Genomic DNA, 67,553 nt, shown 5'->3' with positions numbered 1-67,553 from the left:
AGGATTTTTTCTGGTGTTTTAAATATTTTTGTGGTGGATTTTGATTCAGGCATTGTTGTAGTGAAAACTTTAGTGAGCCTTGTAGGTTTTAGTTCTATCATTTCTATGTCAACACTAGGAGTAGATTTTGGATGCATTTCTGCAGATGCTTCTATTATTTTTGATTCAGGCAATGTTGTAAAGAATTCTTTAGTAGGTATTGTTGACTTTACTTCTATAAATTCTATGTCAAGGTCAGCAGTCGATTTTGGTAGCATTTCTGCAGATGCTTCTACTAATTTTGTTGTAGATTTTGTTTCAGGGTATTTGCTTATAAAAACTTTGGTCGGCTGTGCGGATTTGATTTCCACCTGTTCTATGTCAAAACTCACGGTAGATTTTGGTAGAAGTTCTTTTGATGTTTCAAGTAGTTTGGTTGTTAGATTTGTTTTTGGCAGTGTTGCTAGTAAGACTTTAGTTGATGTTGTAGATTTTGGTGGCATTTCTGCTGATGCTTCAACTGTTATTGATGTGGATTTTTGTGGAGGCTTTGCTGTAGAGAAAACTTTAGTGGGTCCTGTAGGTTTAAGTTCTAATACTTCTATGTCAATACTTGCATTCAATTTTGGTAGCAGTTCTGTTAATGGTTTATACAATTTAGTGGTGAATTTTGCTTCAGGCAATGCTGTGAAGGAAACTTTATGTGGTGTTGTAGATTCTAGCTCTACTTGGTCTATCTCAACACTAACATTTGGTTTTATTATAGGTTCTTTTTCTGCTGATGCTTCAAATATACTTGTCGTTGTTTTTATATCAGGAATTGTTGATGTGTTAGTTGTACTTTTAAAATATCCTTCAACTTGTGCTTTTTTCTCAAACAATTTTGTTATATATTTTATATCTGGCAATGTTGTGTATGAAACTATCTTTGGCATAATGGATTTTATTTTAACTTGTTCAATTTCAACTCCAGATGTTGTTTTTGGTCGCATTTCTTTAGATGCTTCCATTATTTTTGTTGTGAATTTTTGCTCAGGCAATGATGTAAAAAAAACTTTAGTTGGTGTTGTTGATTTTTGTTCTACTTGATTTAATTGAACACTAGCAGTGGTTTTTGTTGGCATTTCTGCAGATGCTTCTATTATTTTTGTTGTGAATTTTGTTTTAGGGTATTTAGTAAAAAAAGCTTTAGTTTGTGTTGTAGATTTTAAATCGACTTGTTCCAATTCAACCCTAGCCGTAGATTTTGGTAGGATTTTTTCTGGTGTTTTAAATATTTTTGTTGTGGATTTTGATTCAGGCATTTTTGTAGTGAAAACTTCAGTGGGCTTTGTAGGTTTTAGTTCTATCATTTCTATGTCAACACTAGGAGTAGATTTTGGATGCATTTCTGCAGATGCTTCTATTATTTTTATTTCAGGCAATGTTGTAAAGAATTCTTTTGTAGGTATTGTCGACTTTACTTCTATAAATTCTATGTCAAGACCAGCAGTCGATTTTGGTAGCATTTCTGCAGATGCTTCTATTATTTTTGTTGTAGATTTTGTTTCAGAGTATTTAGTAGAGAAAACTTTAGTTTGTGTTGTAGATTTTAGATTGACTTGTTCCAAATTAACCCTAGCAGTAGATTTTGGTAGGATTTTTTCTGGTGTTTTAAATATTTTTGTTGTGGATTTTGATTCAGGCATTGTTGTAGTGAAAACTTTAGTGAGCCTTGTAGGTTTTAGTTCTATCATTTCTATGTCAACACTAGGAGTAGATTTTGGATGCATTTCTGCAGATGCTTCTATTATTTTTGATTCAGGCAATGTTGTAAAGAATTCTTTAGTAGGTATTGTTGACTTTACTTCTATAAATTCTATGTCAAGGCCAGCAGTCGATTTTGGTAGCATTTCTGCAGATGCTTGTATTAATTTTGTTGTAGATTTTGTTTCAGGGTATTTGGTTATAAAAACTTTGGTTGGCTGTGCGGATTTGACTTCCACCTGTTCTATGTCAAAACTCACAGTAGATTTTGGTAGAAGTTCTTTTGATGTTTCAAGTAGTTTGGTTGTTAGATTTGTTTTTGGCAGTGTTGCTAGTAAGACTTTAGTTGATGTTGTAGATTTTGGTGGCATTTCTGCTGATGCTTCAACTGTTATTGATGTGGATTTTTGTGGAGGCTTTGCTGTAGAGAAAACTTTAGTGGGTCCTGTAGGTTTAAGTTCTAATACTTCTATGTCAATACTTGCATTCAATTTTGGTAGCAGTTCTGTTAATGGTTTATACAATTTAGTGGTGAATTTTGCTTCAGGCAATGCTGTGAAGGAAACTTTATGTGGTGTTGTAGATTCTAGCTCTACTTGGTCTATCTCAACACTAACATTTGGTTTTATTATAGGTTCTTTTTCTGCTGATGCTTCAAATATACTTGTCGTTGTTTTTATATCAGGAATTGTTGATGTGTTAGTTGTACTTTTAAAATATCCTTCAACTTGTGCTTTTTTCTCAAACAATTTTGTTATATATTTTATATCTGGCAATGTTGTGTATGAAACTATCTTTGGCATAATGGATTTTATTTTAACTTGTTCAATTTCAACTCCAGATGTTGTTTTTGGTCGCATTTCTTTAGATGCTTCCATTATTTTTGTTGTGAATTTTTGCTCAGGCAATGATGTAAAAAAAACTTTAGTTGGTGTTGTTGATTTTTGTTCTACTTGATTTAATTGAACACTAGCAGTGGTTTTTGTTGGCATTTCTGCAGATGCTTCTATTATTTTTGTTGTGAATTTTGTTTTAGGGTATTTAGTAAAAAAAGCTTTAGTTTGTGTTGTAGATTTTAAATCGACTTGTTCCAATTCAACCCTAGCCGTAGATTTTGGTAGGATTTTTTCTGGTGTTTTAAATATTTTTGTTGTGGATTTTGATTCAGGCATTTTTGTAGTGAAAACTTCAGTGGGCTTTGTAGGTTTTAGTTCTATCATTTCTATGTCAACACTAGAAGTAGATTTTGGATGCATTTCTGCAGATGCTTCTATTATTTTTATTTCAGGCAATGTTGTAAAGAATTCTTTTGTAGGTATTGTCGACTTTACTTCTATAAATTCTATGTCAAGACCAGCAGTCGATTTTGGTAGCATTTCTGCAGATGCTTCTATTATTTTTGTTGTAGATTTTGTTTCAGGGTATTTAGTAGAGAAAACTTTAGTTTGTGTTGTAGATTTTAGATTGACTTGTTCCAAATTAACCCTAGCAGTAGATTTTGGTAGGATTTTTTCTGGTGTTTTAAATATTTTTGTTGTGGATTTTGATTCAGGCATTGTTGTAGTGAAAACTTTAGTGAGCCTTGTAGGTTTTAGTTCTATCATTTCTATGTCAACACTAGGAGTAGATTTTGGATGCATTTCTGCAGATGCTTCTATTATTTTTGATTCAGGCAATGTTGTAAAGAATTCTTTAGTAGGTATTGTTGACTTTACTTCTATAAATTCTATGTCAAGGCCAGCAGTCGATTTTGGTAGCATTTCTGCAGATGCTTGTATTAATTTTGTTGTAGATTTTGTTTCAGGGTATTTGGTTATAAAAACTTTGGTTGGCTGTGCGGATTTGACTTCCACCTGTTCTATGTCAAAACTCACAGTAGATTTTGGTAGAAGTTCTTTTGATGTTTCAAGTACTTTTGTTGTTAGATTTGTTTTTGGCAGTGTTGCTAGTAAGGCTTTAGTTGATGTTGTAGATTTTGGTGGCATTTCTGCTGATGCTTCAACTGTTATTGATGTGGATTTTTGTGGAGGCTTTGCTGTAGAGAAAACTTTAGTGGATCCTGTAGGTTTAAGTTCTAATACTTCTATGTCAATACTTGCATTCAATTTTGGTAGCAGTTCTGTTAATGGTTTATACAATTTAGTGGTGAATTTTGCTTCAGGCAATGTTGTGAAGGAAACTTTAGTTGGTGTTGTTGATTTTTGTTCTACTTGTTTTAACTGAATACTATCGGTAGTTTTTGTTGACATTTCTGCAGATGCTTCTATTATTTTCGTTGTGAATTTTGTTTTAGGGTATTTAGTAGAAAAAACTTTAGTTTGTGTTGTAGATTTTAGATCAACTTGTTTCAATTCAACCCTAGCCGTAGATTTTAGTAAGATTTTTTCTGGTGTTTTAAATATTTTTGTTGTGGATTTTGGTTTAGGCATTGTTGTAGTGAAAACTTTAGTGTGCCCTGTAGGTTTTAATTCTATCACTTCTATGTCAACACTAGGAGTAGATTTGGAATGCATTTCTGCTGATGCTTCTATTATTTTTGTGGTGGATTTTGCTTCAGGCATTGTTGTGGCGAAAACTTTGGTGTGCCCTGTAGGTTTTAATTCTATCACTTCTATGTCAACACTTGCAGTAGATTTGGGATGCATTTCTGCAGATGCTTCTATATTTTTTGTGGTGGATTCTGGTTCAGGCATTGTTGTAGTAAAAACTTTGGTGTGCCCTGTAGGTTTTAATTCTATCACTTCTATGTCAACACTTGCAGTAGATTTGGAATGCATTTCTGCAGATGCTTCTATTATTTTTGTGGTGGATTTTGCTTCAGTCATTGTTGTGGCGAAAACTTTGGTGTGCCCTGTAGGTTTTAATTCTATCACTTCTATGATAACACTTGCAGTAGATTTGGGATGCATTTCTGCAGATGCTTCTATATTTTTTGTGGTGGATTCTGGTTCAGGCATTGTTGTAGTAAAAACTTTAGTGGGCATTGTAGGTTTTAGTTCTAACATTTCTATGTCAACACTAGCAATAGATTTTGAATGCATTTCTGCAGATGCTTCTATTATTTTTGTTGTGGATTTTGGTTTAGGGTATTTAGTAAAAAAGACTTTATTTTGTGTTGTAGATTTTAATTTTACTTGTTTTAGTTCAACCCTCCCAGTTGATTTTGGTGGGATTTTTTCTGTTGTTTTAAATATTTTGGTTGTGGATTTTGGTTTAGGCATTGTTGTGGTGAAAACTTTAGTGAGCCTTGTAGGTTTGATTTCTATCATTTCTATGTCAACGCTAGCAGTAGATTTTGGATGCATTTCTGCAGATGCTTCTATTATTTTTGTGGTGGATTTTGGTTTAAGCATTGTGGTAGTGAAAACTTTAGTGGGCCTTATAGGTTTTAGTTCTATCACTTCTATGTCAACGCTAGCAGTAGATTTTGGATGCATTTCTGCAGTTGCTTTTATTATTTTTGTTGTGGATTTTGGTTCAGGCAATGTTGTTAAGATTTTTTCAGCAGGTATTGTTGACTTCACTTCTCTAAGTTTTATTTCAATTTTATCAGTTGATTTTGGTAACATTTCTGCAGATGCTTCTATTAATTTTGTTGTAGGTTCTGTGGATTTTAACAGCATGTCTTTTGATTTTCCAACTAAGTTAGTGGTATATTTTGTATTTGACATTACTGTTGACACATGTTGTTTAGTTGGTGTTGTTTTACATGGCAAATCTTTAGTAGTTTTATCAGGGAAAATGACTGTAGAACTTGTTTGATTCGGCACAGTTTCAGTTGAAGTAGTTTTAACAGACAAAGCTTTAGTAGAAGTAGTTTGTACAGGCAAAGTTTTATTAGAAGTACCTATAACTTGCAAAGCTTCAATAGTAAAAGTTTTAACTGGCAAACTTTCTGTAGAAGTACTTTTAAACAGCAAAGCCTCTGTAGAAGTAGTTTTAACTGGCAAAGCTTTACTAGACGTAGTTTTAATAGGTAAAGTTTCTGTAAAACTAGTTTTTACAGGCAAAACTTTAGTTGAAATTGTTTTAGCAGTAAAAGTTTTAGTAGAAATAGTTTCAACAGGCAAAGCTTCAGTAGAAGTTGTTTTTACAGCAAAGCTGGAAGTAGTTTTAAAAGGTAAAGTTTCTGTAGAAGTTGTTTTAACAGGCAAAACTTCAGTAGAAGTAGATTTCACTAGCAAAGCTTCAGTAGAAGTTGTTTTATTAGGCAAAGTTTCGGTAGAAGTAGTTTCAACAGGCCAAGCTTCAGTAGAAGTAGTTTCAACAGGCAAAGCTTCAGTAGAAGTTGTTTCAACAGGCAAAGCTTCAGTAGAAGTAGATTTCACTGGCATAGCTTCAGTAGTAGTTGTTTCAACAGGCAAAGCTTTAGTAGAAGTAGTTTCAACAGGCAAAGATTCAGTAGAAGTAGATTTTATTGGCATAGCTTCAGTAGAAGTTGTTTCAACAGGCAAAGCTTCAGTAGAAGTAGTTTTAACTGGCAATGCTTCAGTAGAAGTAGTTTCGACAGGCAAAGTTTTAGTAGAAGTAATTTCGACAGGCAAAGCTTCAGTAGAAGTAGTTTCAACAGGCAAAATTTTAGTAGAAGTAGTTTCAACAGGCAAAGATTCAGTAGAAGTAGATTTTATTGGCATAGCTTCAGTAGAAGTAGTTTCAACAGGCAAAGCTTCAGTAGAAGTAGTTTTAACTGGCAATGCTTCAGTAGAAGTAGTTTCGACAGGCAAAGTTTTAGTAGAAGTAATTTCGACAGGCAAAGCTTCAGTAGAAGTAGTTTCAACAAGCAAAACTTTAGTAAAAGTAGATTTCATTGTCAAAGCTTCAGTAGAAATTGTTTTAACAGGCAAAGCTTTAGTAGAAGTAGTTTCGACAGGCAAAGCTTCAGTAGAAGTTGTTTCAACAGGCAAAGATTTAGTAGAAGTAGTTTTAATAGGCAAAGTTTCAGTAGAAGTAGTTTCGATAAGCAAAGTTTCAGTAGAAGTAGTTTGAACAGGCAAAGCTTCCGTAGAAGTAGTTTCGACTGACAAAGCTTCAGTAGAAGTAGTTTTAACAGGCAAAGCTTCATTAGAAATAGTTTCGACTGACAAAGCTTCAGTAGAAGTAGTTTTGACAGGCAAAGCTTTAGTAGAAGTAGTTTGAACAGGCAAAGCTTTAGTAGAAGGAGTTTTGACAGTCAAAGCTTCAGTAGAAGTAGTTTGAACAGGCAAAGCTTCAGTAGAAGTAGTTTCGACCGGCAGAGCTTCAGTAGAAAAAGTTTCAATAGGCAAAGCTTCAGTAGAAGTAGTTTCGACAGGCAAAGTTTTAGTAGAAGTAATTTCGACAGGCAAAGCTTCAATAGAAGCAGTTTTAACAGGCAAAACTTTAGTAGAAGTAGACTTCATTGTCAAATCTTTAGTAGAAATTGTTTTAACAGGCAAAGCTTTAGTAGAAGTAGTTTCGACAGGCAAAGCTTCAGTAGAAGTAGTTTTGACAGACAAAGCTTTAGTAGAAGTAGTTTGAACAGGCAAAGCTTTAGTAGAAGGAGTTTTGACAGTCAAAGTTTCAGTAGAAGTAGTTTGAACAGGCAAAGCTTCAGTAGAAGTAGTTTCGACTGAAAAATCTTTAGTAGGAGTAGTTTCAACAGGCAAAGCTTCAGTAGAAATGGTTTCGACTGACAAAGCTTCAGTAGAAGTAGTTTGAACAGGCAAAGCTTCAGTAGAAGTAGTTTTGACAGGCAAAGCTTTAGTAGAAGTAGTTTGAACAGGCAAAGCTTTAGTAGAAGGAGTTTTGACAGTCAAAGCTTCAGTAGAAGTAGTTTGAACAGAAGTAGATTTCACTGGCATAGCTTTAGTAGAAGTTGTTTCAACAGGCAAAGCTTCAGTAGAAGTAGTTTCAGCAGGCAAAGATTCAGTAGAAGTAGATTTCACTGGCATAGCTTCAGTAGAAGTAGTTTCGACTGATAAAGCTACAATAGAAGTAGTTTTAACAGGCAACGCTTCAGTAGAAGTAGTTTCGACTGATAAAGCTTCAATAGAAGTAGTTTTAACAGGCAACGCTTCAGTAGAAGTAGTTTCGACTGATAAAGCTTCAATAGAAATAGTTTTAACAGGCAACGCTTCAGTAGAAGTAGATTTCACTGGCAAAGCTTCAGTAGAAGTTGTTTTAACAGGCAAAGTTTCGGTAGTAGTAGTTTTAAAAGGAAAAGCTTTAATTGAAGTTGTTTTTACAGGCAATGCTTCAGGAGAAGTAGTTTTAACAGGCAAACCTTTGGTAGAAGTAGTTTCGACAGGCAAAGTTTCGGTAGAAGTAGTTTGAACAGGCAAAGCTTCCGTAGAAGTAGTTTCGACTGACAAAGCTTCAGTAGAAGTAGTTTTAACAGGCAAAGCTTCATTAGAAATAGTTTCGACTGACAAAGCTTCAGTAGAAGTAGTTTTGACAGGCAAAGCTTTAGTAGAAGTAGTTTGAACAGGCAAAGCTTTAGTAGAAGGAGTTTTGACAGTCAAAGCTTCAGTAGAAGTAGTTTGAACAGGCAAAGCTTCAGTAGAAGTAGTTTCGACCGGCAGAGCTTCAGTAGAAAAAGTTTCAATAGGCAAAGCTTCAGTAGAAGTAGTTTCGACAGGCAAAGTTTTAGTAGAAGTAATTTCGACAGGCAAAGCTTCAATAGAAGTAGTTTTAACAGGCAAATCTTTAGTAGAAGTAGTTTGAACAGGCAAAGCTTTAGTAGAAGGAGTTTTGACAGTCAAAGTTTCAGTAGAAGTAGTTTGAACAGGCAAAGCTTCAGTAGAAGTAGTTTCGACTGAAAAATCTTTAGTAGGAGTAGTTTCAACAGGCAAAGCTTCAGTAGAAATGGTTTCGACTGACAAAGCTTCAGTAGAAGTAGTTTGAACAGGCAAAGCTTTAGTAGAAGTAGTTTTGACAGACAAAGCTTTAGTAGAAGTAGTTTGAACAGGCAAAGCTTTAGTAGAAGGAGTTTTGACAGTCAAAGCTTCAGTAGAAGTAGTTTGAACAGAAGTAGATTTCACTGGCATAGCTTTAGTAGAAGTTGTTTCAACAGGCAAAGCTTCAGTAGAAGTAGTTTCAGCAGGCAAAGATTCAGTAGAAGTAGATTTCACTGGCATAGCTTCAGTAGAAGTAGTTTCGACTGATAAAGCTTCAATAGAAGTAGTTTTAACAGGCAACGCTTCAGTAGAAGTAGTTTCGACTGATAAAGCTTCAATAGAAGTAGTTTTAACAGGCAACGCTTCAGTAGAAGTAGTTTCGACTGATAAAGCTTCAATAGAAGTAGTTTTAACAGGCAACGCTTCAGTAGAAGTAGATTTCACTGGCAAAGCTTCAGTAGAAGTTGTTTTAACAGGCAAAGTTTCGGTAGTAGTAGTTTTAAAAGGAAAAGCTTTAATTGAAGTTGTTTTTACAGGCAATGCTTCAGTAGAAGTAGTTTTAACAGGCAAATCTTTGGTAGAAGTAGTTTCGACAGGCAAAGTTTCAGTAGACGTAGTTTCAACAGGCAAAGCTTCAGTAGAAGTAGATTTCACTGGCAAAGCTTCAGTAGAAGTTGTTTTAACAGGCAAAGTTTCTGTAGTAGTAGTTTTAAAAGGAAAAGCTTTAGTTGAAGTTTCGACAGGTAAAGTTTCAGTATAAGTTGTTCTCACAGGCGAAACTTTAGTAGAAGTTGTTTTAAGTGGCACAGCTTTAGTAAAAGTAGTTTCAGCAGGAAAAGCTTCAGTAGAAGTTGTTTCAACAGGCAAAGTTTCTGTGGAAGTTGTTTTAATAGGCAAAGCTTCTGTAGAAGTTGTTTTAGCAGGCAATACTTTTGTGGAAGTTGATTTACCTGACAATGCTTCTCTAGAAGTTGTTTTAACAGGCAAAGCTTCTGTAGAAGTTGTTTTAGCAGGCAATACTTTTGTGGAAGTTGATTCAATTGGCAAAGCTTCTGTAGAAACAGTTTTAACAAGCAAAGTTTTTAGAGGAGTTGTTTTGACTTGTATTGTTTCAGTAGAAGTTCTTTCAACATGCGAAACTTTTGTTAAAGTGGTTTTCACTGTTGTCGTAGTTTTAAAAATTTGCGCTGTGATTATAATTTCGTTTTAAAAAATTAATTTTTAGTTGTACTTACTACTGTTAGTTGTTTTTTAAAATATGTGTTAACGTAAGTTTTGTTTTCCTATTTTTTTTGATAACTACATGTTTTGTAATATTATCAACAAACCTTAACTAAACTTTTTGTATTATAACAATCTTTTTATATTCTTTTATTGTGTTGGAAAAAGGATGGTTAAAAAAATTTTTTTTTTTCAATTTTTTTACGTAAAATAATATTTTACACATGAACCCGAGTCATTTATAAACCTGTGGTTGGACTATCTTATGGTTTGCTTACGTAGTTTTGCTTACCTAAAAAAGGTAAAACTATTTAAATATATACCTTGCTTCACGATTAAATCAACAAATCCAGTTCTTCTTTTTGTATTAATCATAACTCGGCAACCATATTTTCCGGTGTCCTTCAGTGTAAGTTTTGTAATCGTTAAAGATGCGTTGCCATCTATTTTTGAAATTTTAACTCTGCCTCTAAAGTAATAATTTTATTTATTTTAATAAATCTTGATTAGTCTATTAGAAAAAATGTAAAGTTTTATTACTTGTATAATAATATCATGGGTCTATGATAATAATTTTGTTAAAATTTTACCGGTATTTTGTTAGTTGTTATATAAATATACACGTAACTATGCTTAATTATTATTTTCAAAATTATTTTTCGCCTAAGGGTCTTAACCTATAAACTCCAAATTCTTGTTCGTTGTCCCAAAAATCTTTAAACCAATCTCGCTGAAAAACTCTTCGGTTTGATCGTTTTCCTTTTTTGTACCAGTTAATACGAGCTGACACAGGTTTGTTAAATGTTTTTGGGTATGAACAAATTAAAGTTGCGTTTTGCCCCTCGATCCCTGTCTGTGGAGTTTTTGTTTCAACTCTGTGTTTCACTGCAAGTAAACTTTATCTTAATTAATGCACGAAAAGTGATATTAAATAAAAAATGTATACTCTTAATACCAACACTTAAAAATCTAACTTATAAGGGAAATGTATTATTAGCTTATTAAACGTTCATAAAAATGCGCTAAATTACTCAAACTTTAATTCGTACCAGGTATACTTGGTTTGGGTTGAGTAATTGCTGGAACTGTTACAGGTGTATCTTAACAAAATAAAGAAAGTTAAATCGTTTTTGCTAAAAGCATTTACATAGCAATAATATATCTATAGGAGTTGTTAGTGTAAATATATAGTAGCTATTTTGGGCCCGTTAAATCTATTTTGAAGGTTTTTAAAATATTATGTTAAATGTGAGGGGAATTGCTTGACAAAGTAGTTGTTTAAAAAGTTGTTTTATAAAATGTTACTATAGTGAAATGTAAGGTATATAACTTTGCTTAAAGAAGGTTTGACCTCTTACCTGAAATAACTTTAAGACGAACATATCCAGTGCTATGTTCTGTTCCAACACTAACTCTACAACCATACTTTCCTTGATCACTTTTTCTTAAATCTTTAATTGTTAAAGAAGCATTTCCTTTTTTGGAAGAAAGGTGTAATCGATCCCTGATTGGAAAATATATGTAATAAATGTTAACGGAATAAAGAAAAAGGCAAATTTTATCATTAAACTAAAAAAGGGGCGTTCTAAAGTAAAAGTCTTTATAGTTTTAATTGAATATTTAAAATTTGCGTAACGTTGTTACGTGTAACTGTTTTAAAATTGGTAATACTGGCAATTCGTTTACCTGTACTCTTCGTTGTTATAATTAATAAACCACTCTCTTATTAGGACATTTGTTATTTCCTTTTCTTTATTCTCCTTAAACCATTTGACTCGTTTTTCATATATATTTTGTAGATGTATGTTATAAGTAGGTAGCGGGTATTCACATATTAGGGTTACACTCGCGCCAATTTTACCAGTTTCAATTGGTTTTGTTTTGACGTTGAATTTTTCTAAAAATTATTTAGTTAATATAGTTTTAGTAATTTGGAAATATAATTTTATATTAGGTTGAGCACTTTGTAAATATATATTTAATTAAAACTGGTATATTAAAGGTGTGTGTTAATTAAATTATTTAAGTTTTATAACTTGGTATTCGCATTTGCTACATGGTAAGACTTAAAATAAAAGTGTGCAATTCAGAACGTAATTTGATTAAAATATGTCACGTGGTTTAGAATTAACGTTATAGTGTTATTAACGTCATTCCCGCTGTACTGTAATATAGAAGTCGGGAACTGTGCAATAGGTTATATCAAGGTATTTCATTGTTTTTAGAAAAATTTATCTTTTTTTTTTTTGTAAATTCATGTTGAAAAAATGGAAAGACGTTTAAGCTACCCGTAAACGCTGGACTTTAATGCAAATAGTTCGACATTGTGACTTGCTTTTGTTTGAGTGTTTTTAATCTGTAACCAAATGTCAAGGTCGTTGTGCTAGACTAATGGTCTTTTTTGCATTTATACCATTTTTGTTATTTTATACATTGGCTTCTGCATATTTCTTTAAAAGTAAAATTGTCGTTAAAATAATTTTGTACTTAGGCAATCTTTACAGTCTCCATAACAGCGCACTGTGAGTGCTCTTTGTCTTATGCACATATCTTTCCGAAGGTGACATTTGTTTTTGTACACCCGCTTGTTGGAGCTACATACCAGCATTGTGGGTTGACCACGACAGTCGTGGCGACATACACATTGCTGTATTAATAAATACAAATTTAATTTTAAAGTTGTTGATGCTTTAATATTTTAGAAATTTAAAAACATAATATTATAGGTCTGGAATTCGTTTTGAAGAAAAAGGTCCTTTTTTTGTAGTAAAATGGAGTTTTATTTGCCACAAAAATAGAAAACATAAAAGAAAACCTAAACTTCTTATTTTTTCTCGATGTGGGAAGGTCGAATTCACGCCCTAAACATAGAGTAACATCAGTTACCCCGACTTATTCTCGAGTTGCCTGTGGCAGTTTGGGATAATATATGTTATAAATGCCCGATTATAAAGCTGTTGATTAGAAAAATATAAACAGTTAATAGAAACTTGTGTCTAATTAAGTTAAATATGGGCATGGTGTATTGTTTAAAACGCTTGGCTAGGTTTGATTCCTTGTTTTGCCACGCTGTAGCACCTTTGATTAAAGCGCTAATAACGGTCTAAACCTCGGTTAAACTTAACCCAATCGGATGATTAAATATCAGACAATTTTAATAAACAAAATCCCTAAATGCCAAGAATAATTGAAACTGGAACATTTGGCCATAAAGTCAACTTTCACACGTTGGTGATAAATAAACAAAAAATTGTTTAACAAAGGACAAAACTATATCAAAAAAAACTTTAAATTTACCCCAAATTGATTACATTCTGCTTCGAACGAACATTCCCAATCTTTTCTACAATAACGAATACGGCCCCGAGCTTTAAACAAATTACTTTGTTATTATTAACTGTGATATATTTAAAAAATTAAAGCCTACAATTTTGTTTTATATTAGAAAAAAATTTAGGACTTAGATGAATAGTATTTATGTTGTGAAGTTTAAAACGTAAAAAATTTAGAAAAAGGAGATTCATCTTAGTGATGCTTTTTTGTGTGTTTGTAACAGTAACTAATACTTGATTTTAAAAGCAAACTTTTATAAAAGTAAATTTTAAGTTTTTCAGTTTTAATATTTATTGGACAAAAACAATGCTTTGTTTAAAGTAATAAAGATTTTGTGTAAATTTTATGATAAGTTTATTTCCAATAAGAATTAGCGCTTAAAAGATAAAAAATTGGATGAATCCTAATGTGTTATAAGTTTTATACAAACGTTGTCTTGTTTTACTAAAGATAATTTAACTGTGTTGTTTTAGGTATATGACATAGGAACGGTGAAAACATATAAAAATTGTTTTTAGTTTTAGTATAGATAAGCTGACTTGGTTTAATTTAATAACCAACTAAGAAACTTATATTAGAATGTTTTTATTTTTTGAGATTTTACGTAATTTGATGTTTTAAGCATTTTAAGTTAAGTAAAAGAAAATAAATGTTGTTTTTCTTATTAAAAGAACTTTATTTTAAAGTTATTTTATTTTATATAGTAATCAATTAATAATTTATAATTTTTTTTTTAAATATATAAATTGTTTTTTATGTTAAGTTCAAATAATTTAAAGTCAATCTATTTTAAAAAGTAATAACTCTGATAATTTCTAGTTTAAAAAACTGAAGAAAGTTGCTTACATTCTCATCAACCATTATTACTTTTGATAATTAAGTTTCATCAAAAGTGCCTTAATGGTTGAAGCGAGTAAAAGCTAATTTAATTTTATTTAAATAACAATCAAATTGTTTGCTATAATCTGGTCGTAACAAAAGTTAGTTTACCAGTAACCACTTGTTTTATTTCTATAAAAGATATTTATTTTATTTATATTATATGGAATAAGATTATCATTTCTCATTTAAGTTATGTACGCAAGTTTTTATTTCTATTTAAGTTTCTACAGCGTGCATTCTACTTTACTACGAACTTACGTAAGACCTCTGCGTACAGTTGTTCAAAAAAGCATATAACCAACAGAATTATTAATAAAAACTTCATGGTCATTATACCATGGCAAAAATCGTTTGAATTTCACCCAAAGAATAACCACAACTCGATCTAGTGAACGAGTAAGTGATATTTTAGCTCAACACTTTGCTGGGTTTTATATGCCGTTGCTCAGCCTTAAACAAATATAATAGCATCGTGTTAAAATTCGCACTGGGTTGTGATGTTTAATGAGATAATCAAAAAAAGAGATATAATTTATTTAAGGTAGATTTTAAAATCTAAAATAGAGTAAAACTTTTATTAATGCTTAGCATAAAAAATAACTGAAATTTAAACTTGTTTATTTTTTATGCTAGTGATTTGGTTACAAGTTTTTTTGATAAACATTAACGGTTTTTAACATAGTAACGTACGTTTATAAATCAGTAAATTTTATTTTATGCTCTTTTATAGTATTTTCTAACCTAATTTCTTGCTTAGCTACGTTTAAACGACATTTAAAACCAAATTATAAACACATATATTTATTTGAGCAAAGCAAACTAGCATAATTGAACTATATAAAAATAAATTTCATCGTCTTTAAATAAATAAATTAAAAAAAGATATTTATAAATAAGTTAAATTTAGAATATTTACATTATTACAAATACATAGAAAGGAAATAAAAATATAGCATGAACTTGTAAGTTAAATAAATAAATAGCAGTACAAAAATATGAAAGCAGTACGAGGCATTGGCAGTATTAAATACTTTAGTAGTAAATTTAAGAAGTTTGGCAAGTTTGTGTATCGTCTTGGGCAAACATTTCCATCCACCTTTGAACTCGAGTTGTTATTACTGAACTAAAAATAACACATGCTGAACTCGGAGTAACTTCAGAGGCAACATCGTCACATTGCGCTTCTTCTTCAATAACCTGTAGTAGTAATAAATAGTGATCAGTTTTATTAATTAAATAATTAGATCTATAAAAATTAGAAAATAAAAGTTAAAATCGATTCTTGTAGAAACTAGGTATTACACCATTTTTAAATATATATAAATTTCAACTTATACAGAAAAAGTTACAATTTTCTTACATCCCAAGTTTTCCCACGAATTTCTTTTAGTAAATGTTTAACTTTATTTGAATATTCATGAAGACATTCTTTATTTACGTTGTCTATTTGACATTTGTTTGTCTAACAAAAAATAAAACAGTATTATTTATTTTGTATGGTTTAGTTAAATTTAAACTGTTTTTGTACAAAGAAACGTTCAAATACATAAAGAGTTGATTGGTCTTTATAATTTTTTTTTAAATTTTTGTTAATTTGTATATTACCTCTTTTGAGTAAGATCTATAGTTAGAACCGCAGTTAATCTAGAAAAAATTAAAGTTTAAATTACAATTTTTAATCACGAATAAAAAAAACTTCAGTGTAAGAATTCTTTTAAAATGATTTAGTTTTAAATTAGCTTTTTCATTATCCCCAAGTTAACATTTGGCCCAACATATTAGAAAAGTCAAATTAAGCTTATAAGAAAAAAAAAATATTTTTTTAAAATTTTGAATTACTTACTGGTTCTCCGTTTAAACTCCTTTTGACTTTTCTCAACCATTTTACCAATCGGCACATTTCAAAACCTACGTTTTCTTTATTTACATTGCTTATCCACATTTTTTCGACAATGTTGCTCTCTTGTCTGAATGGTTTCTTTAAAATAAATACAGTTAAAAAATGGTAAACAAATATAATATTTGATTATACCGAAGGCTAGCGGTTTAGAAATGAAGTTTGTTAAAAGTATATTCTTTTTTACTTTTTTCTAATATATTAATTGAAATTAATGTTAGTTTTTTTTATAAGCTAAATTGAAAAATGTTTTTACCGTTATTATATTTCTGTGTTGAAAAAAGTTCAATAAATTACAAAATTTTGTAAATTTTATTCCCTCATCATGATTTTGAACTGGGTTCGATTTTACGAAAATGTTTCCAATTGAAATCAAAACTATCATAGTTAAAATTATATTTCTTGTCGAGTTCATTTTTATTTTATTTTTTTTCTAAGCTGATACGATATTGAAGACTTTAAATTGTTGTAATGAATTTCAAAATTTGGCACGGGTTTTATAATGTTTTGTAAACCAAAAGTAAAACAAAAAAATGATTAAAATAAACAATTAAGTGACCGGTATTTAGGAATAGAAAAATTTAAGGTTTCCATCACATGATTTTGTTAAGAAAGTGCATTGGAAATTAAACTATACTCGAAACTGTATTGTTTACCTTTAAAATAGGAGAAAAAAATCACTCGAAGGGACAAATTTACCTTCAAAGTCTTTGCAATTGAACCGGGGATTTTATTGATTGTGTGTTTAAAGTGATTTACAGTTATAGTAATTAGGGTAAGCGATGCGTACGTTTTTCCAGGAATTAGCTAATTTGTGTACGTTTTTCCAGGAATAGAACGTAACGTATTTACACACATTGAAATTACTGACCTGTTATCGTTAGACTTTTGTTGCTTTTTAAACATAAATACCATAAATAGGCGGAAGCGTCATTTCCAAGAATCGATCTAAATTTTTTTTTAGACTTGCACAATATTTTTAACGTAATTTTTATTTTATTTTTAGTTTATGATAATCAACCTGCTTTAATTTGCGTGTAATTGTTTGTTTCGAAACGGGGTTTCGTTTTTGTTTAAGACCAATTTACATAAAACTAAAAAGATTGTTTATAAATTGCGTTTTTATAAATTTGTTTTCATTATTTAGCGCCTTTATACGTTAGGCTACTTTAAAAGTACAGTGTTTGGAGCTGCAGTAAAAAACTGTGTCCAACAACTATTTTTTAATGGTAAAGAAATTCTTGATTTTAGATTCGTTTTACTGTCTTTTAAAAACATTTTATTTACGATGTGCGCCATTTAATTTATTTCGTTAAACGACTTACTTTATCAAGTAATTTATATTTTTTGTTTAAAAATGCCTAAGAAAATGTTGTTAATTTAAATGTACTAAAACTGAAGGTCCTGACCCGTACTTACACATTATTTAAAGAATTTTAAATTCGCAAGTTTGTTGTTTTAACGCGTTTTTGTTGTTACAAATTTAATTTTGCTCAGCTAATTAACTTTTTAATGTCTACAACTACTTTGCAATTTTTATAATTTATATGATTTAGTTCTTACCCTTAACCTGTGATTTACAAATGTGGTAGGTTAATTGTAATATAATTTGACAAATGTTTTGGGTTAATGACGCAATTTTTCGTGAGCTTTAGCCCAAAAAGATTTCTACATTTAAAAAACTTTAAATTGTTTTTTAAATGCAAAATTTTACTTATTTTAATAATTTGTATTTTGTTTTTAGTTGCAAGTAATATATTTAAGTACCATGATGAATATTTTTATGATAGAATTATTACATTAAAATTTTGTAATAAAAGCAGTCGCTAACGGGCGTCCGAGGGAATAAACCCTGAAAAACAAAGCCCACTATGATAAATTATTAATAAACCTTTTTACGTTAATTGTATAGTTAAATGAAGTAGTTTATATTTATGTTAAAAAGTCCAGTAAAAAAAAATTTTCTTATTTATTTTATGGTTGTGTAAAACTTAACCAACAAGCTATTAAAACACTTTAAATCATTTAAATTATTTTTTTATACTTTTTAATAAATTTACTAAAAGTTTTTAGCACAAATTTAGTAACATATTGAAATTTTTGTTTGTTTCCGGGTCGATTCGGGTTTTACTTAAAGTTCCCGGGGTTCGGAACATTTTACGTTTTGTTCCCAGAAAATGACGTCATAGCGTAGTATAAGTATTTGTAAGTTGTAGACGGACGACGTTCTGCGTACAGTGGTTAGCACGTTTTTTCTGCTTACAGTTAGCAAGCAATACAGGTATAAATTAAACTTAGAAAACACTTGGTGAATTGCATTTAAAATGTTAGTAACCTATTTTCGACTAAGAGAGTGTGCATTTTTAAATCACTCTGTGACTGCCTGACTAAAAAAGTTAAGAAAATTAGCTGAAATTTTGCAAGTGCAGTAATTCTTTATCAGTCTGTCTTATTTTTGTAAATTAAACAAATTATAAATACAAGCAAAATATTGTATTTTGTTGGGATAGACAATAAATTTAATATTTTAAACTGTCAAATATTATTTGTTTTCCTTAATTCAATGTATACATTTAATCTTGCAGATTCGTTACTTTGTATTAAATGTTTTTTGTAAATATTTTTGAAAATGTCCAACCAAACACCGTCTACAAAGCTTAATTTAACTTCAATGTTCTTTGATGCTGCTGGTGATCTGAATGATGAAAATATATTAACAGTAAGTTGATTTTAATTTTAATGTGCAATTATTGTGAATAAACTTTTTAAGTTAAAACCAATTATCAGTGTCCTTACGGATTGGTTTGACGTTCATCGCTGTATTAATAAAAGATTTGCATGTGTATTTTTGTGATGGTTAAAGCCAATCATTTTTGCGTGCTTGACTAGATTCCGAGTGCTTCTAAACACAAAAGACAGACTGGGTCAATAGTATATCAAGTATAAGATGCAGCTCAAAAAGATCAAAATAAATAAAAGCACTGCTGTAAAATTAATTGCGCTGTCAGGTTGCTTTTTGTTGCTGTATTCGGGTCTGGTTTTAGACCATAAAAATTTATTTTAATAAATAAATCCAAGTTTTAAATTTGCTTACTTTGAACTTTGATAAAAAACACAATAATTTTTTTTCAGCAGCATAAAAACTTTGCACCCCCAGTAAATGATGAACCCCCACTTTCTCCGAGAAATAACCCCAACCTTGATTCTCCCTCCCCACAACCTGACAGTGGACCCAACCTTATTGTGACTGTGCTTGTTCCGTTGCTGTGTTTGTTTATTCTTGTTTCATTGGTAAGTTGTAACTAAAAAAATAAAACATTTTAGTTTTAAATTTTATATTTTATTAAATACTTAAAACTTTTTAGTTTTTTGTCTAAAAATATTATTCAAATATTTACAATAATGTATTAGGTGGACAATGTAAATAGTAATTATTGACAGTATATATAATTTATAGATTGCGTTTATTGGTTTTATCTGAACTTTTGTAGTTATAAACCTTTATAATATGTGTTTCAGTTAAAATTTTTTAGTAAGTTTTTCATCATTAGTTAAATGATTTATGATTTAGCGACAAATTAGTCGCAAATTCTAGAAAAAATTGGCGTCAGTTGAATAATTTCCTGTTGTTTTTGAAGTGCCAATCATAATTACCTTCTGTGCAAATAATATATGGTTCGGAACAGTTTAAAATATTTATTATTTAGATTTTAAACTTAAAAGAACTGTTTTTTTAGAAAAAGAAAAAAAAAGTTTTAAACTTTTTAAGAAAAGTTTTAAGCTTTTTAATGGAATATAAATTTTCATATCAAACACGAAAACCTAATATTTTAAAATGATTTCTTATTGTGTTAAATATAACATTCAAATATACACGGCTATATTTGTAAAGATTTAAGTTGTGAATTTTAAGGTTGTATGAAATATAATACAACACCATTTGTAGTATTTATTCATTGTCTTGCCGGGTTTTAACTTGGATTACGTAGGGTTTTGTGAATGATTCACCTAAGTTATAAAAAGTTTTATTTGATTATGGAATATTGTTTACCTGTAACCAATACAGCTTCACCGAAACACGCTGAACTTTACCTTTTGTTACAGCAATGACGTAAGACAAACATAATAAGAGTTGTAACACTTTGTGTACATTTGGTTTAATTTCCATTCAGTTATTACGGCATAATATTTTTTGAGTAGGTGCTATTGTGTATTTAATAATGGTTAAATCATTGTGTGAATAATATTTTTAATACAAATATTATAATGTGTGGGTGTTTTGATTTACATATAGATTGGGTTTTTTATCCCTTTATATTTTCTTCTAAAATGTATATACCAGTAATTTTATAAGCAGATCTTTTTTTAGCATTAAAAAAACATTGCAACATAAGTTTATAGTTTCATGTAGTTTCTATATGTGTATACATATTCAATTTAAAAAAAAAAACAATGTTCTGTCATTTATTACAAAACAAAGTTTGAGGTATTTTTGGGGGTAAATTTTGAGTATTTGTATCTAAATATATTAATTTTTTAATTTACATTTACATGTAAAATTTTCCGATATTTTTTTTGGATGATAATTTTAACCTCAGATTGTTTGTTTAACCTTTTGATATTTTATACAATTACAATTGGATTTTTATTTAAATATTTACTTTATAAATATTTAAACTATTTACATTAAAAGTGTGTAAAAAAAAGGTTAAATAGTAGATGTAAAATAATTGTTAAAAGATAAAATTTTCTATATAATAATTTTTAAAAATATTATTTTTTGACTATTATTTTTTTTTTAATAAATCGCAACACAGACAATTGACTTTTATCAATTAACTTTTGATGCCAAATTTTTGAGTATCGTGACATCATTTTAGCAAGTGATTTATTTTTAATTTCTTATTAATTGCAACTTCTGTCATGCCTTATTTTCAAAGGAATATCTTGTATTTCAACATCCCATCACAATATCATGTCGTAATTAAAGATTTCAACAATTGTAATTCATAATTAATCATTCAAAATATTAATTAATAAATGTTTAATCTTTCCTAAATCAAAAGCTTAGACTGAATTAAAAGCACGTGCGTATCTACTTACTTGTGACGTCATTGTCTTGGCAACCGCGTCACGTGACTAATTATCAATTAAACACGGGGCTAAAAGTTAGATTTTTGCATTCTCAGAAATTAGAGTAAACGTTATATGTGATTTATTCACTCATTTAACACATTTCCTATGTGTTAAAAGTTATTAAAAAAGAGCTAAAAAGTTAAACTAATACGTTATGGTTTCTAATACGTATTTTTGCAACTATATAAAATTAACTTTTTTCTGCATAAAATTAGTTTTATTAAAATTTGGTTTCACTAATTTTTGATATAAAAACGTTTTTTTCTATTTTTTTTAATTTATTTATTTTTGTTTTTCGCACATTGATAAAAGTAAATAATAAATACGATATACAATTAACATTACAACAATGCGACGGAAAAAATGACAAAATCATTTTAATGATTTAAAACATGCCAAAAGTATTAATGTTTACATAAAGATTTTAAGTATGTTATGGCATGGTCACCAAATCCAAATTATAAGGAACCCATTATCTTTACAACAACCGTTACTATAAATTTGTGTAAAAAAAAAAAAAATAATTTTATTTACAACCTAATTTTGTAACTAACTTACAAGATACATGTTTGTTTGTGTAAGTACAACTTACTTTATCTAGGGAGAAAATGGGATTTGTTTGATCTTATATTAATAGGATACATTGAAAATTGTTATTTTTGTATGTTAAACATCTATTTTTACATAATTTTTGTAAGTGTGTTTATAACTTGTATTACAATGTATTACCTGATATTGATATTAAGCTTTTAAATATAACCACAATGTCGTAATGTTGCTTATTTTAAAACGGTTTTATTTTAAAAAATGCGTAAGGGCAAATAAAAATTTTTAATTGCGTGTTTTTGGTGAATTTTAGCATCCGTTAGTTGGCGCTACTCGTTATACATTTCCTCGCTGTGAAATGACGTCATTTGCTTGCTTATACACAGTTTCCGCTGTGAAAATCAACAAACAAAATAGGTTTATTGTTTTTGTATAAAGAGTAGGAATATAATGAGTAAAATAGGATGTTGTTTAATATAATATAGGAAAACTAACTTCCATTTAATTACTAGAAGTCCCGTTTCAGATTAAATGTGCACTTATTCAAGTATTGTCTGCGATAGATTAATTTTTATTAATAAAGTGGTAATGGTAAAAATTTTTGTGAATATGCAAAAATATTTTTATGTTTTTTTTTGTAAAATTTTAATTTGCATCATCATAATTTTTTAAATTCTAAATATAAGTCACACTGAACAAGTATTATCACTTTGTTTGGTGTACTATACATATGTGTACGTGCATTTTGGTCAATACTCCAGTGATGACGTCATATAATTATAACTTTACAATCCTTGCATTATGCATATAACCAATTAACAGTTGAGGGTATAATGATTACGTATGTCCATGGGAAGTTACTTTTATTTTTTCGAAATTGAGTAATATCCGTATTTAGTCTACCCCGAAACTTGTAATATTTAATGCGTCAGTTTTTGACGTTTATTTACCAGAAATTTAAGGAACTAAGGTTAAAAATAATATTTAAAGACGTGAGATTTTGTAAAAAGAAAATTGAGGGCAATAAAATGATATAAAATGTCAATAAAAGATTACGCCGACTTTAGTTAGTTATAAAAATCTTTCAGGGTTCGGATTTTTTTTTAATCGTTTTTTAGTGTAGGATAACACTTTCAGTTTAAAAACCATTTAATAGATTGAATAGTTTACTTAAAAAAGTTTAAAAAGAGTTTATTAAAAGTAAAAATGGCAAAGTAAAAAGAAAATAACAGTTAGTTAAACTAGGTTTGTGTAAAAATTGTTTTTTGGGATAAAAATCAAATTATTTTTTTGCAAAAACTCGATTCCCAAAACCCGATCAATATTTCAATTATGACGTCGAAAGGAAATGTTATTATGACATCACAATAAACAAAATCGAATTTTTTTTATAATAGAGTTACTTGCGTCCGTTTCTCCTTCATAAATTCCAGGGAATTTAGAATTTTCTTGAATTATTCAACAGTTTGGGAAATGTTTGGTTTATTTTTATGTAATTATACGAAATTGGAGAAATAAGAAAAGGCAAAATCTATGGCATAATAACTGAAAAATTTACCACATTATTACGTTTTTCTATTTAACAAACATTTGTCAAAATTTATGAATGGTTTTCTGACGTCATGCAAAACAATGCACTGTGACGTAACAATAAAGGTGTTTTTAAGAATACCTACGTATATTGGTACGATATGAAATTGTATACAATACCATTTTTGTTTTGAAATTTCCTATGATACAGACGGTTTAATTGATTTAGTGTGGTTGTTTTGAAATTAAAATGTAAATTATGATTATTGAATTGCGTCATAATTTTGTTGTTGGAATTTTTTTTATAATTTTTGGGGGTATTTAACCTTAATTTCTATTAAATTTTTAGAGGAAAAAATAGTGTCTTCGTCGCAATATGTTAATTTTGGTGTAAATTCCCGCAGTTAGTATAATTTTTAACGTTATACAGTATTAAAAAAAAAGATTTATGTTACGGAGAAATTATTACGTCATTTTTAAACTAAAAATTCTTCGAAAAGCTCGCGCGATTAAAAAGCGTTCGAAGCACCTCGAGAATAAGCACCGATTTATACCGTGGCTGGTTGGTCTAGGGGCATGATTCTCGCTTTGGGTGCGAGAGGTCCCGGGTTCGAATCCCGGACTAGCCCGATTTTTTTTTTACATTTTTAAAATAGATTTTTCGTACATAAAACGTCGTTATGTATTTTACTTGATAGTTTAAATGTTATAAATTATTATTTTTTAGTAATATTTGTTTATTTCTGAAAAATTAAATCAAAAATTCGAAGTCTTGAGCAGCTGTTTAATTTAAGTTTTCACATAAAAAATTGTCGCATTAACAAAGTTATTAAACACACCCCTAACAAAACAATAAAAAATAATTACTGGTTGTATAAATAATCTACAGATTAACCGAATTTATTATAAAACAGGTGGCGTTTACAAAATAATGAAATCCGATTAAAATTGATTTTTATTTGGGCTCAAATTCGGAAGTAGTTTGTTTATTTGATCTAATTATTTTGACTAATTTAATATAGGGGCGGTAATTTTTTAAATCAAGTTATATTTTGTTGGTATTTATTTACTTGGAAGAGTTATAAAAATCAATTAAAATTTGTAAAACTTAAAAAAATATGTAAAAAAAGTATATTTTTAAGTTTATAAGCTAAATTAATTTTATAAGCTAAAAAAAGTTTATAAGCAACCGGCAGCTACACCACACATAATGTTGTGGGTTCAATCCCCACTGATCTCATGCTGTACCGCCCTTTAGTAAGACGCTATAAACAGTATAAACTCCTGCCAACACTTAATCAGCAGTATATTTATCGGGCAATTATAATCTATAATATCCCAAACTGCCACAGGCAACTCGAGACTGGGTCGGAATAACTGATGTTACTCTATGTTTAAGTCGCGCATTCGACTTTCCCACATCGAGGATAAAGATATATACAAAAAAAAGCTAAAGTTTATAAGCTAAAAAAATAAAGGAACTTGCTTCTATTAATAGTTTAAGATAATATTGTTCAATAATAACTTCTGATAACAAAATGAAAATATGTTTTATTTCGCTTTCAAATATCGAAGTAATAATTTGAAATCGAAAGTTACGCCACGCCGGGTCACGTGACAAGTTGCGCCAGAATTGGGTCACGTGACCGTCGGGGTGTTGTATTATTTGAGGTCCACCCACGCAAATTTATCCTTTAAAGTGGCTTAAAAATTTAAACAGTTTTAGAAGTTCCTGTTTTTTATTATCAGTGGGCGTTTTTTTATTATAGTCTATCACCATTTTTTAAACTTTGTTTATTTTTTAAGTTTGATTTTTAACTCTTTTTTTCGGGTTACTAGTTTTTAATAATTAACAGATGGTTTATATTATAGGCAATAAAATTAAAATTTATTGCTGTTTACTCAATTAGGGTCAACTCTTGCGCTTTGATGACGCCTATAATGAAAATTATTACGTCATTTTGTAGCAAAAAATAATGCAAACAAATAAGATTTTTAATTTTTTTTTTTTAGGAAATATTATGGAGTATTTTTGATTTGTTTTTTAAATAAATGACGTACATGAATTTAATTTTTTCCATTCTTCCAACACCAACAATGTTTTGTTAATTATATATTTATATTTTCCTTTTCATTGGCGCGCAAAAGATTTAAATATAAAACATATGTATGTAATATTAGTTGTGTTTAAAAAACAATTACTCGATTTAAAAGAAATTCATGACGTTGCAAAAAAATAAAATAAATTTAGTAATTTTATGTTGGGTAATAACATAGCATCTATGTGCTAGTTTTTGTTAACATGTTGCTAGAGATTTCATCTTAAATGGTCTTGTTTAAATATTATGAAATACAGTTAAAATTGCAAGTTAGATAAAAACAGGTTAATCACATAAATGGTATTGCAAAAAACTAGTGCGTTTGCTTTAAAATTATGCTTAGTTAGTTAATGAAATTGGCCAAATTAAATGATTGTGTATGCTGTTAACTTTACGGTGTTTAGCATGAATATGTTTATGAATAATTTCCGGCAATTGTTTTTTTAACAAGTACCGTTAACGTTGCAAAATAATTCTAATTTGCTTGTACTATGTGAAACAATCAGTTCTTAGAAATAATAAACAAGAAAAGCGTGTGCTAGTTTATTTTGGTTTTACGATAACAAAAACAGGATAATGTAATTAATTACGGCGCCATTGAACAATAGAAAAACCGCTAATCTCTGCTTCCTAATCACTGCTATTAACGCCGAGCTTTTATCGTGAGATTTGCCGCCTTTCAGGCCCGTATTTCCGGTGGGTCGTTGCTCTTTTTCCCGGGAAGAGAGAATAATAAATTGGATTCCCTTTTTTCTTTTCCTTGATCTCGTTCTGTTGGGTCGGAAGTGGAAAAGTGTAAATACCATGTTTTCAGTTTGAAAGCAGACATTTCTTTATTGTAAAGCGTACTGTTAGAATAAGATTGTTTAAAATATAGTCAAGTGTCGTTAAAAATTTAAAATAGATTGGTGGTAATAGATTTTGGGCTTAAGATCTCAGTTAACATAGGTACTTCTGCTTGGAAAGATCAGCTACGCAAATTTATATACTTTATATGACCTTACGTTTAACACATGTTAGTTTTACAAAAAAAAGGTTATTAAATAAATAAGTTTAAATAGCGAGGTATAACCTATGTTATAATAAAGGTTAAATGTGCGATGAAATATAGGAGTCATAAAACGTAGTTGAGTTATTCAAATCCCGTTTTTTATATCTTTAGTTTATTTTAAGTTAGCATGTCGTTTTTAAGTCAATTTATTGTTATTTTTAATAAAAACCAAAATAATTTTACGGTATTAGCAGACTGAAAAAAAAACTAAAAATACCATTTAATATTAAAATACTAAAAATATGTTATTATTTTAGTTTAGGTATTTTTATCATATTTTTTCTAAGTTTTTTAAAAGTCTATTGTTATATGGTGTTAAAAGTAACGATAAGGACGAAATTATTCAGCTACGCAGGTGTTACAGGACCTAGTTAGAACAAAAATATAATTATCAACTCGTTAGTCTAGCATGTGAGATGTACAATCTCCAGCGTAGATAATAGGGGCATTTTTTCTCTATTTTCCGGCCGTAAGTTTAATGAAAATCGAAACAATGAAATTTTTCACATGCCGAATGAACGCGTTTTGATTGGCTATAAGTCACGTGATTTGTTTAAATTGCGTTGGTGCTAATATTGGCTATTGTGTTTTTGTTTATTTTCAGCTTATTGAGTTAGAGGGATTTAGACAGTATTAAAAATTAATGCAATTTTAGAGATGTATTTGAAAATAGGCCTAAAAAATAGAGTTTTAAATTAATTTGAATAATAATTTTAAAATTTTAAATTAATTCTGTTTTAATCATTATACATATATTATAAATAACTTTTTTAATTTTTTTTTTAATGTTTTTAGACTATTACCGCACATAGGACTTGGCGATATTATAAGAAACGAAAAAGTGAAAATATATCAAATAATATTAGTGATATTAATGAAATAAATGCAGAGGTTGAACCTTTAAATCAAGAAAACAAAATGCAAATAGTTCAAGAAACTGATTATAAGCAAAGGTTTGTGAAAAAATTTTTTTCTATAATAAATATAACAAAATATGACTTTTTTGTCATTGTCCATTTTGTTGCTTAAAAAAATAAAAATTTAAAATATCATGAAATTAAATCTAAATATTATATATATAAGAGTTTTTTGTTAAAAAATAAAAATGATAAATTATTGATGATTTAATATTTTGTAAAATTTTATAAAGTTTTTTCATGATATTATTAAAAGCTTACTGTCAAATTTTATTGAATATTCTTTTTTGCAAAATAAACATTTTCTGAGTCATTGTAATTTTTGGCCGGGTTTTTCATATAATAATCAACAATTTAAAAATGACTGTAAATGTTTATTCTGTTGAATCATTTGTTTATAAAATTCTAAACATAAAAGCAATTCAAAAGTTGGTAAACTTGGTAATTATAATTCATCAACAGATAATTAAAAAAAATTTTTTTTTAGAAATTCTGTGATAGAAAAACAAGAACTAAACCGGCGAAGTTCCGCAAATTCAATTAAGTCAAATAACTCTGTAAAGATTGAAAGTGTTCCCATTAAACCTAAAAATAAAGTAACGATAGAAAAAATGCCAGAAAAACCGAATACTTTGAAGTTTTTGGCAGCGTCTGTTGCCTTTCAACAATCAACTGTACCAGCTCTGAAGAGGTTACCCTACACCCCTGACCCAGGTAAAATTTATTATATATATATTTTGTTGAAAAAAAGTTAGAAGTTTTCAGAATTTAGAAATATTTTAAAGTTAAACATTTCTAAATATAGAAAAATAATGTTGCATACATTCGAATTCACTTAAAACAAATATTGCATTTCAATCTGCAATTGAATTGTTTACATGACCTTTACATTTCCTTTTTCATAAATTTAATTGTTATGACACTAACAATATTATAACTTCCTTTATTTACATATTGTTACAATATATAATATTGTAAGTTAGATTAAAGCAGTAATATTGTAGTAGTCTATACTGTTTTTATGGCTAGTACAAGTGCTACCAGTTTAATTTATAGCAGGGATTCTATATCTATATTTAATAATACAATGGTTTGTTTGTTAATTTTTTTAAAATCGATTTTTTTTTATGCTATATTTTTAAAAGGTCTAAATCTGTTAATATTTAAACCACATCTGACCTTTAAAATATTGGTTTCAACACAGCCCGTATTTAACACACTTTAATATTATCTAATCACGTTCATAATTACAGCATGGTATGTAATTATTTAATTATTTTGACTGCGCAGTGTTATTAATTGTCTAACTAATACTGCCTTGACTCAGTTAGGCGAATAAGTGCGTCACAATTTCCTGTATTTAGGTTTGTAAAAACCTATTTTTGATGCAATAGTCATTGATTTGTAGTATTCCACACATTTGTGACATGTTTTTATTGTGAATGAATTGGCGTATTATATCATGCCATTTAGTTATTTATAACTTTGAGCTATTAAGGAGTAAAGCATTATTGCATAGGTTGGTTGAAAGTATATTAGCTAGTGTTATGAATGTATTTGTTCTATGTAATCATATACTTATTGATTAGGCAAACAGAATATTTTTATATATATTGATATAAATTATAGTAGAATTTTTATACAGTGTATTAGATATCCATAAGACTTAATGTTAGCATAGATTAGCATATTTAAGACTGAGTGTAAAGTCCTAGAATGATTAAATATTTTTGTTTATGTTTGAGTTTCATTGTTTTTTTTATTATGTAGATTATGCATTATATCAAGACCATTATATAAACAACTTGCATCAAATTCACGAAGTTGAAAATAAGGAAGATACCGTTCCCCCACTTTCCCTCAAATTTAGAATGAAACCAAGAGGTTTACTAGAAAGGTAAATGACTCTAAAGTTAGTTTTGCTGCTTATTGAAGTATACTACATTTAATTTTGTGTTTGTTTTAAGATTTTTGAAGTTATTTTACATTGCTCTAAATCTTATATTACCTTTTTATAAGTATTTTACTGTAACATTTAAATGTAAATTAGTTAGTAAAAATTGATATAAAAAAAAAACTGAAATCTTAAAAATAATTTCGAAAACTTTAACCCGACAGACGAGGTTCGAACGTAGCTTTAACAATCTCACTACGAGCTGGCGAAAAAGCCCCAGCGGGAAATCCCCTTTCTTCAAAGTCCCCGTAAGTAGAATTAATATTGAATGCAATTCATAAAAAACTTTTAAAAATAAATTTTTTTCTTTGTTTTATTTTATCATAGTTTTAAAAACTATATTTAACAAGAATTTATGTATTGTTAACTATATTTGTCATTATTTTTTTAAGTTTTAGATCATTTTAAACAATTTTATCAATTTTTAGTAATTTTTTTTTAAATTAAAATATTACTTACCCTTAACTTTTTTTTACAGTAAACCCCTTGCTTACTTACAACAAGCAACTTCACCCTTAACCCCCAACACCCTTCAAACAAAGTCATGTGACACCCTTAAACTTCAGCAAGAATTCTGGGAAATCCCCATGAACCACCCATCTGAGAAAAACTTTAATATTGCTGGACATGGAACTAAGAACAGATACAGAACAATTTTACCAAGTGAGTTGTTTTTAAATTTATTGTAGGAGTTTGTGGTTTGTTTCTTTGGTTTTCAGAAATTAAAAATACTAGTTTATATTTATTTTATTCATTTAAATTGGACAAACAAATATATATATTGTTCACAATGCTTTATTATTTATATTTTCTAACTGAACTTTTATTTACAGATCACCACAGTAGAGTTAAACTTCCACCAACTGATGATATCGACCCACTTTCAACCTATATTAATGCTAACTATATTCGTAACACATCTAATGGACCAAAAACCCCTTCTGGGAATAACTCACTGACCACCCCTGTGGGAAGAAGTGATGCCACCTTTATTGCTACACAGGTAGGGGTCATATTGTAGAATAGGGGGTTAAAAAATAAGAATTTTAAAATTGCAATTTTTTATGAATTTTTTCATTTTTAGATTTTATTTTTAGCTTTTTCTTTTTATTAGTTTTTTAAAATTTGTTATTGTTGCAGGGTCCAATGGCAAATACAGTCGGTGATTTTTGGAGAATGGTTTGGCATGAAAATAGTTTCAACGTGATCATGATTACAAAGTTGAAAGAAAGAAAGGAGGTAAATATATATTTTTATTACGTATCAAAACATGATTTTTCTCCTTCTCATTAAGTTATGACTGTTCTGTTTTTGTTTTGATATACTAACAATAATTATTGGCCTATATTTTAATTTTAAAACAATTCAATATTGCATATGTGATATAATATGAACGTCAAAAACTTAATTAATCTTTTTTTTTGTAGAAATGTGCGTTATATCTTCCTATGGAAGTAGATGAAACTAAAACTTACGACGACATCACAGTAACAGTCAAGCAAGTGAAACCCTTTGAACATTTTACTGTCAGAAAAGTAAGTTAAAATAAAATAAAAACCATTTTATTGGTCTTTTTTCTTACTTTTGTTACCAATATCTTGTTGGCACTGTTCTTCATAAATTTTTACCATTTTTATCTACCAGTTAAAACTACAAAAAGATGGTCAAAGTAGGATAATAAATCACCACTGGTACACCACCTGGATGGACCATGAAACACCAGAGAAGACCAGAGGTTTACTGGAATTGGTTCAAGATGTTTCACTCAACAGAAAAGACCACCATGGACCAATGGTAGTCCACTGCAGGTAATTAATGGTGCTTTTACCAATATTAATGGTGTTTTTACAAGTAATTATTGGTGTTTTTTCATTGCATTTTTACCTTATTAACGTTTTGTTTACAAACTTTGTTGTTTATTAATATATTATAAACATAATTTTAATTTATTTATCATTTTGTTCCAGTGCTGGGATAGGAAGAACTGGTTGTTATATTGCTGTAACAGCCGGCTGCCAACAACTTCTTAAAACTGGAAAAGTTGATATTTTGAAAATTGTTTCGCAAATGAGATTGGACAGGTAAGATGATGTTTATGTTGCATAAGTCATGTTTATTGAATTTTTTATTGAATACACTTTTATTAAATATTTTAGAATTTTTATAATGTTTTTTGGGGGGTTTGATTTTTCATTTATGCCATTAAGTTATTTTTTTTGTATTCATATTTCTTCAACTTTAATTTTTTTATTTTCAGAGGTGGAATGATTCAAACTTGGGAGCAATATCAGTTTGTCCATCAAGCACTCGGCCGCTATGCTAGGATACTAGCTGGGGAAAATGTGACAACACCATCCACTTCAGGATCAATAAAGAGTCCTCCTGAAGTCTTGGAGGCTCCGCCTAAAACACCAAAGACTCCGAAACATAGAAGATCACTCTCTGGTAGCAGTATGCCCGCTTCCAAGGGACTTAAAACAGGAGAAAGTTCGGTGCATTCGAGTAGTAATAGTTTGAATAGAAAACCGAAGAAATTAACAATTGAAATTCAACCTTCAAATCATTGGAGAGAAAATAAAAATGATGAAACTCCACCACCGACCCCATCACAGCCTGAGATTGAGTCCCCAATTATTCTGTCAGATATTGTGGTTAAGTCGGTATCTTCACCAACAATAAGATCACCTTTTGGTCGATTGTGTTTACAAAAGGATAAAAACGGGAGATTGTCGCCGAAAACAAACACTCAATTTGATTTTCCTGATACCCAAACCAAAGATCACAATAAAATCCCCCCGAAAATTAAATTTAAAGAAAACAATGTCAAAAAATCGAAACCCCGGTTCAATTTACCCCAAATACAAGTCCCAGGACCCCGATCACCCCTTGCAGATTGCAACAACCCAACCCAAAAGCGATTTTTTGCATTTGATTCTAACATAGTTGTCCCCCCTTCTCCCCATCATAAAGATAAACCAAGTAAAAATGACAATTTTAAGGATCAAAATACCCCGCCAGGGACTAATAGTGCTAGTTTAAAAGTCGGCATTTCTTCCCATTTTGTATTTCCAACCCCTGATAAAAGATAACATTTTTTTTAGTCAATTTTTTTTTAATTTTGTGACCTAAGGAAAAAGGTGAATTCTGTCACACTGTGGTTGTTATGATAATTTAAATTTGTCGAAACTTGATACTAGAATCTTTTAAAGCCATACTTAAGTGCCATAGATAAATCTTATTTTAAGTATATTGTATTATATATTTGTTTGTGTTTTTTTTCTTGGTTAATATCGACATTCAGGTGTATTTATGTTTTTGCCATTTTTTTTTTTTTTTTCGAAACTTTTTGTTCTTTTTTCAGAGTTCTTTTCACTGTTCTTATTATTATTTTTAAACTTTTTTGTTTTTATTTGTTTTATTTTTTTTGTCAGGATGAGCATTTTTTTCATTTCCAAAAACCTTTTTTTATTATTTCAATCAAAAAACAAGGCACGTGCAATTCAAGGTTTAATTGTGATTCTATTTGACCAAAAATGATTTATTCCATTACTTCAACATTTTTCAATTTTCTTCATTATTTTCTGCAGATTTTTTTTTAACTGTGATCATCTAAATTTTTGTGTTTTTCTTGAAATCAAATGTGGTCAAAATTTTACTTTCTTCTCAATTGTCTCATGTTTTTTTTTAATTTTTGGAAAACAAATAAATGAAATTCGAACACATATTTTAGGATGTTGTTTTTACAGAATCAAACCATTTAAAATTGGGAAAAATCTAAAAAAATAATAGAAATTTTAAATCCAATTTCATAAAGTTACAAAAGTCTTCAAAATCCAATAAAAAGGTAAGTTTAATTTCAATCATTTATTAATTTAATTAATCTTTTTGCTAATTTTAGTTTTTTATTACAGGTTTACAGAATGGAGCTTCAAAAAAAACAAAAAAAAATATCCTGTATGCAAATTTAGATACATCAAAAATATTTTAAGCATACCAGAATCTACAATAATAAAACCCTGGTCTTTTGTACATCAAAATTAAGGTTTTTATAAAAAATTATAAAACTTAATTTGTTGCAAACCTACCCTTACTGCCACTCTTGCTGTCACTAGACCTAGAGGCACTGCCCCAAAGTGTCTTGAATCCTGAGAATTGGCAACGTTGTCACCCTCAAGCCAGATGTGGCCACGAGGCACAAAACATCTCTCAGTTGTATGAAGACTTCTATAAATTAAAAAATATAGTTAATCTTCTAATGCAACTTTTTTTTGAGGGTTACTCTTGCAATAAAACTTAGTACATTTAGTTTTGTGCATTAAAACCTACCCTAGTATTTGGTTTGAAATTGTGGGGGGTATAAATGTAATTTTATCACCTTCCAACCCAGCTATTCGTTTACAAATTTTAATATTAGGACTTTCTGGTGAGATTGCTACCACTACATCCCCTCTAAAAAATAAAATAAATAAACACTCGGGTACAGTATTTACATAAATGGTACTCCAATAACAAATTTATCTAAATTACATTTTTTAAACATAATTACTTGTAAAAATATTGTTTAAAAAGGCCAATTAATTTTTTTATTTCAACAAAGAGGATAAAATTAAAATAATTAGCAACCTTTTAAAATTCTTAAATGATGTAACTTTTTCACAAATACCGACATCATTTTCATATATAGTTGGTTCCATTGAAGATCCATGAAACACAGCAATTTCCATAAAAGAATCAATTACTGTATACCCAATTATACTGATCCCACAACCTTGTAAGAGTGGGGTTACAAATTTGCGTAAAAATGACATTTTTGGATTCATTTGCTTAATTGTGATCTGTACAAAAAAATGTCAATTTGTAAAGAAATATATTATAATTTTTTATATGGTAAGTTAAATGTACAAAGGGGGTTTAATTGTATGCTAAGATACAACGAGTTTATTGTTTGTGTATAACTTTTCTATAGAAAAGGATTTTTATGCAAGTTTGTATGAGTTTCTTTAGTTTGTATGAGTTTCTTTAGTAGTGTTTAATATGAAAATAGTTTTTTAAATAGTACAGGTTTTTAGAAAGTACCTTATATAGGTAAAATAAAAACAGTTTTAAAAAAAACATAACATTACCTGCCTTCACATATCAGTTTATTAACCCAAAAATGTTAAAAACAATATTCATCTAAGAAATGTAAATAATAAAACGGTTACTAACAAAACATATTGTATTGTAGCAAAGCTTTGAAATAAGTTGGCATGATTTATTTAACATTACCAACTATATCAATGTTAGTCATTATCTAAACACTGTAATGTTGTGTTTGTTGTTTTGGTTAAAGGCAAATTTATTTGTTTTACTTTTGTTAGTCCAATATATGTTAACTTAACTTCATGGTAAGTTTGTGCAAATTTTAATGGTCTTTTAAATAAGAAACTAACTAAGGAACATACATAATTTAAAATGTTTTTAGTATACCAATAAAATACAAAACAAATATTAGATAAGCAAATATGATAGTACAACGTAATGACAGTGTTGTTTTTAAAGTGTTTGCTGATCATTTAACACTTGAAACATAGGAATGAAAATGCATAAAATTAAAATAGTGCAAAAAAAACAATATAAAAATTACAAACATATAAAACTGTTGATTGATTTGGTAGTACTAGAATGATGTTTAAAACAAAATAAAAATATTTATTGCATTTTCATAAAAATTACTGCTTATAAAAAAAATATAGTAGTGTAAGTCACTAATTACAAAAATTAAAATATTGTTAGTTTAAACAGCTGTATCCTTTTTCAAATAACCCAGTTTTTTGACTATGTTGAATTGATCGGGCACCTCCATTAAAATATGAAGTGCCAATAAGGTTTCAATATTTTTGCCGTGTGCTTCTCGCAATATTTTTGCATATTCGACAAACTGAAAATTATCAAATTCCCGTTGAGGTAGCCAGTCGTCAAACTGTTGTAAATCATGCCAAGGTCCATCTCCTACCCCGACTACTATTATACTAAGGGGGTAAAAAGATGCAGCGACAATTGCATCTGCAGTGGGTTTCGAGTCAACAAATTGACCGTCTGCGATAATAATTAAAATATGATATTCACTTGAGTGTTTGACAATTTCAATTGCTTTGTGAATGACTGGTGCGTAACTGGTCGGCCCGCCAAGCATCACACGACTTGCAGATTCTTTGTAACTTGAAATGACCTCAGAGAAGTTTGGACAGGTTTCAGTTTTGCTACAGTTAAATACAGTTTGATCTTTTGTTATTGAATCCCCGAAACCGTAAACATGAATATTTTGATCTTGATTAGTAGGGTAGTTGTATTTTGGGGCTAAGAATTGACGTAAAGTTTGGTCTAGAACCGTTAACACATGTATATATGGATTTTGGTGATTTCTGAATAAAATGTATGAATAATTGATTAAAAGAAAGTTGCAAACTTTTGTTTAAAATTGAAAAATATGCTTGTTAATAATTAATAAACTGTTTAGTTTCAGTAGTTTAAAAAAGTATATATATACTAATAAAACATGAATGAAAAAAATGATTAAATCTTTTTTTTGCAGTAGCTAATTTAATTTTGATTAAAACAAAATTTGTAAAAGACTTAGTCAACTTAATTAAGCTTTATTTGGGGCATAGAATTACATGCTTGCCATAAAATTACATGCTTGGCATAAAACACAACTTTTCTTGCAACAAATTAAATATGAAAAAAAGATTTGGCAAATAGGAAAGTTTTTTGAATGTTTAAAAATGTTAAAATTTACTTTTTTGAATAAAAGTGATGAAGTGAATGTCCATTATTGGTTGTTCTGCCTTGCCATTCATTACTTGCCGTAAAATCGATTCCCAATACTAGCTGGCACTGTTTTAACCCAGACTCTCGCATTGCATTTACGATGTCATTGTAATTTTCAAACCTAAATTACAGTTGGAAATTAATTTTTGGTGTTATTAAGGTATTTTTTTTGTATATATTTTTATCCTCGATGTGAGAAAGTGGAATGCGCGACTTAAACATAGAGTAACCTCAGTTACTCCAACCCAGTCTCGAGATGCCTGTGGCAGTTTGAGATATAGAGATTATAATTGCCCGATAATTATGCTGCTGATTAAGTGCTGGCTCAGCAGGAGTTCATACCGTTTATAGCGCCTTACTCAAGTGCGCTACAGCATGAGAGCAGTGGGATTGAACCCACGGCCTCATGTGTTTACTAATTAGTGTAGATATGTAAATCTCAATGTAGGGTATACATACGGTTCAAAGTTTTTTTGAATTAACATTAACCAGATTGTGGTAGACCCTTTGCACTTTTATTGTTAAAGTTTATGTTTTTATTGGTTTATAAATAGACCACTCTTAGCTTTGTAACAACTATTTAAACAAAATATAAAAACCTGTCTGCGAATGAATGAAAGAAAATTGCGTTCCAGCTTCTGTTTTTATTAAATCCATTACTATAAGGTTGAATTATATCCCGCAAAATATTCTTTAAAAGAGTCGTAATCTTTGGTTTTCCGTCTATAGCGGTGTAATCAGAATTATTTCCAATTTCATTTTTTGTTTCCGTCTCATCTGCATTTTTTTGGTCTTTGTTATCGTATGTCGTATACAAGTAAAATAACATAAAAACGCCAACCAAAAACAAAAATAAGGACATTCTAATCTACATTAGCCTTATTTATATTTCTAACGCCATTCTATTAAACATTTATGGGAGAATACAGGGTATAATAGTTGTAATCATGTGATTTAATCAAAGCGTTATTTCCAGACCGTGAAATGACGCGACATTGTTATTTGTTATTCTCTCTTTTTAAGTTTTCCTTTTTCTGTTAATTCTCTCGTATAAATTTGTATCAAAAAAATGTGTGTAAGGGTTTTAAATTTGGGTGAAATTAGGTAAAAAAATATGCTAAATTTGACATTGTTTTAGTAACCTGACAAAATTAACCATGTTAAAATAGAAGACAACATTTTTATTTACAAATAATAAACTCAAATGTGAAATAATGTGCGAAATTGTATAAATTACAAATTTGAAGCAAAAAAAATTAACAAAATCTACAATAAATAAATTAACAAGATCGCTTTACATAATAAAACAGAAATAAATAAATTGTAAGCAACAATTAAAAGCATTTAAAGTAAATTCCAGTTTTGTTAATATTGTTTTTTTTTTAAATTAACATTCAATAAAACTTTAATAATTTTGTAAAACCGCTAGAATTGGGCAACATACATTGAATTATAAAAAGACTTTAATATTCGCTTTTCATTAACGACATCATTTGATTATAACTCTTTGATGATTCCAAATTTAAATCATTCTCCCGCGAGATGTCGCTGTTGATACGTTTCACGTTTTCGTAATTTTTGGTCGGCTCAGAATCAAACAAGTCGTACAAAAAGGAATAAAATCGGCCAGGTTCTTCCATGTTTGGGTTGAAATTTCTTTTGTTTGATTCTGGTTGCTTAAGTTCATTCGATTGTAAGTCTGTATACGATTGGTAGTCTGATTGATAGTCTGTATAATTTAAATAATTAAATTGTTTGAAGAAAAAAAAATTTTTTGTCGAACTAATAGCTGTTCTTGCTACTAATCAAAATTATTAAAAACAGGTTTTTTTAACATAATAAACGGAGTTAGCTCACTGAAAGGCTTTTAATTTCCTAAAAAAAAATGGCAGAAACATATTTAAATTTGCTTTTTATTTTCCGCCATTTTATTTATTTTTAGGGCCATTTTAAGACATTTTAAAATACCTAAAATAATTATTGGAAAATAATTATGACGTCATCACACCTCTTAGTTCTGGGTTGGCTACGTCACGTTTGTAGTCAATCATTTCCGGGATATTTTCTGGTGACGTCACTGGGGCGTTGACGTTCGAGTCCTCTGGAAATTGTAATGGCAATTCTAACGAAAATCAAAATAATTTTTTTTTTGCTAAAATTATTGGAAAAAAATTACCAATTTGCTTATATGATTCGCACACTTTTGTGAAAGTGATTTTGGGCGCTATTTAACTTGTTTAATTAATTCTTACCTTCACTTCGTTTGCCCTTCAGTTTAGCCATAAGTGAGGCTACGTAAAGCTGACGTTGCAAATTAAATTTTTCCCTACTGGCATGATGTTGGATTCTTAAGTCAGCTGTTGAACGCTTTCTGTAGATAAGTTGTATTTAGTATTTTGGTTACAAAAATATTAGTAAAGTATTTTTGCTATTTAGTTAAGTTATAAAACAGTTAATAATCTTTAATAGTTTTTAGACATTAGAAAAATCCTTTCATACAGTATCAGATCTTTTATTCATTTTTTGTTAATTATATGAGCAACCCTTTTAACACATTGTCAGTTCAAAAATTTAAAAAAAATTGCTATATTAATATTACCTGAATAAATGATTTGATAATTGATTTAAAAATTCGGCTTTTCTTAGAGGAATGGAATTTGAAAATCCAATTAAACCAATAAAAAACATCGTTAATAAAAATGTAACGTTCATCTTTGCAATTCTGTAAAAAAAATTCTATTAATTGCATTTTTACAACATTAAAATAAAAATTAAATTAAAAAAAATATAAATTTAAGTTATCTATTACAAACCTTCTTAACAATAAATTAATTTTAAAGCTTGATTTTTTTTCGATTTTTTCCTCTCCTTTCAGAATGCGCTAAATTTTGAAATGCTTTCCTTATTCTGTTTGCTGGGTTATATTTATCCGTTTTCACGAATTGCGCAACTAAATATATGTCAAAACCCCCTTTTTTCCATCAGCTTAGAAATTATTTTTGACACTTTGCTTCATTATGGTTCGAAATAGATAAGATTTACAAAATATTCTTTGTTAAATAGGCTTAAAAGGCAGCTGTAGTAACTGTTTTGTTATTATGGGGCGGTGCGTATGGTCTTTTTAATAATGGTTGCATTGTATTTGTCAGAACAATCTTTGTTTAAAATTTTTTAATGTAAGACTTTTACGCGAGTTTTAATCAATAAAATACTTGCAAAATTTTAATTTAACTTGTCAAAAAAAATGTCACAATAAAATTAAAAAATTCCTTTAATTTAAATATTTAACACATGTTTTTTTAAGCCATATCAAATAAAGCATTTTCTTAAATATAAGGTATTTTTATAACAACAGAAATAGTTTAATTTTATTTAAATTATTTTAAATTGTAGCTAAATTTTCTTTTTTTAAATTAAATATCGAGTTTCATTTTAACGATTCAGGTCTTTATAGTAAAATAAAATATTTATAGCAGCAACTTACGTACAAAAAACCCGCAAATTCGAAATATTTATTGTTTAATTTACAAATATATTGATCTCGGAAGTTAAGTTTCGATAAAAATACTTTTCGCTTTGCCCTTGACGTCGAACGCGATTTAGCATTCAATAACACTTAATTAAAGGTCCGCGGGGTCCCGTGACGTCACAAATGGGGTATTGTAGACGCGTATTTTGCGGAATATAATCAGTTATTTTTCGGCGAATATTGTTTTGCGTTTTTGTCAATAATTACTTTTTTCGAGAGCTAGAAAAGTAATTTTTAGTTTTCCATGGCGCGCAACGGGCATTAAACACTCAATATTATCTTGTATAAACTAACCGTAACTTGGCGTTATCGCGTCATCTATACCCGCAGTTTTTGTAAACAGTTGAGCTTAGGGTGAACCAGGTTAGGTGCTAATAACACGGAGCAGGTAGCGTAAAATGGTTAACATTTCACAGGAACTTATCAAAATTTTTGGCACAACTTATTGTATAAGCATATTGTATTGTCAATAATTCAACCCTGTCTTTAGTTAATTGACGCGAAAAATGTTGCTAAGCCACGCAATTTTGCAAAACTTTGCAAATATCAATCCCATTAGTCTGTTCACACATTTCAAGTTGGTCAAAAATCTTTTTTTTCTCAAGTATACTCTTAAATTGGTAAACATGTTGCTTAGAAATCTTAAAAATAATTGCCCCGGAAAGATTGTTAATGGTATGCCCGCTTTCCAAACGTCGTCAATCGAAGACCATTGTTACATCACAGACCTTATTATTTTCTTCGACAATACAAAAATCAATTTATGAGAAAAGCAAATAATGATTCGACCTCTGATTTAAGGTTGTGTTGATTTTTTATTTCGCTGCGTTGTTTTAGCTATTTTTAATTTCCCTTTGATTAAAAAGGACCTTTTTTATAACAAAGGGTTATAACCGGATATGACAAGTGCCAAAAATGTCATCTTTCTGTAAACCTTTTTCTGCAAAACCATTTTTATCGACGTGACGTTTATGTAAAAAAATACATTTTTGTATGGATTAAAAATAAAAGGTCCTTAGCTGACTTCAAAATGGTATGAAAAAGATTAACCACTAGTGGGTTTACCAAAACGTAAATGACTTTTAAATCAAAAATATCTATTTGAAAAAAAAAATTGGTTTTACTTTGAATAACTATTCGTGTATGTATTTGTAGGAGATATATTTTTTTCCCTTACTGTTGGCAATAGTTAATAGATATCTATTAAATTGCCAAATGGACGTTTACTAAAAACTGTATACCCGAAATACCCTCTTTTACCCTATACTTCTCTTGGAAAAGTAATTTAATTTATGAAAAATGTTGACCTAAATTATTGTAAAATGTCGTTTTTATAAAATGTAAGAATATGTACATTTGGTAAAAACGTTTTTGTTGGTAATCTTGAAAGATACCATAAGATCATTCACAAAAACGTCACTGCAATTAGGTTATAACCCTTGCTCTAAATGGGAAATCCCCTCATGAATACTGGTTCGTTTTATATTTATAAATAAAAAATGCTAGTAGGCGATTTACTAAACATGAATTACAATTTTATTAGTTTTATAAATTACGTGATACCCTAAAAGCTTTCCTTAACTCTGACTTTTGCAAATATCACATTTAAATTACTTGTTTTTACATGCCTACTATATGGTAATCTTTATATTTATAATCTGATTGTTAAATAATTGCCCAGATAAAAAAAGCTTTTAAATTAAAGTACATATAGGGTAAATTCATATAGCAATTACTTATTTATTTAAATATCTATTCATTTGCAATTAACTTTCTCAATTTGTTTTTGGAAAACTAATTTTCTACCTATTAGTTTTAGATGTTTTTGTTCAAAACATAACAGAACAAGGGTGAAGTTATATTTATATATATTGATTATTCAAAATTTTACAGTTTAGGCACAACATGATAATTGAGAAAATTGAAATATTTAAGTTGAAAGTTAGTACAGAATGTTAAGATTTTGCCAAACAAGAAAAAGAGTATAGTTAATAATGTTTTAAGAGGCTAGTAAATATTTAAAAATGCATGTAATATAGTTGTTGTAACGAAGTTTTTAAAATAGTAAAAAAATATATTTCGCATGTACATTTTAAAATCAAATTTAAAATGGTTTGGTCAAAAATTAAAATCTTAATTTTACAAAAAAATGGTTTCCCCGAAAAATTTTTTACAGAATTTTCTTAAAAAAATTGTACAAGTTGATATACATAAGCAAAGCAAATTTTAAAAAATTCAAATATTTTTTAGTTTTATATTTAAGTAACAGCCCAATCACCGAAACATCTTCAAATTTTTGTTAATGTACATTTTGTTAGTAGAAACTGTTTTAAGCTATTTATACCATATAAAAGTTTTATTGAAATATGTCTTCCGTTATTTTTGTCATTATTTTTTTATGTTTATATTCAAAAGTTTAAAGAAAAGTTAGGTTGTGTAAAGTTAATGTAAAAAAATGGTTTCAAATAACTAAATATAAATTTTCCCAGTCTCACCATGCCTCTATAAACGCATTAACAGGATCAATATTTACAAGAAAAAAATCTTTACTTTGTTTATGTCAAGTCATTTTCGTTGCGCGTAAATTAATCGATTATTAATAAGTTTATTGTAAATTTGTTTTTACTTTTGGGGGCGCCAAAGCAATTCCCAAATAACTTTCTCGACCGTATCGAGGTCGGATTTATATTTCGATTGTATCTCTTGAAGAGCTACGACAGAAAATTTTTTAAGATCTTCTTTGTTGTAATGCTCGTGTAAAAACTGACATTGGGTACTCGAAGCCCCAGATTCCGTTTCTTTCTGCTCAAACAATAACTTTAAATTGTTCTCCAATAAGCGGCAACGTTCTTGCACGTTTTTGTTTTGTTCCTCGGCAAATCTTGCTCTTTTATTTGCCGATGTCGCTTCTTGTTTCCAAGCATCACACGCAGACTTTGCCTGATTCCAGGATTCTTCCCACTGCTTACACTTCTGCTGCATTCTTTCTAAATCGTGAGCAATTCCACTTCCAAGCGAAGCACTCATTAACAGACTTCCTGGCTGACTTCCCGGTGTCCCAATAGTTTGAGATGTTGTACGATATCTGCCTGTTGCTTTTGCTGATGATACCGAGTTAGAAAATTCAAATCCTAAAGGTTGGGTTGGTGAAGATGCCGAAGGAAACATTCCAACTGAATCTGGATTACCTCTCATAACCTGGTCTCTTGGTATATTAACAGGGTCAGACATTTTAAATAAAGAATCATCGGTTGAAGTTGTTGTGTTCCAGAAATTTGAGGTTAAACTTTGTCGCAATTTTTCGTTTTCTTTGTCGTCTAAAGCATTTCCAACGACAGAATCAACCGTTTCATCTGGAGGATAAAAAGGCTGTGCTTCTGTGTTCAAAAGATTAAGTTGTTTCATTCTATTACTTGGAGGTGAGGAGGTTATACTTGAATAACTTCCTATATTATTATTGCTGCTTTGAGGCCATGAAACTGTGTTACCAATTGAGCCAAAATTACCATTTGAAACCATTTCAGACCTTATAATAAATGTATCAACTGCGCTTCTTTCTGAGCCCGGTGCCTTTGAATACATATTTTCATTCTTAGCACTACTTATTGAAGACGATCTTGGTTTTGGATTCAACGGTGATGGGCATGAAGGAAAACTTTTACTCATATTATAATCATCATTCATTGAAATTGAAGGTTGTGGGATTGCGCGTCCAATTTCATCATTGCTTAAATCTTGACCAAATCCACCCCATACTTGATTATAACTCGACGACATTATTTTATCTGGTTGACCATGGGTTAACGTATTTGTTGAAAAAATACTCGAATTATCTGCAATTTCGCTCCAATCTCCACTTGCTTGTGTATTTTCATTTCCTTCTACCATTCTTATTTCTTGTTCGACATGAGCAAATGCACAGAACGGTCCTCGAGGACAGTAACCGGTTTGTGTCATGTCGTGGCACTTTGTACTCTTGTAGATTTCTGGATAAAACTGCTGCTCCGTTCTTGTGTGGCAGAATTGACAACTGTCACCTTTCTCGCAACATGAAGGATCTTTCCAATCATCGCCTTGCTTAACGCTCGGACATGGGGTTGATCTAACGAAAATGAAAGAAAGATGACGTTAAGGAATTATTTACTAACATTTATTTAACAAATATTTACCCTGTACACAAGTTATACACTTTTGTCATAAATCAACATATTAAATAAAACAATATTGTTGTGAAAGTACAGACTACCTTTAACACTTTTATTAACCTTTTAGAAAATATCACAAAAGACAACCAAATTTAAGTTACCTATATTTAAATTTCTTTGGATTTCTTCTTCTATCTTTTAAGTTATGATATTGTGGACAAGCGTAACCTTGACGACACAACCTTGGTGGCCTCTTACAAACTTCTGTCTTGTAATTAGCTAGAACGAAATTTGCCTCCATCCATTTTGGATCATCATTAACAATTTTTTCTCCGAGATTAACAGGCTCTGGTTTAGACTGTTCTGTAGCGCTTGGGTTAAAGTTCTGAACACTAGGTGGATCAGAACTCTGTTGCTCGCGAATATCGTACACTGGAGGTCGCAAGTCGTTGGCACCATGGGCAAAAGCGCAGTGTGGCCCATTCTTGACACAATTTCCTCTTGAGTCTGTCTCGTGAATGCAAGTTCCAGTTTTGTAATAACGTAAATGATATCTTCGTTCAGTGTCCCCTGTATTTCTATAAATAAAAAAAAACTTTATACATAAAAATTATTAGAAGGTTTTATTGGCAAAGAAATCTTGGTGTTAGATAACTTATTTAAACAATAACTATATTTAAATAGAAAGTCAGCTGGGATTTTTTAACAAGTAATGGGTCAACTGATTTAAAACTTTGGTAACTAACAATCATTTATGTAGAAAATTTGAAAACTAGGTTGATTTATTAAGTTAACCTGTGAATATAAGGACAGTCATCTCCGTCTGGGCAAATTCCTGTAGTTTCATCGTACTTGCTACAATACACGTCAGCACTGTAGTTAAATGTCCCGTCACGCTTACGAATCGGCCTTCTTCGACGTTGATTCGAAAAATGCCAGTGAAAACAAGTAAAAGGCCGATGTTGGGTACATTTGTGTTGCAAAAATAACGGGCATTGATTTACCCTGAATTCCTTTAAATAGGTGTAATGAAATGGTTTTTCTGTTTGAGGCGGTGTGGATGCCATGCTGCAGTAGAAAACCTACTGGTTAAGTGTATGTTAAAGCTTTACTGAATACTTAATCATATGTACAGTTCTTAACCATGAAAATAAGTTTAATTTTTACTTTGTAATCCAATTTTCAGTGTTTTAAGCAATAATAATGAAATTGCCTTTTCTAAATTGCGGCTAACATTGTAATAATTATGACCATTTAGAATAAAAATGGTCTTTGATTTAACTAAACGGAATTGCACAATATATTGAAAACTAAAAAAACGCTGAGACAATTGCTGACAGTTTTTACTAGCTAGGCTTCGGAATAATGCCTTACATTTTACCCTAATACTGTACAGTGCAATTAAGAATGTTAAGTTGTTCAGTTAATAATATTATTAACTACTACATACTAATGTTTTTCTAATTAAAATCAAAACAAAAGTTGTTTTTATTGTTTTTTTTCGCAAATCCCTCAAGCCGTAAATACTTTTGCTACGGTTGACCTACTTTATGTACGTCATCAAATTACATTCTTTTATTTTTTCGGTGTCAAGTGCATACTTTTAATTAATTTATTAAGCTTACCAGCAGTAATATTAGTATAATTTGTATGTTTTAGCATTAAATTTGTATTTTTGCAGCTAAATACTTATTTTTAAAGTAATTAAAAATATTAGGCGCGCTTTACCTCGCCCTCGCGGATGAAAACTTTGACAACATGATGTACAAAAAAGTTTTTATAGACTACTCTATTAGTTCTCTTAAGTTTTATATCATTTTTAAAATTAGATACATTTTAAATTATAATTTCTTTTTAGTATGTTGATTATGATTTAATTGTGTTTATAAATATGTAAGAATGTCGTAAAATTTCTTACGATTTCAAAATTTATTGAAATTAAGAAAAAAATCGTAAATTGAAAAAAAAACACCAAAACTAAAAAATGTCAAATTTGTATATAAACAATGCATTGTTTTTATAAGAAGGTGGTAAAAATGAATATCTGATAAGAAATGATAAACAATCACCAAAAATGTGTATTCAAAATTTTACCGACATATAGTTTCTCTTTGAGGGAAATTTAATTTATTAATAAAGAAAATTAAACATTAACGTTATAAAAACAATTTGATGAGAAAAAAGATAATTTTTGTTCAAAAGTAAGGCCGGACTTTAACTAAATGCATAAAGCAGGACCCATAAGATTTTGTAAGCAGTATTCAATATCCTTGCAGTAATGATATCGACAACTTTGACACATTCTGTTATCTGAAAAAGTAAAATATAATTACACAATTGAAAAAAGGATTTTCTGAAACTTTTAAGGTAAATTTATTGTAACCTTGCTGCTCGTTTGTTTGTTTAGTAAGCTAAGCTTATCCGTAACATTAGTAAACCTACCGATTCTTTTTAGATAATTTCTGAAAGATAAAAGCTCCCTAGGCAATTTTAGTTTTATATATTACAATTATGACAACAAAACATTGTGTTTTTACGTTTTTACTTTATATATTATTTAAATCTACACAATTCAATTCGTTTTTCCGACAATCTATATGCCTAAAACATGATTATATTTTTAGTTATTGCTATCCTAAAATATAAACAAATAAACTAATTTTAAATTTACAGTTTTTCCAGTGGTAGCAAGGCGTTTTACCATATTCAACCTCTGCGTTACAGAACGTAATTCGACAAATATACTCGGCAAGATGCTTTTTATGTCTAGGTTTACGCCCTAGAAAACAAAATTAAATAGTTAGTTATATTTAAGATTATATAAAAAAGTTTTTTAAGTCACATTTTTTTATTTTTACTTACTTGATGAGTATGATGATGTCGCTTGTATAAAACAAGATAAGACAACAGATAAAATCAAGATTGTTACTGTAACCTGTTTACAAAATCGCCCCATTTTAAAATTTTAATATACTCAATTTTTTTTTAATGTTTAAAATAAACTTTTTTTAAAATTTCTCTAAAAAAAAATTTATAAGTTACTTTTTAGGTCAACTTTATATTTTGCTATTAGTCCACCATTTTTACTTTACAAAGCGGTAGTCTATGTCTTAATGCAAATTTAATATGAATTTCAAAATTGAACTAGAATGCCATTAGACAAATTTAATCCCACTAGTCATGTATTGAACTTGTAGAACGCCCGCATCAATATTTTTACAGACAAGTTTAATTTACTGATAAAACCCTAAAATACGGGATAAATAAATAAACAATTTGTCCTTCTTAAAATGAATGGACTTTAATCATTTACGCACGAGAACAAAATATGTTTTTTTAACATAACTAACAAGTTAATGCTGGTAATTTTACAAAATATTCGGCGCCCATGTTGTTGTAGGTTAAATGGATTAATTTATTTGGACATATTATTAAAGGGCATTTAACCAAATAGACGACTGATTAAAAATCTTATGCTTAAAATCGCCTAACGGCAACAAACCATTATCTATTCAACCTTTTTTATACTATTTCTTTTCTAAAAAATACTCTTTAATTTAATTTAAATGTTGACCTAAATAATTCCGTAAAATCTCTTTTCTTAATTTAAATGTTCGGGAAAATGCCCATTCGTTCAAATTATTATTGTTAATATAAGGAGAATTAGCTTACCTTTAGTAAGATTAAATGTAAAAATAAAATTGTCAATTAAATGTATAAAAATAATTGTTTATAATAAAGCTAATTCTATCCAATAATGTTTTATGAAACAATATCTATGATTTTAGGAGGTTATTATTAAAAATTAAACTCCATACGTTTTTTCTTATCAATATTTAACTAATCTGGTAAAGTTGTTTTCAGAAATACATGAAATTTTTTTTTTTTTACATTTAAGTGTTTTAAAAAATTAACTCATCTTGCCAGACTGAACTGTGTCTTCTGTTAACGCTGGTAAAATGGCAAATGCATTGGGATACGCAACCTTATATAACTTGTTTGTTATGGGATAAAAATGTTACCTCTAAAAGGCTGGTATATAGTTGTGCAGCTGTTGATACAACCTTTAAATCCTTCCAATAAATATAACAACATTAAACTCTTACATAAGAAAAACTAGGTTATGTAATAGTATGTAAGTTTGCCAGCGTTATCTAATAGAAATAAATAAAACGGATTTTAATAAGCGGATCGAGTTTAAATGGAAATTAAAAACGGAATTTAGTAAAGCGGATTTCGTTAAGGCGGAAATTGTTATATGGATATTTGAAAACGGATTTTAGTTACATGGATATCTTAAAGGCGGATCTTGTTATGTAGATATTTAAAAAAGGAAATTTTAATTAACTTTACTAAAATAAATTAATGTTAAATTAAAAATAACATAGCTAAAAACAACTTTAAATTACAAATTAAATTAGTTTTAAATCAATATTTTTAAAAGTTAGGATTTTATTTTTTTATTTTTTGATTAAGATCAGGCATTTAACCTTTTAATTTGTACAGTTTAACTTTTACCGCAAGATCGAACTGTTTATAATCTTGTTACATATCTTTAAATAATAAATATGTACTACACAGCGATCCGTTATTATACAGCCTTTGTTCACCACAAGCATTAAGTAATAATCCCAAGACAATTAACATTTACTTTTTATTCAGACAAAAAAATTCTTTTTTTTGTAAAATGTTTTCAATATTTAAATACTGTATCAATGTTAAGTTCTTATATAATAAAGTCGTTATATAATATTAAATAACTGCTCAGGCCGTAAGTAAAATAAAACTATTTTGATATTCAATAATGTTGACGTCACTCTACCGCAATGACTTTGATATTTCAAATTTTTATACACTGTTGCGAATTGCACACGGCTAAAAAACTTACTTTTTTATGTAAAAAATGAACCTTTGACTTTTATTATAAAAGGATTTATATACAAATAAAAATTATTTTAAAAATATTCTATTTTTGTGTTAGCTTTTCTATTTTTATATTCATTAATGTATTAGTTCTTGGGTTAATGGAAAAAGTTAAAGACAAAAAGCAAATTTAAGAATATACAAAAGCCAATGACCTAAGTCAGATTGTGCTAATAATTTCCTTTATTGCAATTTAAAAAACAAACATTTACTTTCCAAATATAAAATACTATTGCAGCAAGCCTTTAAAAAATTTAAAGTTTAAAATTGGACTTTAGGCTTTTATATTATTTTTATATTATTTTTAAGTTATAAAAACAATTTGATGGGAAAAAAGAAAATTTTTGCTCAAAAGTAAGGCCGGACTTTAACTAAATGCATAAAGCAGGGCTCATAAGATTTTGTAAGCAGTATTCGATATCCTTGCAGTAATGATATCGACAACTTTGACACATTTTGTTATCTGAAAAAGTAAAATATAATTACACAATTAAAAAAATGATTTTCTGAAACTTTTAAGGTAAATTTATTGTAATCTTTGCTGCTCGTTTGTTTGTTTAGTAAACTAAGCTTATTCGTAACATTAGTAAACCTACCGATTCTTTTTAGAAAATTTCTGCAAGATAAAAGCTTCCTAGGCAACTTTAGTTTTATTTATTACAATTATGGCAACAAAACATTGTGTTTTTACGTTTTTGTTTTTACACAATTCAATTTGTTTTTCCGACAATCTATATGCCTAAAACATGATTATATTTTTAGGTATTACTATCCTAAAATATAAACAAATAAATTAATTTTAAATTTACAGTTTTTCCAGTGGTGGCAAGGCGTTTTACCATATTCAACCTCTGCGTTACAGAACGTAACTCGACAAATATACTCGGCAAGACGCTTCTCATGTCTAGGTTTACGCCCTAGAAAACGAAATTAAATAGTTAGTTATATTTAAGATTATATAAAAAAGTTTTTTAAGTCACATTTTTTTATTTTTACTTACTTGATGAGTATGATAATGTCGCTTGTATAAAACAAGATAAGACAACAGATAAAATCAAGATTGTTACTGTAACCTGTTTACAAAATCGCCCCATTTTAAAATTTGAATATACTCAATTTTTTTAATATTTAAAATAAAACTCTTTAAAATTTCTCTAAAAAAACATTTATAAGTTACTTTTTAGGTCAACTTTATATTTTGCTATTAGTCCACCATTTTAACTTTACAAAGCGGTAGTCTATGTCTTGATGCAAATTTAATATGAATTTCAAAATTGAACTAGAATGCTATTAGACAAATTTAATCCCACTAGTCATGGATTGAACTTGTAGAACGCCCGCATTAATATTTTTACAGACAAGTTTAATTTACTCATAAAACACTAAAAGGCAGGATAAATAAATAAATAAATTGTCCTTCTTAAATTGAGTGAATTTTAATCATTTACGCACGAGAACAAAATATGTTTTTTTTTTACATAACTAACAAGTTAATGCTGGTAATTTTACAAAATATTTGGCGCCCATGTTGTTGTAGGTTAAATGGATTAATTTATTTGGACATATTATTAAAGGGCATTTAACCAAATAGACGATTGATTAAAAATCTTATGCTTAAAACGCCAATTTACCTGCAACAAGTCATTATCTATTAAACCTTTTTTATACTATTTCCCTTCTAAAAAATACTCTTTAATTTAACTTAAATGTTGACCTAAATAATTCCGTAAAATCTCTTTTCTTAATTTAAATGTTCGGAGAAATGCCCATTCGTTCAAATTATTATCGTTAATATAAGCAGAATTAGCTTACCTTTAGTAAAATTAAATGTAAAAATAAAATTGTCAATTAAATGTATTTAAATAATGGTTTATAATAAAGCTGATTCTATCCATTAATGTTTTATGAAACAATATCTATGATTTTAGGAGGTTGTTATTAAAAATTAAACTCCGTACGTTTTTTGCTTATCAATATTTAACTAATCCGGTAAAGTTGTTTTCAGAAATACATGAAACTTATTTTTTTTTAACATTTAAGTGTTTTAAAAAATTAACTCATCTTGCCAGAATGAACTGTGTCTTCTCTTAACGCTGGTAAAATGGCAAATGCAATGGGATACGCAACCTTATGTAACTTGTTTGTTATGGGATAAAAAACGTTACCTCTAAAGGGCTGGTACATACCGGTGCAGCTGTTGAACATAACAACATTAAACTCTTATATAAAAAAAACTAGGTTATGTAATATTATGTAAGTTTGCCAGCATTATCTAATAGAAATAAATAAAACGGATTTTAATAAGCGGATCGAGTTTAAATGGAAATTAAAAACGGATTTTAGTAAAGCGGATTTCGTTAAGGCGGAAATTGTTATATGGATATTTGAAAACGGATTTTAGTTACACGGATATCTTAAAGGCGGATCTTGTTATGTAGATATTTAAAAAAGGAAATTTTAATTAACTTTACTAAAATAAATTAATGTTAAATTAAAAATAAAATAGCTAAAAACAACTTTAAATTACGAATTAAATTAGTTTTAAATCAATATTTTTGAAAGTTAGGGTTTTATTTTTTCATTTTTTGGTTAAGATCAGGCATTTAACCTTTTAATTTGTACAGTTTAACTTTTACCGCAAGATCGAACTGTTTATAATCTTGTTACATATATTTAAATAATAAATATGTACTACCCAGCGATCCGTTATTGTATAACCTTTGTTCACCACAAGCATTAAGTAATAATCCCAAGACAATTAACATTTACTTTTTTTTTTCTTTTTTTGGAAAAAGTTTTTCAATATTTAAATACTGTATCAATGTTAAATTCTTATATAATAAAGTCGTTATATAATATTAAATAACTGCTCAGGCCTAAAGTAAAATAAAACTATTTTGATATTAAAAAATGTTGACGTCACTCTACCGCAATGACTTTGATATTTCAAATTTTTAAAAAATTTAAAGTTTAAAATTCGACTTTATGCTTTTATTTTATTTTTCAAGGTAACACATAAAAGCAGATTAAGTTTATGTTCAATAAACAGCTTTGTAGTTTAAGCAATGATTAACTTTAAGTATGGAATTACACATTGTGTAGGTTAATTTGAAAAAAGGGCGTTTTGCTTACCTATTTATTAAACCTAACCGTAGTAGAAAACCAAATTTCGCTTTACTTGTAAGTCGTTTTAAATCATATTTTTGGCACTTTTTTCGGCCAAGTTTGGCAGACTCATATTGTATAGCTAGAAAAGTATTTTTTAACAATGTAGGCATTTTTGAAACACTTCCTCGTGCATTGTTCAGGAAAGTTAAATTTCTCGCTTGTTAGCAGAGGTTATAAGCGTTTGCAAAGTAAAATATTTGTAAAAGGAAGTTAACACATATAAATTAAATTAAAAGGAAGTTTAAAAAGAAAAAAATTGCAACAGCATTATGTTACATAGAATACGTAATGTTAAGCGTTATTACACTTTAAAATAAAAATAATGTGATAAGTGTACATATGAATTGTGTACGATTTTGTTGTAAAAGAACTAAGTTTTAATACTTTTGGTTGCATTTATTTGACAATAATTGTGTTATTTGTTTCAGTAAAAAACATATGTAAAGATGGTTGTAGAAGGCATCAGCAAAATTTTAAACTCCCTCAAAGCGTACACGGGTACAGCTATCAACAGTGCTCTTGCGCTTGTAACATTGGGTATTGAACAACTTCTTACAGTAGCAATTTATAGATGTCCGTGTATTTCTGTTGAACAAACCACAGATTGCATTTGTAACCGTTGTAACTTGAGGTACGGGTTGTCCTTCCTACTCGCGCCTGTATTTGTGCTGTTTTTCTTTGGACTTGCAGCTTCTAGAATGTGGAAGGTACTGACAGGATGTTGCAGGAAAAAGGATAAATGTGGTCCTATTTGTTACAGTTTGTTGAAACCATGCTCAAGATCTTTAATCGCCCCAATTTCTTGGCTTGCATTCGCGTTGCTTGATGGAAGATACTACGCTTGTGCTTGGACCGTTTTACCTTACGACATTGGGCCACAGGCAACCTATGCCAATTGTACAGTGGTAAATTTCACTTGATAACAGATAACAAGTTGTACGTATAAACTTTGGCCATAATAGTTTATTTAACTATCATTTTATAACTCAGGTTGAATATACGGATGGCGCACGGAACTCCTTGGCAAAAATACCTGGCAAATTTTCGTTTCTCTCAGATCCTTGCCTGGATTGTTGTTTCTGCTGCTGTGGGGTTGGGTCTAATCGGATACGCGATAGCAAAATTCTGCTCGCCTTTTACTTACTACCACGAGAAGTTCTATAAGAAGTTCAGGGGCCAAGAAGAGGAAGCGTTTGAACTAAAAATGAAAGCTAAGGTATCTTAAAAAAAAGTACCTATAAATATTAACATAGCCGCGACTTATGATTCATATAAGGAAGTTACTTAAGCAAAGGCCAACCACACAACCTAATGTAACACGAAGTTGTAATGGTCTATTATGTGATTTTTTAAAATTTTTCAACGTCCTGTTTAACTTTTAATATCTTAAAGTAATTCGCCAGGACCTATTCAACACGAAGAAATTAAATTAACAGAACCTAAGTATAAGGTTTGTTAAAGTTATAACTAACAAAGTAATTTAGCCAAAAAAATGTATCGGTTGGTAAACTATTACAAAGTTTTTGAAAATTTTTTAAAATAATATATATTAATAATTTTAATTCAGTGCAAAATGACAGCCGAAAAAAATGTTGATAAGTTTTTAAAAGAAGAACAAACCCATGCAACTTGGAATCAAATCTCAACAATTTGTGCTTTACCGGCCCAAGATGATCATTCTCTCCCGGTTTACTCTAAGCTTCATGAATGGGCAAAGGTAGAAAAATTGTGTTAAAAAAATTAAGAATAAAATTCAACAACCCAAATTAGCTTAATTTAATTTATAAGTGAATTTAATTTGTAATTCTTTTTACACAGGCCTCCGAACCGAATCAGCAATAACTCAAATCAAATGCCTGAGAATATAATCAATATGCTTATAATCGAGATTATTTAATATGTAAATATAGAAATTTGTCTTTTTGTGGTCCTATAGTTTAGGCTTTTCACAAATATTTATCCCACCAACGTATATAAACCTTGTATTTTACTAACTGTGGAATTGTAAAGAGTAACCTATTGAATTACAATGTGTGAGTCGTCCTGTACATTTCAAATTTGAATACAAGTTTACTACAAAAGATGTACGTAACTATGTAGAAGACCTAACTTGTTGGAATACTGTTTTACTGACTTAAATTGAATAAGCATTTCAAAGTACTTCATTGATATATCGATTATTTTAGGGGATTTTTAACGGTTGACGATACGTTTTTTACATCGTGGCAAACGTTATTTAGAGGTCTAAAAAAAGTTATTTAAGTTGTGCTATTTGGTGCTTTAACTTAGTAGATATTTAAAAAAAGCATTTTGTAAAATACGATTTAATAGTTATTATATCTTTGGTGCTGTACATGTACTATGTACGCTTTTGATGTACTAAAACTTATTAGGAGCTCTGATTGTATTTATGTAATGATATTTGTGTATTCGTTTCAGTAAAAACATATGTAAAGATGATTGTAGAAATTTTAAACTCCCTCAAAACGTACACGGGTACAGCTATCAACAGTGCTCTTGTGCTTGTAACATTGGGTATTGAACAACTAACTACAATAGCAGTTTATAGATGTCCGTGTGTTTCTGTTGAACAAACAACAGATTGCTATCTTAACCGTTGTAACTGGAGCTACGGGTTGTCCTTCCTATGCGCGCCTGCATTTGCACTGTTAGTCTTTGGACTTGCAGCTTCTAGAATGTGGAGGGTACTGACAGGATGTTGCAAGAAAAATGACAAATGTGGTCCTATTTGTTACAGTTTGTTGAAACCAGTCTTAAGATCCTTAATCGCCCCTATTTCTTGGCTTGCATTTGCGTTGCTTGAAGGAAAATATTATGCTTGTGCTTCGACCGTTTTACCTTACGACATTGGGCCAAACTCGATATATGGAAATTGTACAGTGGTATATATTGTTAAAAAACAAATATTTTATTCGTATTTAAAAACGTGATAAAAAAATCTAAAACTGTTCCAACCCTATACAGATTGAACGTACAGACCTACAGACAGTTAAATCATTGGTATCATTGGAGTATATTGCAAATCGACGATTTTCTCACATCCTAGCCTGGATAATTCTTTCAGCCTCTATTGGGTTCTTTCTGATTGGTTACACGATCACAAAATGCTGCTCGGCATTTACTTACAGTCGCGATAAGTTTTATAAGGAATACCTAAGACAAGAAGAAATCGAGTTTGAAACGAAAATGACAGAAAAGGTATATTTTAAAACGGGGATGTATTGTTTAACATATCCTTAGTAAATTCCTCAGTCATATCACAAAATAAAGACATTGTATGGGTAAAGTAAATCTATAAATAACGTTACATAACAACTACATATATAATATATCAGTGGTTAAATTTTTACGCCGTTTTTTGCTAGGATTTTATTACGCTTTATTTTTTCTTATTTCTGTATTAAATTAGTGCAAAAAAATAGCTGAAGACAACGTTTCAGCAATTATGAGAAAAGAAGAAAACATTGCAACATTGAGTGAGATCACCACGATCTGTAAACTGTATAACAAGGAAAGACTTGAAAAGGCAGGAAAAAAAAATAGGAAGAGGTAAAATTAACTACAGAAATTATCGATTATTTTATTAACAAAAAAACACAAATATTTTGCTTAACTTTATTTTAACAACAGAGTTTCTGAATTGTTTTTTTTTTGTTACAGGAAAAAAAAGATAACAACAGACAACAAATAACAACAGTTAATAAAGACATTTCACTCGTTTGATTCTTCTAGTGTATTTAAAAAATCGTTTGATTATTCCAATATATTCTAAATAAAAAGGCTTTGTTTCAAATGCTCATATTTTGTTTCACAGTTAACTAAAATAGATTAAAACTTTCATTATTTAGAATTAGTATGTTAGATTTAGCAATAATAAACTATATATATGTCACTATGTATTTTTTATTACAATACTGGAAAAGAAACATATCGAAAGTATGATTTATTTAATAAAAGATGTAGTATAAGAAGTGGCCTGATAATTAATTTTCTAAATAAAAGGTGTAATAATAAATATAAGGCAATAATAATCAATAAAAATATAAACAACGTAAATCCTTAAAAAATAACATTTAAATTTTAAGAAAAAATAAATATCGAAAATAGTTCTGTCAAAAGTATCATTGACATAAAAAAGTAGTTCATGATAAAAACAAATTTAAATTTAGTTTAAAAATAAAATCTTGATTTTAAATGCTGGGCAAGTAGGTAGACATAACTGCATTAGTGAATAAGACTGCTAGTTTAAATAATGTGTGATTCTCATTTACAGAAATAGGTGACCTATATAAATTGTGCAACTACTTTAAATTGCAAAACAATTTAATAAAAATTGAAAAATAGAATTGCTTGTTAAGGAATCTTATTTCCTATTGCCACTTTTGTAAAGTAAAAGTACTAAAAAATAAAATAAATAAGATTGTATTTGACCTAGAAACAGGTAAATTTTGAGTGATTAAAAATTTGTTTTTTTCGTGATTGTAATTATGGTCAGGCTTTAAAAAATTTGTTTCTCGAGCATAATTTGACTAAATCCACTTGGTGGGGGAAAAGCAAAGTCTTTAAATTCTACGTCAAGAATTGAACTCTCGTCGACTAAAAAAATAACAAAAAATTATTATTGTAAAAATACAAAAAAAAATTAAGGGTTAAACGATATGATAAGTAGAAAAAATTACAAGTCAAAATCCTTAAATTTTTACACTTTGTTTTAATATATTCCACATTATGCAGGTTAATTAATATAGAATTCTTTAATAAGTTTTTACTTGATCAGGTAATTAATATTACCATATAAAACAGGAAAAACAGTTCCTCGAATTCCAGTCACAGGACAATTTAAACTCTTTCCATTAATGTAGAATTGAAGTTCTATATGATCATAACTAACACCCTAAAAATCGAAAATACGAATCACTTAAAAAATCGTTCAATAAAAAAAAAAACAAGAAAATTTAACATTCAAAAGTTTATTAAAAAATGTAAAACCAAAAGAAAATACGCTATTATAAAATGATTTGTAACCAACTTACAATCACATCTCCTTCCGCAGGTTTATATTTGGTATTATGAAGAGTAGTTTTATTATGCCTGATTAAACCATCATGCCTTAACACCCAGCTATGGGTATCCTCACCCAACGGGACCCTGTCCACTTCACAGCTCACTAAACACAACCCCACACCACATATACCAGTGCTTTGTATTTTAACCTCGAAATATGCCTAGAAATAAAAAATTAATTAATTACAAAAAAGCATCGAATAAAAATATTTTATATCCCTTAATTTAAGCGTAAAAAAAACATAAATTAGAAGCAAATTATTGATTGAAAAATTATGCTAATCAATTTATTAACATCTGGCATAAAAATGTAATTGAAAACTAATTTTAATTAAGTCCGGTTAAAAAAAAATTTGACCTTGTCTTGAGCAATTGTAGAATTAGCAACACCAGCCCCTGTTCCACATATTCGTTTACCCCCTTTTACAATAACAGCATCAATACCTGAAAAAATCACAACCTAAGTTTGAATACTTTAAACAAACTAAGTAATATGGGAAAGTGTAAGATTTAATGTAAAGAGTTAAATAAACTTATGTAGTACAAATAAAATACCAATAACCAACCCTATGTTTTTTAAACTATAAATATAAAATATTTGCTAGTTCGTTTTCCTATTTTTTACCCATTCTTGAAGTATCTAATGTAATTTGTGGCTGAGCAATTCCGTTTTCAGTTTCTGGCGAAGCAATTCCAGAACCAGACCACCCAAAACATTTCCCCATGCATTGTATATAGGCAGCCATGTTTTTATACTCCAAAATGTTGTGTTTAAAACCTTAGATTGAATAAAAAAGTTTTGTTTACAATGCAACGTCACTTTACGAACGTAAACAAACGCGGGATAAAATTAGGGCCCGCTCCGGGGTTAGTTTTTGGGTACCGGTACAATCTATATCCGATGAAAAAATAACAATTTAATTGTTTTATTAATGAGTAATTCTAGTCAAATATTAAATTATTGTACTTTGTTTGTTTTCTTTTAATAAATAAATATACATTTTCATAACTATCATTATTTTTGTTAAAAAAATAAAAAGTTCTTCATTAAAGGACGTAAAGGTAAAATACAGTTATATATCAATACAGATCAAATTACTTTTATGTTTTGTTTTTTTATTTCTTATCAAAAATAATGTTTTTAAGAAATATTTTAGAAATTTTTAATAAAATACGCTTCAATAATTTCTAACGGATTTTGTTTTCGTGACGTAATTAAATGGCATTCCATTACCCAATCACAATGGAGAGAGAAAAAAATTGGGCCAATTAGAAATCAGACGCGGTTTTTTTAATATGTTGTAGAAGCACGATTTTATAAAAGAAACTGCACCATTTTGTGTTTAATTATTACTAGTTTTTGTTTGCGTTATTTGCGATGTTAGTTTACGAATTAGAAGTTGACAAGGACAAATTAATGTCAAAAATTTGTCTTAGTTTTAAATTGATAGGGTTTTAATTCGGTACTTGCCAATTTAAATCTGTAAATTGTTTATTTTTAGAAAAAAACTACGATTTTATAAAAAGTTTTTAAAATTTGTAAAAAGAAAATACTGTCGAACTGCTGATAATTTTAAAAGAGTTGCTTATTATTTACTAAACCTGCAAAGTCATGGCATCTACCGTTACCTCAACAAGGCTTACAAGCCAGGTATTTAAATTTATTATTAAAATTAAAAAAAATCTATTTAACAAATAACGAATTAATAATTGTCTTAAAACTTGTCGGGCTGTAAGTATTGGTTACCGTTTGTTAGTGTTAATAAAGATTTGTTCATTAAGAAATTACTTATTCTAAATTCGAGTTGCAATGATTAAAATCAAAATATAGTTTTAAATCCTTTTATTTTTTGTTTTAGTCTAATGCTCAAAAGAAATATGATCCAGTTATTAAGAAGCGATCTGCTGTCCCAACAAGATCAGCATTTGGAGATTTGCAAAACAAAAATATTCCAGTAAGTTTATGAATTTTTAATTCCAGTGTTTAATTTTATTTTTCTTCAAATTTTTATTTTTTTAAACTAATTTGGTAACCATATTTCAATAATGAAATGTTACATTTTTCTAGACTGCATCAAACACCAATTTAAAAGGTGGACTTCAGCGACAAAAAGCAACTGGAAATCTCCGCAAACCTACAAAAGTTGCTACCTTACCACAAAAGAAAGGACTTGTTCGAAGCCTTCCAACCACTGTCATTGAACCACTAAAACCCACAGCTGAAATCGTTCCTACCCAAGAACAGAAAAACGTTTTTGATTTAACGAAAGCGTTCGGCGTGCACAATATTGATGAAAACGATTCGGGCAACCCACAGCTGTGCACAGAATTTGTCAACGATATCTACCAATACATGTTATACCTTGAAGCACAATATCCAATCAATAATCAATATCTTGATGGCAGTGGTGTCAAGCCAAGAATGAGAAGTATTTTAGTCGATTGGCTGATCCAAGTACACAATCGGTTTCAGCTTCTGCAGGAAACTCTATACCTCACTGTTGCCATTCTTGACCGATTTTTACAGGTATATACATACTTGTTTTGTTTTTTTTAAAGGTGCTTAGTTCCTAAATTTTTTTTTAATTTTTTTTTTAAACTGCAAACCTTATTTTTTTAGATTCATCCAGTACCAAGAGTTCAGCTTCAATTGGCCGGAGTTACTGCTATGCTTTTAGCTTGTAAATATGAAGAAATGTATGCACCAGAGGTAAATATTACATTTTTTCAGCATTTTTGTTTTCATTTGTCCTGTTATTTATAATTGCTTGTTTTTTAGTTAATATTTTTCTATTTTTAGATTTCTGATTATGTTTATATCACTGACGAGGCCTTCACAAAACAACAAATTATAAAAATGGAGATTTTGATGTTGAAGGTTCTTGATTTCAACTTGGGTCGTCCTTTGCCGTTGCACTTTCTGAGAAGAAATTCTAAAGCTGGAGAAGTAAGTATTTAAAAAATTTCACTTTAACACATTAAGAAATGGACAAAAACTGTTTATTTTTAACAATTTGATTTTTTAAGGTTGATGCTACCCAGCATTCACTTGCCAAATATCTGATGGAATTATCGCTGATCGATTACGAAATGTGTCACCTACCACCTTCCAAAATTGCTGCTGGAGCGTTGTGTCTTTCCATTGATTTATTGGGAGATAATAACTGGGTAATTACAATTAAATAAGGTGTTTATCAAAAATATTCCATTTACATAGCAATAAAGATGTTTTATTTGTAATAAACTTTAATGTAAGTTGCTATTTTTGACCATAAATATTTTGTTTAGGATTCGACTTTGGAGCATTACAGTCACTATTCGAAAGAATCTTTACTCCCTGTCGTTTGCCACTTGGCTAAAAATCTCAAATCTTCACAAACCAACGTCTATCAGAAGGCAATTCGAGTCAAATACAGCAGCCAAAAACTACTCAAAATATCGAAGGTAAGACCCTTTATCAAATCACATAACAATCATTTAAAACAAATGATCATTTTTTAAATAATTTTAAATATTTTTTTTAGATTCCCGAAGTAAATTGTGAAAAGGTCTCCACTTTTGCTGATAAGGCTGTTAACTATACACTGTGAGATGCACAACAGCTAAAAACTGTATTGAACTGAATTTTAAAGGACATCAAAACTGCAATAATATTTCGTAGTCGCTTGCTTTTTGCAGTTGAAAATAATGTTCGTTTTGTTCTTTTTTTTATACCATGAATGATGTCCAACCTATTCTTAGTCTTTTTACTCTACTTAACTTTGTGTATGTTGTGTTAAATAAAGATTTTTATGTGATAACTCTTATTCTGAAACTGATTTTAATGTCTAGGCCTACGCAGTTAAAACAAGTATATTTTTAATTGGGTGTTTTTATGCGACTGAAAATAAAATTAAATATTTCAAAACTTTGAATTATTATTAGAAACTAATCAATAGCCTGCCTCATGGTCAGAATTTTTTTTTGTAATGTGGTCCAGGTCCACCTAAATTTACCTGTGAAAACACCAGTTTTAGTAATTTTTTTCAATACATACATATATATATCTATTTCTTATCGAAGCTCTGTTTTATGGAGGTAGTCAAATGAGCAGTAGTTTGTCTTTCTTTCACCAGATGTAGGAGTTTGCATAATGAATTTTTTGTTACTTTATTTGAGTTCCTGAGATAGTGTTTTGGGATGTTAAAGTAATTTACTTATAAATCATAATTAAAAAAAACTTTTTAGCAACTGTTCTCTAAAAAAATGATTTTATATCCATTTCTTCTCTTACTTTTAATACAGCTTACGCTCACTTTATAGAAAACTAGCACCATTTTATGAAAACTTAAAGGAATAAACATTTTATTGCAAAAAAATGAGAAAGAATTGGAAATACATAAAAAGCAGCAGCATATGAACTTAGGAAGATGCATCTAAACCTGAAACAAAAAAATGCATCATAAATTCATAAAAATAATATTCACTTCTAGTTTACCTTAATTCAATAAAATTAACATTAGTAACTAACAAAATCTTGGCACAAAGAAGTTTAGTTTAAACTATGTATAAATTAACTTACTCTCTGGTCCTATAGATATATTATCAGATATGAGGGGTCCTTCAACATTGTCATCAAATAATGCAACAACCTGATCTTCATCCATTTCCACATTTGGACCATCTAAAAATATTAATACAAAAACTCAGTTGGAATTTACACAAAATTTTTATGGATTTCCATCATTTTTTGCTACATTTTTTTATCGTTAAGCAATAATGCAGTAAGCATAGTTTAATTTCTGTTATGTTTATAAGTATATTAAAAAAAATACTGATACCAGAAGTTATAACTGTGCTCTGCATATTTTCATCCATAATTTCCATTCCCATTCGAGCCCTTTTTAAACAAGTCTAAAAATATTTAGGTTAAGTTTTTACTAGGTATCTTAAAATTTAATTGTAAAGTAAATTTAATTTTAAACATTTAAGACAAAAATAAATTTATTTTCATTTTAAAATAAATAAAAAGATTCGCAACAATTGTCTCCAACTAACTTGAACTTCTTTCTTATGGCCAAGAGCTTCAATTTTTTCTATGCAATCATCAAATGTATATTTAGGATATAATCTATGAGCCCAGTGCTCTAATTTCTCCATCAACAAGTTTAAATCTTCAGCCTTAATTATTAAAATCAAAATTTAAAATTCAATTATGGATTTTTCTACAATTCATTCAGCTGCTTGTTAATAAATCATATCAAGTCAACACTCTGACATACATAAGATAATTTTAATACCTCGTGACCTTTTCCTTTAAAAGACACATCTTCAAAATAAGACTGAAGCACTGGTAAACCTCGTGGCCCCAACAACCTTACATAAAAACAAAAACTTGGTGAGTATTTTGAACGTTTAAACAATAATATACTAACTTGGCTTAAATGCATAAAGCCACACTTGAATAAAAAAAATTTTTAATTAGAATTTTACCGCTTAGTGTCCAGTTTAGGCCCACGATTAATTGTTCTTTTTTTCTTAGTTGTTGCTGTTTCTTCATCAAGCTCAGCCAATGGAGCTACTATAAAACAGTTTACAAAATGAAAGAAACATAAAAATTATGGATAGATATTTAACACAGTTAAAGGTAAAAAAACTTAAAACCATGTTTTTTTTTAAATATCTTTATCCTCGATGTGGGAAGGTTAATTTCACGACCTAAACCCAGGGTAACATAAGTTACCCCACCCCAGTCTCAAATTGCCTTTGGCAGTTTGGGAAATTAATAATTATGATTTCCCAATAATTGGGCTACTGATTAAGTGCTGGCTCTGTGGGAGTTCATACTGTTTATTACTTATGGGCGCTACAGCATGAGCGCAGTGGGAATCCCACGACCTCATGTAGTGTAGCAAGTTTCCTGACTATTACCAGATTACATAACGCTTTTACTGTTTTATGTGCTGTGATTTATTTTCTTATGTTTAGTAAAGTAAACCTAAAACACATTTTCAATTAGGCACAGTTTAGACACTAACACACGTTTATTAGATATATGCCTTATACAGTCGTACGGTTGTTTACCTTCTGTTGCTTCGTTGTTTTCGTCTAATAAAGCAGGTTGTTCAGTTTGTTGAATTTCGGTACTTTGCTGACCATCAAAAAACAAATCGTCTGTATCTTCTATTTCCATTTTATTTATGTAATTTAAGCAAGTTTACACTAAAATTTGGGTAAATAACTTGCAATTTATTACTAGCTACGAATTGTAAACAAAGCAACATGGCGGGAAAAATAATAAAAGGGAAATACCCAACACTAAGAATTTGACGTAATTTGGCGTTTCAACAAAATTATTAAAATTAAAAATAAAAAGTTGATTACCTGTCAATGTTGTCCTTATTAACGAAAAATTAATTTTAAAAAATTAAAAGCTACATACCATATTTTGAATTGAAATATTTAGAAGCCTTTGAGAATATAAAACTATTTAGGCCTACCCAGAATTATTAGTTTTTAAACGCAACTTCATTTCATAGAGTTACCTTCTAAATTTATTAATTTTATTTATATAAACAAATAAATATGACTCAGATTTAAAACCCAGATTAAAACAACAATAATTTTATTATCAAACGCATAAATTTCACAGTAACACAAAAATAAACTTTTTAAGTCGTTAGATTTTTTTTAAGTCCTTTTTCTAAGTCGTTAGATTTCGATTTGTGATTTCAGGAATACCCACAACACCAAATATTTCAGTTTTCTAAAAATAAAAAAACGTTAGTATAATATGTGAGTATAATAAATTTAAAGCGAAAATTGTTTTAAATAAAACGTTGTTTCTAAATTAAATTAATTAGGCAAATTAGAATAAAAATTTATGGTATTTTAAGAAAAAATACTGGTATGTAAACGCATAATCAGAAAAGGTAAATGGACAATGACTAAAATACTATTAAAGCGGACTATTCGTGTTTAATGTAATAAAATGACATTTAAAAATAGCTTACCTTCACATTATTGTCTCTTGCTTGCGTTAACATTTCACATCCTTCCGCGTTCACATGACATTCCCTTATAACCAATCTTGCAATTTTGTGTAAACATTCTGCGATTTTTGCTACATCAGCATGAGTCAGTTTATTAAAACTAACGTTTATTCTGGTTGCCTAAAAACAGAAAATAAGTAAATGGATTAGTCATTGGTCTTTTTATTTATGACTGTTTACTAATTCTTGCAAGTTTTCTGTTAAAATATCCTTAGTTTAAATTAAATACATCTTTTCAACTTTATTTATTTTAAATTTCCACTACCATATATGCTTTAAAAAAGGTAACAAAAGCTGTAACGATATCTTAAAATAACTTGTAGGAAATCATCAAAATAGGAGGTTATAAAAATGTTATGTAATCAATCTAGTAGGCTAATTAACGTTACAGACCGTCGTTAAGTTGGCCAAAAGTCAAGACAGGAATCGAATTAGAACATAACAAAAAACACAAATATTGACATTTTCTAAAATACCTTTAAGTTAGGCTTGTTCTTAATAATAGGCAACAGAATGTGGGTGAATTTTTGCATGCTGTCACCAAGGAATCTGGTCTGTGCAAAGGAGCCTACATGTAGTTCAACTTGTTTAGTAACACCTTGTAGAATAAAAGCTAAGTTCATGACGTCACTAGGCAGTACGTCACCTCTTATAACAAGCACAGATGGAATGCGGTCGTTGAATCTTGTGATGACGTCAGGTTCGCCTATTTCTTTAATAATAGAGAACAAAGAAAGTAATTGTTTGATTACTGGGGTAGTTCTGGAAACGTCACCGTTCGGATGATTTGGAAAACGTTCGATTGCATTTTGAATAAGAATTTCTTTTTTCTTATTCCAGTCGTTACATCTTCCGAAAATAGTTGTTAACCGCGTCGCTGTTTTACTGTTGCATAGTCCGTACAGAAACTTTGCCACTACTTCAAAATGATTTTCCTGTAGTCGTGATGTTATGTCTTTAAACTCTTTTATTGGAAGGAAATAAATTATATTAACAGCACAAAAGAATTCCTCCCAAGTTAAATGCGAGAAATTACTTCTTACATTCCCTTCGTAGATTTTAAGTTTTAGGTTTGAACCTTCAGTAACCGAAGAAGTTAAAAAGGATTCTAAAATGGAATCGTCGATTTCAACAGCATCTAAATCTTCTTTATCAAAAACCACTTTATTTTTAAGAATTCCGTTGTACGCCAACTTTGCCAGTTGGTTTAGCGTTTTCTTTTTGCCTCGCATGTGCTCTGAGCATATGTAGTTCTGTAACGACGACACCATTACATCTGTCATCGTATTCACTTTCGTACTCTCATTTTCACGCAAGCTTTTATCGACAATATACATGATTAAGATGCAATTTATGGGCACGCTGCATAGGCTGTAAAGGTCAGGGTTTGCGTTAAGATGTGATATGACATTAGTTTTGTTATTTCCACATATTTGCTCGCATAATGAAAGCTGTGCATCTTTACTTATTCCTAAGATTTGGAGAATAAAAAACGGTCGGCAACTGGGATGAAGTTCGAACAACTGCTTGGTGCGCGATGTAAATATTTTAAGGGCATTTGGAAAGAGCTTTCCAGAAAGAATATTTTTGATAAATACTTCGGCGTTATCTTCATCATGCAATGAAACGTAAGGGGCCTGGGTTGAAAGATCAAACATGGCTTCATCTAAGCCATCGAAGATGAAAATACATTTGTCCGATTCTGCGTTAAATTTCTCAGTTAGTTCTTCTAGTTCATATTTAGAGACTGGTTTCCAATTACACTGCGCACTTTTTACTAAAAACTGAAGAACGTTGCTGTCCTTGCGATAATTCACGTACCTAAACTGGATATAAAACACATACTTTACGCCGGGTAATATACGGTCACCATTTTCTAATAATATTTGAGAAAACATTTTCGTTAAAGTCGTTTTTCCCACGCCTGGGTCACCGGTAACTGCGATAACTTTTGAGTTTTTCTCCACGAAATCATTTCTCATTTCGGGGCTTTCAAACCTACGATCAGCCTCCCTGATTGCCTTCTCCTTTGCAAGTTTAAAAAGATCTTCTATGTTGATATCGCCCGGCGTTTCGCTTATTCTTCGCAGCTCCTCGGTTCGTTGGTCGGTTACATTGTTTACGTCGATTTTTGCTTGTTGTAGTGTCGTGATTTGAAATTGTACCGCATTGAGGTTTCGGTTTAGTTCGACAGCCATTGTATTTATATCTTTGGTATCTCGTTGTGCACATTGTTTGAGATTGTTCGCAATGTTGTTTGCTAAATAAAAACAAGTAAAATCACATTTAGGTATTTTTTGTGATTAAAATTTGTAAATTGTATTTTTACAAAAACTGAATTTAAAAAATGTGGTTAAAGCTATATTCAACCTTTTTATAAAATGGTCATAGTTAATTGTGCAATTATATGTAGCAATATTTGCGAGAAACACCAATAAACAAGAGTTATTCTTTACTATAATAGAACTATCACAAATATTTAAATACTTAAAAGACTTACTTTCAGGCAAAATAACCATTTTTGGGCAAAAATCGCCTCTACGTCATTTTAACATGAACTGTTGCACAATACTATCGTATTTTCATTTTAAACAATTTTTAAATATTACCAAATTTGGGCAAAATTACGTTTCTACGTATTACTATCACGAATTATTAGACTCACTAAGTGAATTGATGTCATTCCGAGGTCTCTTGTTAGGTTGGATGTTATAATGAGAGTGTGTATGATATTCCCTTTTTCGATTCACATAAAAGTTGTTGTTGTTTTCGTTGTTTAAGTGCACGTGATCATGTTTATGTTCGTGCTCATTCATGTGAACAGTTGCGTCAGGGTAAACGTTGGTCACGTGACCTTCTTCGGGCATTTTGATTGACAGTTGTGATCAGTATTAAAATATTTCAAAAAATTCAGTTTACAAAATTATATCTAAAAATATCAAAAATTCAATCTTATTTGCAATGTTGAAAAGGTAAATTTTTACATAAAATCTTTAATAAACCTAGTAATTGCAGACTTCAAAATAAATAAATAAACATCAAAATAATTGTTGAAACCATATATGCTAAAATAATTTGCTAAATCGAATACAATTTCTATTGTTAAGCCAACCTCGTGCTTTATTAAGGAAGGAAGCACGTGCTTTATTAAGGAAGTGATTAACGATTGCATCATACAACCACTGGGAATGAATTAAATATGCAACGGCATTAAAATTGTGAATTCTCTGTAACATTTAGAATTTAGCATTGTTTATATATAACACCTGGCATTTTTATACAAAGTAAATCAACCGTTTTAAAGTTGTGTCTAGGGCGCTTGTTATGTTATTTCGTACTTTCTGAGTGATTTAGAATTTGAAAGAGGGCTTTTTGAAATCCCTTAATTGTGTAATATAATACTTTGCCTTGGGAATTAGGCTTAAAATAACAGTACGCCTTATAATGGTTGTACTATAAGAATATAAAAAACTTTAACAACTTTACTTTGAAAAATACCTAAATTTTACATAAAAATTTCTAACAAATTATTAACAAAGTTTTACAAATTCAAGTTTTAGCCAATGCCCTTTTATTGCACATTTTTTTCAATGGGACTTACAATATTTAGGCTATTCATTACCAAAAAAAAAATGTTGTATTAAATTATTTACAAAGTTTTATAAATTTAACTTTGGTTAAATGCCCCTTTATTTATTTTAAATTTTGAAATTCGAT

The 67,553-nt window shown here is 29.2% G+C and overlaps 11 protein-coding genes, 1 long non-coding RNA gene and 1 other non-coding gene across 14 annotated transcripts; 5 read left to right on the top strand and 8 right to left on the bottom strand.

Moving 5' to 3' along the window:
* The first annotated feature begins 18,497 nt into the window (after positions 1–18,497).
* Positions 18,498–32,722, top strand: LOC145751847 (uncharacterized). Its single transcript, XM_082567967.1, has 13 exons — positions 18,498–18,631; positions 19,045–19,203; positions 27,070–27,227; positions 27,679–27,905; positions 28,962–29,088; positions 29,310–29,393; positions 29,624–29,808; positions 29,979–30,148; positions 30,286–30,384; positions 30,573–30,680; positions 30,790–30,953; positions 31,113–31,226; positions 31,403–32,722. The coding sequence occupies exons 1-13, from the start codon at positions 18,542–18,544 to the stop codon at positions 32,232–32,234; spliced, it is 2,517 nt and encodes an 838-aa protein (XP_082424093.1). The 5' UTR covers positions 18,498–18,541; the 3' UTR covers positions 32,235–32,722.
* Positions 23,682–23,753, top strand: Trnap-ugg (transfer RNA proline (anticodon UGG)). Its single transcript has one exon. It is a non-coding gene; the product is annotated as a tRNA-Pro (tRNA).
* Positions 32,723–33,050: 328 nt separating the features above from the next.
* Positions 33,051–33,953, bottom strand: LOC145752582 (mitochondrial inner membrane protease subunit 1-like). The gene is made up of 4 exons (XM_082568888.1): positions 33,769–33,953; positions 33,472–33,594; positions 33,231–33,369; positions 33,051–33,071 (listed from the first exon to the last, which is right to left on the bottom strand). Exons 1-4 carry the CDS (start codon positions 33,951–33,953, stop codon positions 33,051–33,053), a joined length of 468 nt encoding a protein of 155 aa, XP_082425014.1.
* LOC145751848 (uncharacterized) lies at positions 33,431–36,919 on the bottom strand. The gene is made up of 4 exons (XM_082567968.1): positions 36,555–36,919; positions 35,924–36,076; positions 34,269–35,549; positions 33,431–33,980 (listed from the first exon to the last, which is right to left on the bottom strand). The coding sequence occupies exons 1-3, from the start codon at positions 36,815–36,817 to the stop codon at positions 34,922–34,924; spliced, it is 1,044 nt and encodes a 347-aa protein (XP_082424094.1). The 5' UTR covers positions 36,818–36,919; the 3' UTR covers positions 33,431–33,980; positions 34,269–34,921.
* Positions 36,920–37,177: 258 nt separating this feature from the next.
* Positions 37,178–38,873, bottom strand: LOC145753141 (uncharacterized). Its single transcript, XM_082569536.1, has 5 exons — positions 38,769–38,873; positions 38,555–38,677; positions 38,208–38,326; positions 37,964–38,077; positions 37,178–37,684 (listed from the first exon to the last, which is right to left on the bottom strand). Exons 2-5 carry the CDS (start codon positions 38,665–38,667, stop codon positions 37,419–37,421), a joined length of 612 nt encoding a protein of 203 aa, XP_082425662.1. The 5' UTR covers positions 38,668–38,677; positions 38,769–38,873; the 3' UTR covers positions 37,178–37,418.
* A 2,505-nt stretch (positions 38,874–41,378) lies between these two features.
* Positions 41,379–45,135, bottom strand: LOC145752564 (RING finger protein unkempt homolog). The gene is made up of 3 exons (XM_082568868.1): positions 44,425–45,135; positions 43,791–44,207; positions 41,379–43,586 (listed from the first exon to the last, which is right to left on the bottom strand). The coding sequence occupies exons 1-3, from the start codon at positions 44,694–44,696 to the stop codon at positions 42,107–42,109; spliced, it is 2,169 nt and encodes a 722-aa protein (XP_082424994.1). The 5' UTR covers positions 44,697–45,135; the 3' UTR covers positions 41,379–42,106.
* A 397-nt stretch (positions 45,136–45,532) lies between these two features.
* On the bottom strand, positions 45,533–46,644 carry LOC145753192 (uncharacterized). Its single transcript, XR_014283829.1, has 3 exons — positions 46,492–46,644; positions 46,301–46,408; positions 45,533–45,939 (listed from the first exon to the last, which is right to left on the bottom strand). It is a non-coding gene; the product is annotated as an uncharacterized LOC145753192 (long non-coding RNA).
* Positions 46,645–52,166: 5,522 nt separating this feature from the next.
* On the top strand, positions 52,167–53,562 carry LOC145752581 (calcium homeostasis modulator protein 6-like). Its single transcript, XM_082568887.1, has 4 exons — positions 52,167–52,625; positions 52,778–52,936; positions 53,288–53,437; positions 53,539–53,562. Exons 1-4 carry the CDS (start codon positions 52,167–52,169, stop codon positions 53,560–53,562), a joined length of 792 nt encoding a protein of 263 aa, XP_082425013.1.
* On the top strand, positions 53,364–55,655 carry LOC145752152 (calcium homeostasis modulator protein 6-like). The gene is made up of 5 exons (XM_082568372.1): positions 53,364–53,437; positions 53,539–54,623; positions 54,706–54,939; positions 55,151–55,290; positions 55,402–55,655. Exons 2-5 carry the CDS (start codon positions 54,177–54,179, stop codon positions 55,430–55,432), a joined length of 852 nt encoding a protein of 283 aa, XP_082424498.1. The 5' UTR covers positions 53,364–53,437; positions 53,539–54,176; the 3' UTR covers positions 55,433–55,655.
* LOC145752153 (SPRY domain-containing protein 7-like) lies at positions 55,490–57,628 on the bottom strand. The gene is made up of 5 exons (XM_082568374.1): positions 57,431–57,628; positions 57,164–57,249; positions 56,775–56,966; positions 56,533–56,635; positions 55,490–56,337 (listed from the first exon to the last, which is right to left on the bottom strand). Exons 1-5 carry the CDS (start codon positions 57,549–57,551, stop codon positions 56,240–56,242), a joined length of 600 nt encoding a protein of 199 aa, XP_082424500.1. The 5' UTR covers positions 57,552–57,628; the 3' UTR covers positions 55,490–56,239.
* A 684-nt stretch (positions 57,629–58,312) lies between these two features.
* Positions 58,313–60,704, top strand: LOC145751886 (G2/mitotic-specific cyclin-B2-like). Its single transcript, XM_082568016.1, has 8 exons — positions 58,313–58,456; positions 58,665–58,760; positions 58,874–59,332; positions 59,426–59,515; positions 59,606–59,752; positions 59,833–59,973; positions 60,094–60,249; positions 60,330–60,704. The coding sequence occupies exons 1-8, from the start codon at positions 58,418–58,420 to the stop codon at positions 60,393–60,395; spliced, it is 1,194 nt and encodes a 397-aa protein (XP_082424142.1). The 5' UTR covers positions 58,313–58,417; the 3' UTR covers positions 60,396–60,704.
* A 428-nt stretch (positions 60,705–61,132) lies between these two features.
* On the bottom strand, positions 61,133–63,060 carry LOC145752880 (TIMELESS-interacting protein-like). 2 transcript variants are annotated; one of them, XM_082569245.1, is made up of 7 exons: positions 62,869–63,060; positions 62,278–62,365; positions 62,085–62,160; positions 61,843–61,965; positions 61,626–61,698; positions 61,367–61,468; positions 61,133–61,226 (listed from the first exon to the last, which is right to left on the bottom strand). In XM_082569245.1, the coding sequence occupies exons 1-7, from the start codon at positions 62,975–62,977 to the stop codon at positions 61,207–61,209; spliced, it is 591 nt and encodes a 196-aa protein (XP_082425371.1). In that variant the 5' UTR covers positions 62,978–63,060; the 3' UTR covers positions 61,133–61,206. The 2 variants fall into 2 exon arrangements, with proteins under 2 accessions (XP_082425371.1, XP_082425372.1); XM_082569246.1 differs by having other exon boundaries at positions 62,278–62,362.
* A 332-nt stretch (positions 63,061–63,392) lies between these two features.
* LOC145752151 (NACHT, LRR and PYD domains-containing protein 1b allele 5-like) lies at positions 63,393–66,759 on the bottom strand. Its single transcript, XM_082568371.1, has 4 exons — positions 66,502–66,759; positions 64,313–66,096; positions 63,798–63,956; positions 63,393–63,550 (listed from the first exon to the last, which is right to left on the bottom strand). Exons 1-4 carry the CDS (start codon positions 66,701–66,703, stop codon positions 63,488–63,490), a joined length of 2,208 nt encoding a protein of 735 aa, XP_082424497.1. The 5' UTR covers positions 66,704–66,759; the 3' UTR covers positions 63,393–63,487.
* Positions 66,760–67,553: the final 794 nt, after the last annotated feature.

Source organism: Corella eumyota, chromosome 5 (assembly GCF_963082875.1).
Source record: "Corella eumyota chromosome 5, kaCorEumy4.1, whole genome shotgun sequence".
In the NCBI taxonomy this organism is placed as follows: domain Eukaryota; kingdom Metazoa; phylum Chordata; class Ascidiacea; order Phlebobranchia; family Corellidae; genus Corella; species Corella eumyota.
This window is presented reverse-complemented; position numbering and strand designations above follow the sequence as displayed.

Excerpts from the sequence above, each read along its gene's own strand:
- LOC145753141 (XM_082569536.1), bottom strand. The coding sequence starts at position 38,667 with ATGAACGTTACATTTTTATTAACGATGTTTTTTATTGGTTTAATTGGA. Across the intron at positions 38,327-38,554 it reads TTATCAAATCATTTATTCAG|AAAGCGTTCAACAGCTGACT; the intron begins GTAATATTAATA and ends ACTTATCTACAG. Across the intron at positions 37,685-37,963 it reads AGCCAACCCAGAACTAAGAG|ACTATCAATCAGACTACCAA; the intron begins GTGTGATGACGT and ends TAAATTATACAG.
- LOC145751847 (XM_082567967.1), top strand. The coding sequence starts at position 18,542 with ATGTCCAACCAAACACCGTCTACAAAGCTTAATTTAACTTCAATGTTC. Across the intron at positions 29,089-29,309 it reads CCAAGAGGTTTACTAGAAAG|ACGAGGTTCGAACGTAGCTT; the intron begins GTAAATGACTCT and ends TTAACCCGACAG. Across the intron at positions 29,394-29,623 it reads CCCCTTTCTTCAAAGTCCCC|TAAACCCCTTGCTTACTTAC; the intron begins GTAAGTAGAATT and ends TTTTTTTTACAG.
- LOC145752582 (XM_082568888.1), bottom strand. The coding sequence starts at position 33,953 with ATGTCATTTTTACGCAAATTTGTAACCCCACTCTTACAAGGTTGTGGG. Across the intron at positions 33,370-33,471 it reads ATTTCAAACCAAATACTAGG|AAGTCTTCATACAACTGAGA; the intron begins GTAGGTTTTAAT and ends TTTAATTTATAG. Across the intron at positions 33,072-33,230 it reads CAGCAAGAGTGGCAGTAAGG|CTCCATTCTGTAAACCTGTA; the intron begins GTAGGTTTGCAA and ends TTTTTTTTGAAG.
- LOC145752581 (XM_082568887.1), top strand. The coding sequence starts at position 52,167 with ATGGTTGTAGAAGGCATCAGCAAAATTTTAAACTCCCTCAAAGCGTAC. Across the intron at positions 52,626-52,777 it reads CCTATGCCAATTGTACAGTG|ATCCTTGCCTGGATTGTTGT; the intron begins GTAAATTTCACT and ends CGTTTCTCTCAG. Across the intron at positions 53,438-53,538 it reads AGCTTCATGAATGGGCAAAG|GCCTCCGAACCGAATCAGCA; the intron begins GTAGAAAAATTG and ends CTTTTTACACAG.
- LOC145751886 (XM_082568016.1), top strand. The coding sequence starts at position 58,418 with ATGGCATCTACCGTTACCTCAACAAGGCTTACAAGCCAG. Across the intron at positions 59,333-59,425 it reads TTCTTGACCGATTTTTACAG|ATTCATCCAGTACCAAGAGT; the intron begins GTATATACATAC and ends TTATTTTTTTAG. Across the intron at positions 59,974-60,093 it reads TATTGGGAGATAATAACTGG|GATTCGACTTTGGAGCATTA; the intron begins GTAATTACAATT and ends TATTTTGTTTAG.
- LOC145752880 (XM_082569245.1), bottom strand. The coding sequence starts at position 62,977 with ATGGAAATAGAAGATACAGACGATTTGTTTTTTGATGGTCAGCAAAGT. Across the intron at positions 61,966-62,084 it reads TTAAAGGAAAAGGTCACGAG|GCTGAAGATTTAAACTTGTT; the intron begins GTATTAAAATTA and ends TTAATAATTAAG. Across the intron at positions 61,227-61,366 it reads TATATCTATAGGACCAGAGA|GTTTAGATGCATCTTCCTAA; the intron begins GTAAGTTAATTT and ends TTTTTGTTTCAG.
- LOC145752151 (XM_082568371.1), bottom strand. The coding sequence starts at position 66,703 with ATGCCCGAAGAAGGTCACGTGACCAACGTTTACCCTGACGCAACTGTT. Across the intron at positions 66,097-66,501 it reads GAATGACATCAATTCACTTA|CAAACAACATTGCGAACAAT; the intron begins GTGAGTCTAATA and ends GTTTTTATTTAG. Across the intron at positions 63,957-64,312 it reads AGAACAAGCCTAACTTAAAG|GCAACCAGAATAAACGTTAG; the intron begins GTATTTTAGAAA and ends TTCTGTTTTTAG.
- LOC145751848 (XM_082567968.1), bottom strand. The coding sequence starts at position 36,817 with ATGTCCTTATTTTTGTTTTTGGTTGGCGTTTTTATGTTATTTTACTTG. Across the intron at positions 36,077-36,554 it reads TTTCATTCATTCGCAGACAG|GTTTGAAAATTACAATGACA; the intron begins GTTTTTATATTT and ends ACTGTAATTTAG. Across the intron at positions 35,550-35,923 it reads CATCACTTTTATTCAAAAAA|AAATCACCAAAATCCATATA; the intron begins GTAAATTTTAAC and ends CATTTTATTCAG.
- LOC145752564 (XM_082568868.1), bottom strand. The coding sequence starts at position 44,696 with ATGGCATCCACACCGCCTCAAACAGAAAAACCATTTCATTACACCTAT. Across the intron at positions 44,208-44,424 it reads GACTGTCCTTATATTCACAG|AAATACAGGGGACACTGAAC; the intron begins GTTAACTTAATA and ends TTTTATTTATAG. Across the intron at positions 43,587-43,790 it reads CCAAAGAAATTTAAATATAG|ATCAACCCCATGTCCGAGCG; the intron begins GTAACTTAAATT and ends CATTTTCGTTAG.
- LOC145752153 (XM_082568374.1), bottom strand. The coding sequence starts at position 57,551 with ATGGCTGCCTATATACAATGCATGGGGAAATGTTTTGGGTGGTCTGGT. Across the intron at positions 56,967-57,163 it reads CTACAATTGCTCAAGACAAG|GCATATTTCGAGGTTAAAAT; the intron begins GTCAAATTTTTT and ends TTTTATTTCTAG. Across the intron at positions 56,636-56,774 it reads CTGCGGAAGGAGATGTGATT|GGTGTTAGTTATGATCATAT; the intron begins GTAAGTTGGTTA and ends TTCGATTTTTAG.
- LOC145752152 (XM_082568372.1), top strand. The coding sequence starts at position 54,177 with ATGATTGTAGAAATTTTAAACTCCCTCAAAACGTACACGGGTACAGCT. Across the intron at positions 54,624-54,705 it reads TATATGGAAATTGTACAGTG|ATTGAACGTACAGACCTACA; the intron begins GTATATATTGTT and ends AACCCTATACAG. Across the intron at positions 55,291-55,401 it reads GGAAAAAAAAATAGGAAGAG|GAAAAAAAAGATAACAACAG; the intron begins GTAAAATTAACT and ends TTTTTGTTACAG.